Below are 72,089 nucleotides of genomic sequence, written 5' to 3'. Positions count from 1 at the left end.
TTCGCTCAGGGGTATTTTCAATAAGATGGGGTATCAGCACGGGAGACTCTTCGTTATGTGTGGCAATTTTTTGATGATAGGTTGATCCATGGAGATCTCTGGCCTGCACTTTCAATGTGCATCGAAGCTCAAGGCTATCATTTTCAACACTTGCCCTAGAGTAATTTAAAACACATTATTGTTAATTGTTGTTTATTTATTTATTATTACATTACTTGTTTACACAATTTGCGCGGATTTATTTGTTTTTGTTGATCTGGATTCATAACCTAACTTTAACCTGTTACACGAAGGTCGAAGACCGTTCCTGGCGGCAATATTAAATGTTCAGCCAACGCAAATTCTCGTAGAATCGTAAGAAAATAACCGTTATCAAGCTTTTCCTGAAATTGTCATTTTATGACAGTTCATTCAAAACAATTATTGTAATAAACACATTTACGCCCGAATTATTCAAGTTACGCCATACGTTTTTAATGCTTTTGTTTTTCAGAACCTACTTGACCAGAAATTTTTTGAAACATACGGTAATTTAGTTGAATGACTGCCTTTTTTGGGAGGTTTTTGAGAATTAAATTTTGTATGTTGTCTTTGCCAAAAGCCTTACCAATTTTCAATTTTTTCAGAATTTTGATTACCTCATGGGGATTTGTTCGCACGGATTCCAGGTATTCGATGTCTAGGGGCGATTGAATCTTCAACATATCTTCTACTTCGCTGTCAATTCGGTTTTGTTCTGGTGTGGACCTGGAAAACAGATCTTGTATGTGTATATAATCTATTCCATCTTTAAAAAAACAATAGGTTGCCACGCTTTAATTTTGTTAAATTGGCAGTACCGAGGAAAGTAGTAGTTCAAGTCCATTCAAAAAACAAAAAGGTATATTATTATACTCATGTCACGTCGTGAGGAAGTTCCTTAACATTGACACAGAACATTATAAAACACAACAAAGTCAAAATGTGGAGGCGAGACGCCGGTAATTATGTTGATTAGCACTGCACTATTACTTGATAGTAATATCCGTAATAGTGTATGTACTCCGGCAAAATTGCCGTGCCGCCGGGTGGTGGAGTGTTCAGTAAACAACTACTACATTTGTTGGACAGATCGCGAAACAATACAAAAGTAAAAGCAAATATAATTTTATTTTAATCTACTGGATTGCGTTTTTCCAGATTTTTCTTCAAATCTTCCAGATTTTTTTTTCAATTGAAAACGAAAAAAAAAGTATCAAGCAAATATGTAGCTCCTATTGTCAGTTATGATCGAGAGTGCATATAAAAACTATAATTTTTGAAATTTGTCCGAATTTTCCCACTTTCCTTTGTAAATGTCCCGAATTTTTTTTCGAATCCTGAGTTATTGGCCCGTCGTATGCATAAAGGCTAGTAAATGCTTTTACTAGCAATTTTTGAAGTAAATACTAAGTTTCATATGCATAAAAATAAGCAAATGCTTATACTTAAAAGTAATTACTAATGATTTAAGGATTTACTGAATTTCCCTGTAAATTGGTATGCATAACAGATAGCAACTACTTATACTTTGAAGTAATACTTATAATTTTTCAAGTCTGGTAATTAGCAACTTTAAAATAACTTTCGGTCTTCATTATGGCTGCGTTTGTGCAAATATGTGCGCCTGAAGATGAGCGGGAATCATTTTAATCTTGAGATTCATGATTATCATGATGCTTTTCCTTATTTACCGTTATCTGACATCTCAGGAACAATTTTTATTGAATTTTTGCAGAAAGCTTCAGACGATTATACATATTTATAAATTTCTTTACCAGGAATTTTTTGAAATTCTGGATTTTTGCCGTCAGTCTCCATCAGTTTCAACATTTCTTCTTCTCACGAGTTCAACACTATTTTTTTATTTCCCCTTGCTTTCAAATCGGTTTTCTTCTTCAAATCAATTTTCAGGTCAGGTCAGCTCAGGTAATTTTTTTCTTTATTTGGTCGGGCGAAATTGTTTTACCAAAATTTGATTCGAATACTTTGCCGCTTCATTTTTACTGTTGGAACTTGTGACTTATTCAGAAGTATTTTTACTTCTTTTAGCAAAAAAACAAACCCCATTTGAGATGAGATTATTTAGTTTCTACTTCTGAATCGGGCAACATTTTTCTTTCGTATTTTGGAAGCGACTCATACAAGCAAAATTATCAAAAACGACACTAAAAAACCTTTACTTTGATCTTTTACTACAAGTAAATACTTTTACTTATAGTTTATACTTGTAAGTTTTTACTAAACTTTATGCATACGACCCTATATGTTACTGTCTACGTCATATATCACACTTCTCGCATGTTGGGACACTCTGGATATAACAGATAGTAATTTATCGAAAAATTCTTTGCATATCTCCATTTCAGATATAATACTGTTTTCATTGCTTTCATTTTGTTTGTTGCAAAAATAAGAAGAGCAATTCTTGTGGTTGCCGAATGTATGGAAAATTTAATTATCCACATCTTTCTTCAAAAGGGCGATTTTGTCTTTAAATTCAATATTCATATTTTTTCTGTGTTTTACTGCAGATGTAATACATGTACGTAATTTATTACACAAATTTCTTGACATGTGGTTCTATCTTTTTCACTTAGTCTTGTCATATGGCTGAGAATTTACAATTTTATTGTAAGTGCTACTGTCACCATCAGCAATTAATTTTGTAAATTTCAAGCCGCATAATTCAACGCTGTTTTTGAAGCCCTCAACAATAATGTTAGATTCCATACTGGTAGAACTCCCAGAAAAATTCTTAAAACATTGATGAGTCTTAGGGGTTTCATTCTGTTTTTCAGTAACGTTGCAAATCATACAATATTTATTTTTGACAGCAATGTATAAAATTTCCCCAAATCAATTGGTCCTCTTCGACCAACAGCCATCTGCAGCAACATCAATGCAGGGAATTCCGAACTCATCTACTTCCCCTTCTTGAATTGCATATTCTGCTTCTCTCTTGCATGCCTCCAACGTTTTTTCTGTCGCCGCTTTTATCCATTCGTCGCTTATAATATCATGGTGTCGCTTGTATGTTTTGCCACCCATCGGTGGTATTTCCATGTTGGAAACCATTTAATTCAAATTATACAATCCACCACCAATACTCATGATTGATTCGACAGCAAGTGTATTGCTGTTGACTGCGATTTCATTATTTTGATCAACCGGTTCATTTGTCCAAACATGAAAAACTGCATACACATATTACACACAAATTGTAATCTGGAGTTCAGTCCGTCTTGCATTTTACCAATAATGTTTAAATTATTTATGTTACAACCAGATTTTTTCCCATGCTCTTCTATAATCTTGAGTCTGTTGAGAAAATAGTTCAAATCTACAATCCTTTAACCTGTCAACATAAATGGAGTGGAAAACTGTTTCATATCTTCATTCGATATTTGGTACTCATGACTGCCACTTTGGTAGTCATTTTCGTGGTCAACATTTATATCCGAGGTTTCTGTGTCCATTTGTTCATTTAACTTCACGATATCATTTACGTAATTCATTCATGATGGCGGACCGAAAGGATCCGCATGATCTTGCTGAGCAAACAAGCATAGAAAAGGCTTGTAAAAAGTGCAAACAAAGAGTTATTAGTGCATGGGTGAAGTGTTCAAAATGTGATGATACCTATCATAAAAGTTGTCTTAATGTCTTGATTGATAGGGGAAAAAAGTTCTGCGTTGTGTCTGATAATGTAATGCTATGCAAGTCACATTATAAAGACGTAAGTAATGTCGAAGGGGCATATCAAGTTGCAATGGAAATTTTGAAAAATGAAAATTCTGTCCTGAAAACTGAAAATGAAGAACTAAAAAGTGAAATCGAGCATTTGCAAAGCAAGATTCATCAACTACAAACAACAGCGGGCACGCACAAAAACTTTACCAGTGACGATAATAATCAGGTGGATATAAGAACGACTACCGATAAGCTGAGGGACGACCTGGAATGTTTTAAAAAAGAGATAAATAAACAAATGAATGCACAGTTTGATGAACTTCGTAATTTACTCTCAAATAATAAATGTAGACCTTCAAATATAGATTCTACACAGAAAAGTTATAGCGAGATGTTGAAAAAACCTAGAGATGCCGTCATATTCAAACCTAAACTGCTCAAGATTTTCAAGCTACACTGAGTGTTCTTAAAAAAAAATTAAACCTACTGAAGTTGAAGTCGGTATTCAAAATATTAAACAAATGAAAGACGGTGCGATTGCGATCAGTTGTAACACTAAAGAAGAACTTGCAAAACTTGAAGAAGCTGCTAGAAAGGATCTTGGTGAGAATTATCATATAACAAAACCACGGCTACATAACCCTAAAGTTAAAATAGTTGGCCTGACTGACGAGCTGGATGAAGATGACCTGAAGAAGTGCTTAAGAATCAGAATCCCACCCTAAAAAATATAAATCAAGTTCATGGCCTGCAAAAAGATGAAAACACGTTTTCTGACAATTGTCGAGGTGGATCCTCAAACCTTTTCAGAACTCATCAAACTGGAAAGGGTTTATATAGGATGGGACGTCTGTAGGGTTTATGAACATGTGAATGTGATCCGATGCTTTAATTGCGGAGGTTTTAGCCATATAAGTAAGAACTGTCCAATAGAAGAACCCACTTGCCTTAATTGTGGTAAAAAGGACGAGAAGGAGAAAGGGACCCGCAAAAAGGAGGTGATATGTGTAAATTGTATAAGGCGTAACAGAGAAAAGTCTTTAAATTTAAGTGTTAACCATTCTTGCTTCAGTTACTCATGTGAAACTTATAAGAAGCAAGTGCTAGCTGCTAAAAACAGGATTCGATATACGACATAGCAATTAAAGTCACCAAATGTCCTATCTTCAAAATCTCATGGGGAAAGGTGGACAAATTTTCTGTTTTTAAATGTTCAGTGCCTGCGCAACAAGGTGAATGCTTTTGATGCACTATTAGAAGAATCCAAACTGGATGTATTGTGTCTATCAGAACACTGGCTTAATGAGATTGAGGCTGACTGTGTCAAAATTGGGAATCTAGTTACGATTGAACATTTTTCAAGAAGGAACCATTGTCATGGTGGAGTCATCCAACTGCAACATCCCAACATCAATGTGAAAGTCCTTACAGCTGTTCGAAATTTGTCTAGTGAGCTGCATTGTGAGATAATCTGTACATATATGCAATCCGTGAACTTATACATTGTTACGTTATATACCGGGTATCAACCACCAAACCTGGCCATAGGCACATTACCAAGGCGGTCTCTATTTTAACAGGCCGTGACACTGACTTCAGAAAGTGGTCTGTGGAATGGCCCACTAACGTCTGGCAACGTTGCTTCGCCAACCTTTAAAAAAAAGTTACTAGTTTTGAAGTTTTGTGATCACTCGCTGTCACTCACTATTTTGTCATTGGCAGCTGTCAGTCAATCATCACTGAAAGATTTTGCTAATTCTCGTATTGCAATTTTACTTTAGTCAAATTATATCAGGTGTCCCAGTCAAGGTAATTATGTGTATCCTGTTTTATAAGATATCTATTGTTAGTAAAATTTCATAGAGTCCTCTATTCTGAACAAGTATCCTATCCGAAATGAAGATAGAAGTCTTTTAGTTCACCGTGATTGCATTAGCTCCAGTGAAAATTCCAACGCATGCCACCTGTACACTGTACAGATCACGACAAGACCATTAAAGACTAATAAAGGTGCAGTATGAATTGTTAAAAATAAATAAGAACTGCAAAAGCTACCCACTCGGGTGTATGGACCCTACCACCAATACAGATTTTAGACGTAATGGAACGAGCAACAACCGAAAGTGGTTTTGCCTTTTGTAGTCGCAATGAAACGCTTCCTCTCGGTACCGGTCATATCCGTAAGTTTAAAATGATTTTCACAGATCACACTAGTCTTGTTAACGCGCCAGTTTTCTAGCTCCAAAATCCACATCCATTCATGCATTCTAATCTTCTTCGATGGGAATTTGAAAACGCTAACGTAGAAAGACTTCCTTGAAGCATAATTTGACTTGCAATTGGGTACGCAACATTTGAGTGGCATGTTTATTTTTTCAATTACTGAAATTAGTTGTCTTGTCAAAATGATTTTTGAAGGAACCGCCTTTCTATATAAGTGCCAATATTTTTGAAACTCAGGATGCTATGGAATGGCCCACTAAGAAATTTGGCAATACAGCCAGTGTCCTGGCCTGTTGAAATAGAGACCGCCTTGACATTACACATATTAAAATTTTAATATGTGTAATGTGCCTATGGCCAGGTTTGGTGGTTGATACCCGGTAGATCACCTCTAGGCTCATTTGAAATTTTCATGCAAACTATTGTAAAATTATTTACCATTATCGACTACAAAAATAAGAACATAATTATTGAGGCGATTTTAACTTACAATTTGATTCAAACAACGTAAATACCCAGACGTTATGTGATTTATTACTTTCTTACGAGTCAAGACCTTTGGTTTACTTTGTAACTAGGAAAAAACTCTTGTCTAGACAATGTTTTTACAAATGTTCTTTCATCCTTAATAACTGTTAGTCCACTCTGTACACATTTTTCTGATCATTTGGGAATAATAGTAACTATGCCAAATCATAATTGCAACAAAGCTGATACTAAACTTAAAGTTATAAGACCGCTCACAGAGCAAGGTAGATTTAATTTTTTCAATTTATTAAGTAATGTCGAATGGGACTTTATTGAATCAGATACTAATGCAAATAATAAATTTCATATGTTTTTGAATATTATTACATATTATCTAAATTTAGTTTTTCCAATAAAAACCATTCGCGTCAATCACAACTCCAAAAACTTATGCATTGGGTGGTTCAATAAAGAACTAGGAAAAATGCCAGAAACACTAAGATTACTAAGTGATAATTGTAAATTACGTGGGACCTTGGAGTCTAAGGAATTATTAGCTAGTTTTAAGAAACGATATAATTCAGCAATATAAATACAAGAAATTATAAAAAACACATATGCGGTATACAATCGATAATTGATAAATGTAGGATTTGCGGAACTGAAGGGGAAACAATTGAACACATCATTTCTTCTTGCACCGTTTTGGCTCAAAGCGAATATAAAAAACGTCACGATATATTCGCTAAAATTATACACATGAATTTAGCTGTTAAATTCAATTTATTAAAGAATACACAACCACATTATAGTTATACACCAGAAAGTTGTTTGGAAAATGACAGTTACAAGTTATATTTTGATAGAACAATTTTAACTGACATTCATATTAAGCATAACAGACCAGACATTATAATTTTAAATAAACAACAAAAGCAAGCATATCTTTTAGATATAGCTGTTCCAAATTCACATAATATAACACAGACATATAACACAAAAATTAATAAATATTTAGAGCTCTCCGTTGCTATGAGAAATCTTTGGTGTTTAGAAAAAATTTCGATTTTACCACTTGTAATTTCAGCAACGGGAATAGTACCGCAATCTCTTTTTAAAAATTTAAAAATTCTGGATTTAGATAACAAATTGGTAGTTGAAATTCAAAAAGGTATATTATTATACTCATGTCACATCGTGAGGAAGTTCCTTAACATTGACACAGAACATAATACACAACAAAGTCAAAATGCGGAGGCAAGACGCCGGTAATTATGTTGATAAGCACTGCACTATTACTTGATAGTAATATCCGTAATAGTGTATGTACTCCGGCAAAATTGCCGTGCCGCCGGGTGGAGGTGGGATAGCAATCAAAAAAGCAAAAGTTGATGCAACGGAAACCTTTATCAAAAATAATAAAAGCAATCCCAAAGTATTGTGGAACATACTGGGGAGTTACAGACAGCAAAATAAACAGAATGGTCTACATTCTATTTCTTCGGATGAGTTGAATACGTTCTTTTCCTCGGTTGCGGGTAGTATTATTTCGGCCTTACCACCACCCAAACGAGATCCAATTTCCTATATGACTGTTTCTGATAATGATAAAGAGATATTTTTATTTAGGAAAGTATCATTCATTGAGGTGCGGGATATTTATAGCAAACTGAAGACAAGTACTTAATACAAAAGACATCTATGGGCTGTCAACTTATATTTGTATAAAATCTGTATATAATCTGTGTAAAAACTGCCCAACAGTATAAAAAAGGAGAGGGTGGAAGTGGTACTGCGGGTAACCGGGGATTGCTTGTTGCGGGGCGCATTCTACTCGTTTGAGGAGTTTCTATCAGCTGATTTAACGCTGTATATGTAAATTTTAAATTTTATGTTGTTAAAATTAGTATGAGTTTGTACTAACATGTGTTATAATATAACTTTAAAGTTATTTGCATGAATAAACATCATTATCATTATCATTATTTGTATTCCAACCTTTCCGTCTGTCAAGAAATAAAAACTTCGTCAAAAAATGTAGATGTAAAAATATGTAGTCTTCATTCGTAAAAAAACATAAACGTGTCCTCCGTCTTTATATTTTACTTTGGATTGTAAAAAAAAAGTAAGAAGTGACAATTCCATGTTACCTATACATCTCTCAACCCAGTTCCTGACTACTTTAAAAGCATCATCATATGCTGCAACACAAGCCGAATACCTGAAAAGTGACAGCGCACGAATATTGAATAACATTTTTCGTGTTTGTTTGGGCAAAGTCTTAAAAAACATTAATTAATTGTAAATTTTGACAGATGTCAAGGTAAATATATAACCGGGAAAGTTTATATATTTAGTTATATACCACTTTCCCGGTTATGTATCTCAGGAAACGAACATGAAAAAATATTTAGCCGTCTCTCATACTTTTTTTCTCTATTTTTTTTAAATCAAATTTTCTTTGAATATCCTGTAACGTTTTAAAAATCACAAGTTTAATAGTTGATGTTAAAATTTCATTTTTTAAGTCATTATTGTGGACGTTAGATGTTATCCAATCGAAGTTAATTTTTTTTAAGAGAATTGATTTCAATTTTTGCGTGAATTTATTAAATGCCCCGGAATTATTAATATAACATTGAACTGCATCAAAAATTGCAGCCACACAAAAGCATAAATCTTAGTTGCATAATTTAGTCCTAACTTTTTATCAAATTCTTTATATAACCTAAAAATGTGCCGTTGATCTAAATTTTTAGTTGTTAAATTTTTTATCCAATCGTCACAATTGAATTTCTTTTTTAATTTATTGATCAAAAAACCACACACATAAGTCAATGACTGATAATCAAAATTGTCCGTAAAAGCATTATTTTTATTAAAAATAGGGACTTGAAAATGTATCAGTTCATTTTGATTATCAGTAACAATTATACCGGGTGTAGAATTGGTTTACGAGACATAGGATTTTACATGTAAAAATAAAGAGTTTCAATTATTGGCTCCCATAATAATTTTATGCCAAAATAGTTAAAATGAAAGTTAGAGAGAATTAAAAATAGTGTCTAATTCCACTCTTTGTTTTTTTCTAACATCTTGTGGTACTGAAAGAAAAGCAAGAAAGGAGTTAACACAAAAATACTAAAAAGTAGCACTAGCCATGAAATTTGACTTTTAAAATACTATGTATTTGTCGGATGGTTTCTCTATTATTTAATTGTCTTTTAATTTGCCCTTCAAATGAAGTCGTACAGGACTACAGGATGAATGAAAAGGTATCTTCCATTAAATGCTCAACTTCTCTACAATTCTTCCAATTGTTTCTGTGGCAGGAATTGATCGGTCTGGGAAACCTGAAGCTAATGTTGCTTGGAAGTTGCTTAAAAAAGATCCTCCATAATTACATTTATAGAAAGAAATACAATTTCATGCTTAGTAGTGCTTTTTACTGTTTTTGTGTCAACTTCTTTATTGCCTTTCTTTCAGTACCACAAGATGTTAGAAAAAAAGTAAGACCGAAATTAGACAGTAATTTTAATTCTCTCCAACTTTCATTTTAACTATTTTGCCGTAAAATTAATAGGGGAGTCAATAATTGAAACTCTTTATTTTTACATGTAAAATCCTATGTCTCGTAAACCAATTCTACACCCGGTATGTGATGGTAACATTAAATTTTGTGACAAAAAGTCTCGTAGATTGTCCAAGATTCTATCTTCATCCTTTTCGCAATTTTCAGTACAACGTTTGTTTGAAGTTAAATTATTTAGAACGGTCGTTTTCAAACCAGAAATAAACTGAAAGCAATTTGGATTGATATTGCCAGCACCACATTGTCTGATAACGGCAAATACATTTTCTATTGGGTCTTGGTTTAACATTCTTGTTTCCCAGTCATATTTTACAGCTTCAATATTGTTAAGCCAACCATGCTTAAATGGTATATCCTCTTTGGTTAGCCCTGTTTCTTCACTATAATTCCTGTCGAATTAAAGCTATCAAATAAATCGTTTACATCTTTAATAAAATATGCAGTTTCTAATGCTGCAGATGATATCTGGCTACAATCCACCATAGTCTCTAAAGCTGCCGCCATGGAGGCACCAAGGGTTTTTGCAGCCACAGAAACTTTCATTTTTAAAAGACGATATTAGCTAATTTTGCGTAACGTTTGAAAACGTCTATTTTTGTCGTATCAAGGCGGTCTCTATTTTAACAGGCCCTGACACTGACTTCAGAAAGTGGTCCGTGAAATGGCCCACTAACGTCTGGCAACGTTGCTTCGCCAAACTTTAAAAAAAGTTACTAGTTTTGAAGTTTTGTGATCACTCACTCTCACTCACTATTTTGTCATTGTCAGCTGTCAGTCAATCATCACTGAAAGATTTTTCTAACTCTCGTATTGCAATTTTACTTCAGTCAAAGTATATCAGGTGTCCAAGTCAAGGTAATTATGTGTATCCTGTTTTATAAGATAGCTGTTGTTAGCAAAATTTCATAGAGTCCTGTATTCTGAACAAAATTAAGACAGAAGTCCTTTTAGTTCACCGTGATTGCATTAGCTCCAGTGCAAATTCCAACGCATGTCACCTGTACACTGTACAGATCAGGACAAGATTTTTTTCTAAGGTCGTACACAGAGACCATTAAAAACTAATAAAGGTGCAGTATGAATTGTTAAAAATAAATAAGAACTGCAAAAGCTACACACTCGGGTGTACGGACCCTACCACCAATGCAGGTTTATAATCTAATTCATTTTAGACCTAATGGAACGAGCAACAAAGACCTCACGCGCCAATTTTCTAGTTCCAAAATCTGCATCCATTCTTGCAATCTAATCTTCTTCGATGGGAATTTGAAAACGCTAACGGAGGAAGACTTGCTTGAAGCACAATTTGACTTGCAATTGGATACGCAACATTTGTGTGGCATGTTTAGTTTTTCAATTACTGAAATTAATTGCACAATTAATTGTCTGGTCAAAATGGTTTTTTAATGAACCACGATTCTATGGCAGAGCCAATATTTTTGAAACTCAGGATGCTATGGAATGGCCCACTAAGAAATTTGGCAACACAGCCATGTCCTAGCCTGTTAAAATAGAGATCGCCTTGGTCGTATTCATAATCTTTTCTTAGAGCCCGATTTCAAGTCAGGGTGACAAATAGGTGATGCAGCGCAAATGTGTAGCTATCTTTGTCCTACACATTAATTACTAATATATGACGCATATTAGTAATTAATGTGTAGGACAAAGATCTCAAACTTGCAATTTTGTGCCATTACCATGACAATACAAGTTGCAACTCAACTTGAAATCGGCCTCTGAGATGCAGAAATTTGGCTTTTTTTGTTTCTAGATAGAAAATAGTTATTTTTATATTAAGTGCGCAAAGCAAAGGTTTTTTGAGCTTGAGAATGTTAGGTTTTTTGTCGAGACCGTTAGGTCGAGGCAAAAAATACATTCGAAAGCTCAAAAAACTGACTACGTACGTAATATAAACAACTTTTTTTCTACAATTGCACAGCTTTAAACAGCAAGTTTATTATTAAAAAATATTAAATACATAAAAAAGGCAGCATTATTTTTTTAAGTTATCGTTACACGGGTTTTCGTTCCCGTAGTTACTAATGTAAATAAAAATTGAAAACAAATCCTTCATCTGAATAAGTGTCGCTTTCCAAGTGTTTTCTATAAATTCTGTGAAAATGAACGTTAGCAGACTCCAGTGATTCTGAATATGATGTAGAAGCAGTAGCTAATGAAAAGATTGCGAATATTTTGCCGAAGAAGTCAAGACCGCACTATGAAAAAGCTTACACGATTTCCGGGTTTGGTGTGACTCTAAAAAAATTAGTAACACAACAGAAAACGTTCTATTAGCATATTTAGAGGAAAAGTCGAAGATTTTGGAGCCGTCAACATTGTGGTCCCTTTTTTTGATGTTAAAGGCAACTCTAAATATAAAAGAAAATACTGATGTTCACTCGAATCGGAAATTATAGCGGAAAGTAATTTTTCTGCTTCTAACTTTAATTTTCATATATCAAAATAAAGTAGGTATGTTGACTTGAACACTGCATCCATTCCGCTTTTTTTTAATGCCCTTTGGTTTGCTATGAACGTCTAATGGCAGCTTGAGCGCTGAATGTGCCGTTCGCCCACCGTCTAACAAAGTGGCAGCAATGCCTGACGATGCAATTGCCAATGCAATTTTCTGCTGCGAACGTATCTTTGCAAGAATAAGTAATAGGTTAGTGGTCTGTATCTAAACACGTTTAAATATCCAAAGCGAACATTTTGGATACAGCAGTTTCATCAGTATTTTGTTTTTTTTTTATAAAACATAGATACGTAGCAGGTATGTATTTAAACAAATTAACCTTTTCACTGCTGCAACAAATTTAGAAGTACAACGCACGGGCTTGTGGTTAAACGAATGTGGTTTTTTGGGGGCAAGTCCAGATGGACTTCTGGAGGATGCGGTTATAGAGGTGAAATGCCCCTATAAATATAGGAATGTTTCCATGAGGAAAAAATTAAGAACTGACAAGTCTTATATTATACAGTGTGGAAACCACTTATGGAATAAATTCAGTAATTTCAAAACTAATGACATTTGTCAAAAACGCTGAAACAGGTCGATTTTTATTTCTCATGGTGCTTATTTTAAGTTGCTTCACTTGTTCATGACGTCATCCATTTTTGAGTTATGACGTCATCACCATTTTTATAAATGACAACACTGACTTTTTTTCTTCTTTTTCTGATAGACCTTACTACTACCTAAACCATTAATAGTAGGTAGTAGGAAGGTCTATCAGATAGAGAAAAAAAAGTGGGGGTTGTCATTTAAAAAAATTGGTGATGACGTCATAGCTCAAAAATGGATGACGTCATGAAGAAGTGAAGTAACTTAAAATAAGCATTATTAAAAACAAATATTGACCCGTTTCAGCGTTTTCGGCAAATGTCACTAGTTTTGAAAGTACTGAATATATTTGGTACCTATACAGGTTTTCAAAGTAATCCGAACCACAAAAATTGGGAACAAACAAATTACATGTTTTTAAATCACAGTCCTCACATTTGTTCGAATCGAACCGAACCGAACCGGATCGAACTATATTAATTCGGCTGGATCGCTTGCTTGAGCGACCCAGCCGAATAATTCGGAAGCGAACTTATTATTTCGTCAACTTTTGTAGGCTTTCGGAAACTTTCGTAAACAAGTCGAAACGTGCATTTCACGTGTCTACCATTTTTGCTCAATAAAGTAAATTTTCTGTTCATTATGGATGAAGAAAAGTTAATTTTGGAAGTGAAAAAGTATGACGACTTTATAATACTGGTGACAAACATTACAATAGGGAGTGGGAGGTAAGAGGAAGTAATTATTTCGTTAATGGGATGTAACCAAAATTTTCTTTTCTTTTTTTTTTTAATTCATCTTCATCGGCCAATAAAGCCGCTGCGATCTTAACATCGTCTGTAGAGATCGACATTTTTAAAATGAGTTAAATAAAACAAGGCTATCATTAAAATAAAAACTTCACAACTCGATTCACCTGCACAAAGGTACGAACAAGTGGGCACATAGGGATTCGATTCGGTTCGGTTCGATTCGGCTTTAGTGGGTAACAAGCCTTATAAAGCCGCTACGATATAAACATCGTCTGTAGAGGTCGACATTTTTTAAATGAGTTAAAACAAGGCTATCATTAAAATAAAAACTTCACAACTCGATTCACCTGCACGAAGGTTACGAACAAGTGGGCACATAGGGATTCCATTCGGTTCGGTCTAGTATTTTCGGTTCGATTCGGTTCGGTTCGATTCGGCTTTAGTGGGTGACAACACTAACCCTACTTATGACAATCCATGGACAACATAACATAGCATCTTACTGGCTATTTTCGGCCTTTCACCAATCGTTCCTGAACTATCTAAACCATACACATAATCTTCTGAACAACTGTAGTGCATTTTCTCTTGAATTGACATGTCATCAATTACTAAAGAACATATTCGTTCAATAGGATGCCTAAACTGAGATACTTCGGCACGCAGACGTTCTTTGATTAACATATTTTGACCGTTGAATCTTCTAAGATGTCTCAAAATTGTTGGTTTTGAAGGTAATTGTTAGGACAAAATCGGTAACCTTTAGCCGAACAGAATCTCCATACCGTAAACATTCTGACTGATATTTCAGATCATCTCGGTACTCTTTTGCTATAATTTTTTATAAGATCCATCAGAAAGATGGCCTTCTCATTAGCGTTTTCAGCATTTTGAACTATATTATTTATTAAGTTCATGTTTTTTTAATTTTTACGTTTCTCTTCCTCTAAATCTTTTAGTTTAGCCAAACAATTTAAATATTTTTGATTTGTTCGTTTCAGCTTTTGGGTCAACACTTTGCAATGGTACTGGAGATTAACCATATACTCCGCAGAAATACTATGTATTTACTTTTTTTTTTACATAATAACAAAAGCTTTATTTAGAGAATAGATTGAAATATAATAACACATGAAAAATAAAAATTTAAACAAAAACAAAATTTTAAAGGAAAGTAAAAATTAAATTAAAAGAATTTCATCCAATGAGGTTCTATTACGAAGGGTGCCGCGATTGCTGGCTGCATTGCCCCGTTGAACGGCCAATGATAGTTTTTGGCGAAGAAAGTGTTTTGCTCTGACGTTGCCAATTTGTTTAACCAACTTAGAGCTGATGGTGTTGATGAAAGATCTAGTTTCTTCGCACCAAGGACCCAGTGTTTCGAAGGCAAGTGCCTTGAAAGGTGGTCCCAAGTGTGTTCGAATAGAACCCAAGGTTTATAAGCTCCGTGGGGTTTATTGGGTGTTTTTTTGGGTTTTATTCTAGTGAGGGAACACCTAAAGTCGGGTCATCCAGCCGCTTGGATGTTTCACCGCTCTGGATCCTGCTGGTGCTCCATTCGTCATATAGTCTTGTTCGCTAACACGCGGAAAAACGAATAAAGGTGGAACTGAATTCCCTATGGCACTAATGGTACACAGGACTGTAACTGTCTGCCCCCTTTCACCTGAAGTAGCTTTAGCCACTTGTTTTTGTCCTTTTCTTGAAATGATTTTGCTGGGTTTGTGGACAGTCTGTACTCCGGTTTCGTCACAGTTATAGAATCTGGCATAAACTGCTCTCGAGTTAATTCTCCTTCAAGTAAATTATAAAATTCTCCAGCAGTGTGCCGGTTAAAAGCTGTTCCACGGGAAAGACTCGTTGGTTCCGGGGTCCGAAGTGGCAGTTCCTTGTTTCTATTCATGAAGCCTCGAAGCCATTTATATGAAGCTTTTTTATTTTTGGACCAATTTTAGGGAATTTTCTTTTTATTTTCCTTGGCATACAAATACGCAAACTTTCTAGTCTCTTTCGATGTAAACCCATAATTCATTTTAGCCGCGGTAAGTAAGTAATTCTCTAAATTCTTCTCTTCCTCAGAAGTAAAAATTTGTGAACTCGCAAAATTTGTAATGAGCTTTGTGTTCTCTCCCTTTTCTCTGAGCTTCGCAACATACCTTTTTAGGGTCATTATTTTGTCTATGTTGTATTTTTTAGCTGTAGTTCTCAGTTTGCAACATTTGCAACTTGTACAGCTTTTTTCATTCGTTCAGGTAATGCCGGCACCCTGTTCGTCTTTTTTGTCCACTTGTAAGGCATCCTGAAATAAAAAATAACTATTGCGGGAGGTTTGATACATGTATCAAGTCTTCCAAATTATTTGTATCATACCTCCCTTACGAGTACATGACATATTTTATAAAACTTTCAATTTACAGAAACTAACCTTACATTACGGCAATGATTTCTATATTGAATAATAGCTAAAACTAAGCTGACCAGAATTTGAGAATGGTTCAGCAGGACACCAATAATAATAATAATACCCTGAACAAAAATAATGTCTTTATTGCAACCATATAGAAAGATAAAATAAATAAATTGTCAACATAAGAAAACAATTTATAAAATTAATAAAAATTATTTTCTAACACACAGTCCTGCATACATAATTATTATTATAACTTATAACAAAAACTATACATTTCTCTCTGTGTACTTTTCGCTTGAATGTATTTTCTTTAATAGTTGCTGTAGAAAGGGTTTCTACTTTTATAGGTGACTTTTCTACGGTCCAAATATCGTTTACTAATGTAAAAACCCACACTCACATTAGTGCCAGGAAGACAAAGACTTAGTTCAACTATCAATTTCAGATTCTCGTGGGGAATATAATTATTTTTAAAGTGATTAAATGTTTCAAGCCATTTTTGTCCTACCTCTACTTTGTTTTCGCTCCAATGTTAAATTTTTTCAGGTGTAAGGTAATTTTTCGTCATTCTTACTTCATCAAAGAATGCATTGTCATCAACATGGACGTGAAATTGTTCTTGTAAAAATAATAGGGCATTTTGAACTTCTTCCCATTCAAAGTTTGAATTAAGTAAAGTCCACTGGAGATTTTTAAAATCGTTTGTGTGCTTTGTCCACTTCTTAAGATAACCAAGACTGTTTGCGTAAAAATTTCGTACCTCTAGTAAAAATTTTTCTTTAATGCCCGGCTTACTGATTTCCAAACGAGTTAATAAACTGTTGACTGTGATCGGTATAAAACTGTGGTCCAATCTAGATTGTAGTTGGTCTTTTAATTCATCTAAAGCAGAACTGACTTCTGTAATTGAAATGTTATCCCCTCAATTTTTAAAACAGTGTTGTGAAAAGTTCTCGCTTGAGAATGAATAAGATAAAGGAAAACCTCAGCAAGTTCATTTAAAAAAATTTTTGGTTCGACACTGTCAGAATTTGAGAATTTTCTCCTTTGTGAACGGATTTTGATAAACGTTTTGTTAAAACGAAACGTCAAGCTAATTTTAAAGGTTTTTTAGCGATTTGGAGCCTTTAAGGGGCTCGTCGAACCAAAAAACGTTGTATTCAACTCGTTCGTGTTTAAATTGGGCCTTTTTTGGCACAATGAACGAACTTTAATTATAATTTATGTAAGGTAAGAACATATCTGGTAAGCAGTTAAGCACGTACACTTCACACCCGCAACCCATGACCGTTTCATTTTTGCCAAAGGAAGACTGAGGAGGATGTCATGAAGGAGGAGGACAGTGCTTATGAAAGGAGGTCTGTCCTCCTCAAAGGAGGACGTCTGGTCAGCTTACTAAAACTCATCACTACTCCATGTAAATTCCATAAAGAGGATAATTTGAACCAATTTTCAATAAAACGCTTACACGTACCTTGAATAAATTTGCCAATTTTGCAACAAAATCACATTGTATTCATATAAAGGGTGTTTTTTTTTAATTTGGCGTCGAAGTAGGCGTTGGAGAGTCGATTGAGATCGCACCACTCGTGTAAAAGTGTAAGATTTAAACAGCTGATCCGTGATCCGTAACCTGTATAGTGCGTTCACAATCGACAGTTCAACGCCTGCTTCGACGCCAAATTTAAAAAAACACCCGTTATAATATACCAAGGGACAGATATATTGCCGTAAAGTTTTTCGAGCAGTCCTGACATACGAGTGTTTGTAGCAAGAAAATTTTGAGCGACAAACACGAATGTTGGACTGCACAATATTTGTCGGTAGTGCATTCTTTTTAACAAATTCGTCAGAAATGGTAATTTTTTGACCATTAGTTAGGTGGTTACGTAAATTTTTTAAAATATGTGGGGCATCTGGATTAAAATATAGTTTTCTGGTAGGATCGGAAGGATGTGGGGTGAATTTTGGATTAGAGAATCCCTGCCTGCGTGAATATTATATAATCTCCAAAAAGTATTTTGTGGCCTCCAATGATGGAAACTTTGCAAATGCGCACTGTTCACGTCACATGAAACTTTGTTTTTACAGCGACTGTGCGACGGTGAATTTTTCCCACATACTATGCGGCAAAGTAAATAATCCTTGTTTTTAGAAACTTTAGAAACGTAGAAGAACTACACAATTTTAAATTAATGAAGCTGAGTTTCAGGAGACCAATATGTATACATTTTGAATTCAATTAGTTTTAGAAAATAAAATCTAAAAGAAATGAAAATCGCAGCGCAATCTGCCGGTTCAACCTTACATTTGACAATTCTAGGGTGCGTTCCATTAAAATTCGAAAAGTAGTAACTGTTTTTAACATTTTAAATTAAAAAACGTCGGCCAAAAAGCATTATACATACCTCGTGTTTCAAATTAAACTTCGCGTTGCAAAATGTAACTTCCCACACTCGATTGTAAATACGGGGTCATTATAAATGATTGTACCATCGCAGGTGGCTGTGCGCTATGCTTTAGGTGCGCCGCTACGCCCACTAGTTGTTACAAACATTTATAAAGACCTGTAGCTATTACCCGTGCCCCCACCGTACCACCCGTTAAAGCAAGCTGTTTGAAGTTTTCTGCAATTAGCATGTGGGGAACTCCCTGTAATTAGTTTTATCGATGACCGAACGGTGGCGCTGGTCAACTCATTCCGACGCCGTCGTACCGACGGAGGTACGATGGGGACGCGTACTTCCAAAACCGCCATTTTTCTTTACTTCCGACCATGACGACCAGGAAACCGTACATGAGACTTTTTGAGTGCAGCCATTAAGTTTATTTCTCATATTATTGTCGTTATGGTGGCTCATCCCGCACCGCATTTATGTCGTTCTCGTTCGATACACGGTCGTATAGCGTAATGCCTCCGTTCAGTTAGTTAGTTAGTTGTTGAATAAACATGTTGAATAAACACGGTTTCGTTACTTAAAGTTCGTGTTTTCTTGGATCCACGTCGCGACGCCCTCTACAGATTGCAGTTCATAAGAGACCTGGAAATCCGGAACACAAGCATTATCCCACCACATAAGTCATTTATATTTTTTTAAGGTACAGCCACCTGCTTGAGTGATTTGGAGTGATTTAATTTACCTTTCTGAAAATTAAAACCAGTTTAATTATTTACTTTTCATATGTATTTTGTATTTCGTCAAAGGAACCAATAATACATACACGGTGTCCCAGAACTCGCGCCCCAGAGAAAAAACGAGAAATCCTCATCAAAAGACAAATAAAAATTCCCAAAGAAAAAAAATTGTAGCTTGAACGGTATTCAAAATAAAAACATTTTTCACGATCGGGAGTAGAAATCAACTTTTCGGATGTCAACATCGTGACAGAAGTAGAGCATTTTCTCCCTAGGGAGCAAATATTTGCAAATATTTGCTCCCTAGGGAGTTTTCATTTTTTTGACAGTTCTGACAAAAATCTAATGGGAGTTTTCATTTTTTTTGACTGTTGTGACAAAAATCTAATTGTGTTGTCAAGGCAACTACTAATTCCATTAAATTCATCGAAAGATGACAACTCATTTGTCATCATTTTTTTATTCTTAAAATTTGAGATTTTTGTGCTGTTTCTACTCCCTACCGTGAAAAAAATAGTATATATACTTCTGGAGAGAATGCTCATTTTTCCCTCGGTGCTTTTTTACAAACTGCACCTTAGGAAAAATCATGCATTTCTCTCCCTCAATATATAATATACTATTTTTATTCGACAAATCGGAGCGTTGTAAGCCATCCAGGTGTAGTTCTCAAGATTGTTGCTAGGTGATTGGTTTTATTACGTTTTCAATAAACTGGTCGGCTATTAAACTTTTGAGAAACGTCAGTGTCAAGATTTCGTTCGAATTCCTTCAAATCGATTTAGTACCACCGGTGCTTTTTAAATTATGTATTCTGCCGCGGATTATGTGTAAATGTTGTTAATTTACGGAGAATGTGGACTAAATGCTAGGGCAACGGAAGGGATGTATGCCCAACGCTTTTCTAACAGGAATCATCCCAATCACAAAGTGATTCTGAATGCTATCGCACGAACCATCGAGACAGGCCACATTTTACCAATTACAAAGGTAACTGGTGGGGCTCTCCGGACTGTACGCAGTGTTGAAAACGAAGAGGCTATTTTAGGTGCCTTTGAAGAAGGTACCGAAAGCATTAGAGAAGTTGCACAGGAATTAAATATTTCGAAAACTTCTGTACATCGAGTGATGAAGACCGAAAGACGACATCCATATCATTATACGCGTGTGCAACATTTGCAGCCAGAAGATTACCCTGCTAGATAGGAATTCTGTACATGGCTTTTAAATCTAGAAGGAAACACCCCAAATTTTGTTTCTCGGATTTTGTATTCTGATGAATCGACTTTCGGGAGACAAGGATGCTTCAATGCGCATAATTGGCACATCTGGGCTGAAGAAAATCCACATGCTCTACTTCCAAGAGCATTTCAAGAAATATTTTTCATAAATTTGTGGGCTGGTCTATTAGGGAATCGTGTGGTATGTCTGCAATAGAAATTAGTTTACATGTCATCGAACTTCCCTCTTTAGGTAGGACCTTTTGAATTTCCTGACGCAGAACTTCCAAATTTGCTAGAAGACATTTCACTTCCGTATTAACGACTGGTTTCAACATGATGGCGCACCACCACATTTCAGTCGACGAGCTAGGGAAATTTTGGATCAACAGTATCCTGATCGATGGATAGGTCGTGGCGGTCCACGCAACTGGCCTGCACGGTCCCCGGATTTAAATCCTCTGGATTTCTTTCTTTGGGGCCACGTTAAAAATGTTGTGTACAGGCATCCTATTGATACAAAAGAACAACTCAGGGGTCGGATTCAGGAAGCTTTTGCTACAATTACTCCTGAAATGGTTACAAATTCTAAGCTGAGTCTGTGCGGCGGGCACGATTATGCTTGCAAATGAATGGGGGCCACTTTAAGCACTTGCTCTGATTGAATTTATTTTTCGTTTCGTTATTCCTTTTGGCTATGTTATTTCTGTTGTTATTATTATGTTATTATACCATTTCTCCTGTTTTTTTTAACATAAGTTCACGCGTTATAATAAACAAGGTTCTTTTCAGAACCGCCATTTGTTGTTTTATTTAACAAACTAAAACTTGATTAAGATGATGGCGAGTGTGACATCTTGAATAACATCTGCCTTAACTTAATATGTTGATGTTGACACTTTAGCGGACATGTCATTCTGACATTATTTAATTGTGACAATTTATAAACCTAGCAACCGATTTTATTCATAATTAACACCTCAGAGTTCCCTTTGGTCGATCTTAGATGTCTCACAACTGTCGTATGCAAGCCATTAATTTTTCTTCGTTTGCATTTTTAGCATCGAGATTGTCGTCGGCATTTGTCTGTTTTTTCTGAGGCGCGAGTTCTGGGACACCGTGTATATACCAAAATTACCTTTTTGAGCCTGATCTGTGATATCAGATTGTTGGTTCAGCATCTTATGTCCTAAGAGATGGAAATGTTCACACATATTTTACCTTATAGACGAGTCCAAGCAACTGCATGAATATTTGTGGATGCAGATTTTGCTGTTTGAACATATTAATTGGCAATCACATTGTTCCACATTTTTGTGAAGTTCATAAATGTCAGACCTTATTCGAAGATGAAACTACATTCCATCCACCATTAAATTCACTGATCAAATTGACATACAACTTTACACTTGTCTGATGCCTTTTTTGCAAATCCCTTATTTTACTACAAATCTTCCCTTTATTTAAAGTAATTATTCTGTCAAATTGTTTATCTTTAACGAACCTCATGATGTAATTTACGGATTTATCTAACCGTTTAACACGTTTTCCCTCTTAATAAATGTATTCAATGGTATAGTGCATCCTTTCCAAATGCATACTAGTGTTAAGACCACTATGTAACCTGTAACAACATGTCCAAGATTTGACTTTCTGTTCATAATTGTCTTTAAAATAAGAGGAGAATTTTGAGGTGTCCGGATCTTCTGAGGATTTCTTCAAACATTCTTCCATCATCGTCAAAAAAGCAGTTTCATCAGTCTCCTGTAATAACGTCCGAACATTTTTATAAATATCTACCTAAAACAGATTTTTATATTCAAAAGACTGGTAGAGATAGAATAATAGTAATTACACACCAAGGTAGAGAAGACATTTTTTTAAGCCGAGGTTGTTTATTAAATAAAGAAGCGAGGCTTAAAATTGTCTTCTCTACCTTGGTGTATATATTTTTTTTTTCACTACTAGATACGTTAAAACCCTTTCTAATAATAATTATTAATTAAATGATTTTGTCTGATGCTACAAAGGTCCTCGAAAAAATACATTGGAAGTTCTTCCACATCCACCTTATAGTCCGGATTTATCACCATGTGATTTTTATCTCTTTGAACCACTGAAAGAGGCATTGGGTGACTCACAATTTCAAGACGATGATGGTGTTGCCGAGTTGGTGCATGAGTGGCATCGCGCCCAACCAAAAACATTCTATAAACGTGGGATTATGAAACTCCCACAACGATGACAACAGTGCATAGACTTAGAGGGTGAATATGTGAAGAAATAGTGTGAAAATAATATACTTTAAAGAAGTGGAACAGCCAGAAATTAATATTCAGGCTTCTCATGCATGGCTTAAGAAATCAAATATTCACCCAGAGACGGAGGGTTTTATATTTGCAATACAAGATCGTGTTATAAATACAAGAAATTATAAAAAACACATATGCGGTTTGCAATCGATAATTGATAAATGTAGGATTTGCGGAACTGAAGGGGAAACAATTGAACACATCATTTCTTCTTGCACCGTTTTGGCTCAAAGCGAATATAAGAAACGTCATGATATATCCGCTAAAATTATACACATGAAAATAGCTGTTAAATTCAATTTATTAAAGAATACACAACCACATTATAATAATAATAATAATAATAATAATAAGTTTATTCATGCCAAGATACAGCGTATTTGCACACGTCATTCAACTAGATTTAACTAGAAGAGAATGCAGTTAAAAAATTCAACTAAGCATAATAATATATGTACATCAAATTATAATTAATAAGGAGTAAAAGAGCAAAAACGAAAGCAAAGAAAAATTATTGATTAACTACAAGACTTTGTGCACCCATATCATATAAAATCAGTGAATTTATTCTCTAAAAACTCTTCAAACGAATAAAATGATTTTTCTATAAGATATGATTTGATTTTACTCAACAGCATCCTTTCATTAATGGTTTTTGTTATTTTCACCGGAAGTTTGTTAAAAAAATTTATGCAAAAATAATTTATACCATCCTTGGATTTAGATAATCTTATCGTTTTAAAGCCAATGGCTTCGGCTCGGGTGTGGTAGTCATGAAATGCACCAAGAGTAGGGTAGGAATCAAGATTTTTTATAATATGTTCTAGACACTTGTAGATGTATAGACAGGGTAGAGTGAGAATATTGAGTTTCTGAAAATATTCGTGGCAGTCATCCGTGTACCCTAATTTTGCAATTATTCTAATGGCTCTTCTCTGCAACCTAAACAGTCTATGCCGCGAAGGTGAATGACCCCATGCGAAAATGGCATACTGTAGATGACTGAATTAAAGCGTAATAAGCAATTTTTAAATACTGTTGGGACAAGACGTCGCTCAAGTTACGTAAGAGATACAAATTTTTAGATATCTTTGTGGCCACCTCATCACCATGCTTATTCCAATTTAGCTGTTTATCTATAAATACCCCCAAGTATTTTGTAACATTAGAAAAAGTTTCTGCAGTGGCATAGTTTTTTAATGTGTAAGAAGATTCTTTTGATTAGTCAACAGTTCGGTTAAAGATTTGGCCTTATTACTAACAGTCGTATCGTCGGCATACATTGTGACATTTTTATTTGATATATATCCTGGGAGATCATTAATGAAAATTAAAAAGATAATGGGACCAAGTATAGATCCCTGAGATACACCGTGGATAATCTTCTTTTCAACTGAGTAAGACCCATTTGTACGAACAATTTGAGTACGATCACTTAAAAATGTCAAAATAAATTTTGTACTTGCAGGGTGGAAATTATATAATAAAAGTTTTTTGATTAATAATTCATGCGATACACAATCAAACGCTTTGGTTAAATCAAGAAGATATGTGTGATAAAATTCATTTTGTTCGAAGCTGTTTAAAATGTTGCACGTAAGTTGGAGAATTGCTGAAGTCGTTGAGTAGTTCTTTCTGAAACCAAACTGGTAGGGTGTAAGTAGTTTATTATTATCCAAGAACTTGATGATTTGAGATAACATAAGTCTTTCAAAAATTTTAGAAAAGAAATGGGTCTATAATTATTTACATCCTCAGCGTCGCCTTTCTTAAAAATCGGTGCCACTGCTGCTTTTTTAAGCTGGTCGGGAAATAACCCTTGTTTAACAGCACAGATGAATAATTTAGTTATAGGCGAGATCAAACAGTTCTGCACCGTTTTTACAAGAGACGTCGAAAATCCAAAAATGTCTTTGGTGTTATTATTTTTTAATTATTTAATTACATCTCTGACTTCTACTTCCCAAACTTCGTGAAAATAAAAAAAAAACATTGCACTTGGCATCAGTAACATTCGTGGACCTCATTATATTTATGGGACTATCTGTGGCTGTCGGTAAACTGGAGATAATTTTATCGGCTATAGATGAGAAATAATCATTAAACTCGTTTGCTGTTATGGTACACTGAAGGTCTTTTTTAGGTTTATGTTGATTTATGATGCTTCAAAGGGCTTTGGGATTACCTTTGTTATGTCTTACAAAACATTCATTTGCTTTCATTTTTGCCTCCTTTATGGCGCCAAGATATCTTTTTTTAAAACTAGACAAAAGTTGTTTAGTTTCTATAGTCTCATGAAGTTTATAAGCGTCATTTAGTAAACCAAGAGTTTCTCGCATTTTCTGTAAATTAGAATTAAACCAATTATTACTACAAGAGACTTTAGAATTACGTTTAAATGTAACCATTTGCTCAGGAAAAGCAGTATTGAATATAGACAAAATGTTATTTAAAAACATATCAAATTTATGGTTTATATCGAAGTCATAAGCTAAAAAGTCCCAGTCAATATTGTCTGAGCAGTGGTAAAAAATGAATTTTCCATATTGTGTAATGGGTCGAACACGTTTTGTTTCCATTTTACACTTACGATTGAAGAAACAATTTTTTACCTGCACTAAAACTCCTGTATGATCGGAAAAATCCGTTTCCAGTGGAGATGTGCGCACAAAATCACACGGTATATTTGTGAAAACATTATCAATCTGGGAATTGTTTCTAGTGGGAAAATCTACATGGGCATATAACCCAAAACTACTGAATAAATCTGTTAGTTGTTGAACATTTTCGTTTTTCAAGTTAAAATGAATATTAAAATCCCCGCCAAAAACCACATTCTTATCTTTATAATCAACTAGCTGACCCGGCGAACTTCGTACCGCCTCAGAATCAATAAATGTGTTAACTTATTAGGTGAATTAAAATAAGTTTTTTTATTAAGATAAAATGAATAATTAAAATTAATTGAAATTTAATGATTTAATGCATACACAAACAAATTTAATACAGTTGGTTGCAAAAAAAAAAAACGGGAAACGAAAATTTTTCTAATGTAAATTTTGTTTTGTCCATTTGCCAATTAATTGTCTACTCGACAATACCTATCAAATAATTTCTAAAAATGTCTGAATTTTGACACTAATTCTAACCTATCTCTCGTAAGAAGGTTTCACACTATGAAAAAATTGTAAAAATGTGTCAATTTTATTCTGACAGTTCCCGTTTTTTTTTTTGCAATCAACTGTTCGAGACACGACCCAACATTGAAGCGATTTCGGAAGGGTTGCGATCGCAGAATATCAGTTTGAAAAGTAGACCTCGACGGCAAACGCAGGGTCTCCATCTCCACTCTTCCAACCATGGAGGTAGTATTAACATGAAGGAGGATTCCCTATAGCCCTATACCGTCAATGCTTTAGATGCGGTATCAGTTGGCCACTCTCTGGTACCACTTTATGACTCTTCTCAAACTACGCGCAAGCGATAGTGACACGTTAGTGCTGGCCCTCTGCTGGGATCTTTCCACATGGTGCGCTCTGCATTTAGTACCACTTTATGGCAGTGCGCATTTACGCGGCATTTCCGCTTTTTTCAAATAGTGCTCCCTCCTGACAACGCATGATGGCAGCTGACAGAGATAGGGAACAAATCTTTAAAACCACGGGACCACGGCTTCCGAATGAGACCACTCCCGCCCCTTTACAGTCTGAATGGCGCGCATTTCAAAAAAGGAAGTTATGTTGTCGCACCCTGTACAATGCAAAAATACGTAAGAGTGTCAAAACTCAGCTGACGTTAAATCTCAATTAAGTTCAAATTGTCAATGCGCGCACAATGACAGATGACATAACCTTACAAAATGAATTTTCTTCATAATTTTTTTTTTTCGTTAGTTATTCGATGTTTTAATAGTTATTCTGCTAATCGGGGCGGAGACAAATCCACCAATGTGTAACACAATAAAAAGCATTGGTGTGAGCTCGTGACACATGTCGAGTACTTTTGAGGTCATATGAAATCACTGAATTAACTGAACGATCAAGTTATCGACCGGGGTTGAAAATTATTGAATTACTAATATCGCTATTAAAAAATAGGGATTGATGGTAGAAGGGTGAAAATTTAGGGTTGTATATATTTTTAATGCCACATCACAAAAAAAAATAAACAATTTTGTCCAAAAAATTAAAAAAAATCTTTTGGGGTGGACCACCCTTATCACTTAGGGGTATAACAAATAGATAAAAACCTATTCTCACACCTACTGAATATACATATAAAATTTGATCAAAATCGGTCAAGCCGTTTCGGAGGAGTATGATAACTAAAACTGTGACACGTTCTTTTTAAATTTTTTTAGGCAATTTTTAAAATTTTTAAATTATTCTCTTCGTAAGAACCATCCTCGTACTTCAAGGAATATTCTAAAAAAAGAATTAGCGAAATCGGTTCAGCCGTTCTCGAGATTTGCGCTTACCAACACATTTAGCGATTCATTTTTATATTATAGATTACATCCAACACTTTACAAATGTTTTCGCATAGAACTTCGAATTTGCCCAATGGTGATCTGTAGACGACAATCAAATACAAGTTGAATTCTGGTAGATAAGTGCCAATTATTTCGCAGTCAATTTCGGATGACAGGCTCTTGACAAATTGAAGGGATTTGAACTGATGGCAACTGAGAATAAACTGGATGACACCTCCATGGGTATGATTTGACCTAGTGAAGCTTTCCGCTGTCGTGAATGATTCTATTCGAACAATGTCACTTTCCGCTGGCTTGAGCCAGCATCTAAAGGTTGTGATTCCATTACCATTTCGATTGCACCAATTTTGTTTCGTAAACACTGGATATTTAAATACAAAATGTTTATACACTGGTTCCAGTTCTCTGATTGCTAGACTTCGTATACAGTTTGACTTCTTACGACTGCCACTTGTCTTCTGTAGGCTTCACATTCATAGTCGAAGCGAGAATGATTTACTTTAATATTTATATTGTTGATATTGTTAAGTTTGGAACAATTAATGCAGACTGTATTATTTTGACATTCACTTTCAGTATGGCCCGCTTTGTTTTTTTTTTTTCAAAAGATAAAAATCAATTATTTATTACACTAAACAGCATTCAACGAACAAAACTTATATACCGGGTGATCAAGAAGGACTGTTTAAGTTGGCAATACAATTAAGAACATTTCTTTATTCGGCTATTTACAACACTGCAACCGGATATGTTTTGTGGGTTTATTTGACAGATATCTGACGTAACATTAATAACGACAAAATGGTAGGTTATGAGTTATGACAGTAAAAACTAACGGCAAAAAGAAATCGAAGCTGGAATTCGGAATAATAATCTAAAAATTTACTAAAGGAAATTCTCAAAGTGATCCCCATTTTGCTCTAAACATAAATTAACTCTTCTCTCGAACGATTCACCATCATGTTTAATTTAATTTGATATGTCAAATTTGACTTGTCACTGATGCGGCTGTCAGTGTGAAGCCGTCAACAACCGGAAGTTACTTCAGTTGTACCATTTAAAAATAAAATTCAACATTACCAACTTAAACAGTCCTTCTTGATCACCCCGTACTAAAACAGTAAAAAAAATAACGACTACCTACTTGATTTAGTGTAATAAATTCTAGAGCAGTGTGTCAAAAATTGGAAAGGATTCGAGTTCAATGTCATCATTCAGCTCATGCAAAATTCAAAATCTTCAATGCTTGGTCCATTCTTAGAATTCTTTCCTTCTCTGCGTCATTCCAATATTTGTAGTCAATTAGCAAAATTCTGTCCATGTATGTGTCATATTCAATTTTTGGATGAGCTTCGATATTACCTACATCAATAAAGTATCGGATATCCTCACCTACCATTAATATATCTAGACCTTGGCACCGAAATGCATTTTCGAGGTTTGTCCATCGTTCTTGACAATGAAGATCTTGACTTTCCTGTCGCTTTATATAACCTGGAATCTGCTTTATATCCTGCAACTTCACATCTTTGTCTGGGAAGACCTTTTCTATTATTCGCTTTTTTAAGACATTAGCGTACTGCCGCATCTCTAGGATCGAGATTCGCTCATTTAATTTAGCAACAGCTTTTCTCTTTTCTGTCTTTCTTCGGCCAATGCTTTTTCTCTTTCCTGTCTTTCTTCGGCCAATGCTTTCTCGCTTCTCCGTCTTTCGAAATAACATTATAGTTATACACCAGAAAGTTGTTTGGAAAATGATAATTACAAATTAAATTTTGATCGAACAGTTTTAACTGACATTCATATTAAGCATAACAGACCAGACATTATTATTTTTATTTGTTACTAAATTGTAAACGTCATTTATTCGAACTGTCACTTGACGTTGAAAACTCATTTTAACTGGCTAGTAGTGTTAAATTGACAGCAGACCAGTTATGAATTTAACAAGTTAGTAGAGAAATTTGAAATTTGGAAAAAATAGGAGTGTTTTTAACATTTGAACATTTTTATTTCTTTGTTTCATTCAAATTAAAATTAAATGTACAATTAGAATTTCCGCTAATGTCGAACATTCCTGAAGCGGAAGTGAATTCGCTCGTCATTGGACAATTAATTGTAGAACTTCCCGAAGTAGAGGCCACATTTGTCGAAGTGGAAGCCACATCCGTTGAGTTTCGTCCAGGAAACATGTTTTTCGCACTTTCAATTTTTTTATTGATAGAATCATCCACATAACCTTCCGCAATTCCACTACTTTTCCATCCTCCCGAACGTTTTAGTGTCAAAATATCTCCGCCTGCATCCACAACCATCGTTGCTGCTGACTGGTTTAATTAGTAACTTCTTTGTTTTGCTGTTGCAATACTTCGACAAAGGTTTCTCCGTTCAGTATCATCCTGGCAATTTTATTTTTGCTTTCCAAAGAGTCTTCTATGTATTTTTCAGCCACAGACGAACTCTTCCAAGCTCCGTGTCTTTTTAGTACTGCTAAATCAGCACCAGCATTGGCCAAAAGCGTTGCAGAAGTTCTCCGAAACGAGTGACCAGTATATTTGTCAGGATCTTGAAGACCCAAAAACAGTGCAATTTGTTTTGGCATCCCTCCAATTGTGTGTATTCCTACTCTTTGTACGGTACACTTTGAATTTCTATATCCCAAAAATAACATTCTATGGTTAACATGTTTTGGCCTCAGTGACACGTATTTTCTGAATAACTCCACACATTTAATTCCGTCTACTTCGTTTATTACAGTGAAGGTCCTTCTTTGATTTGTCTTAGTGCAGGGAATTGTAATTACTAACTGCGTTTGAGTTTCCTGGATATTGTCTAGTGAAATGTTATACAATTCTTCTCTTCTACAACCACCAGCTATTCCAATCATAGCAATAACCTGTCAATTCAAAAAAACTCGTTTATTTTCTTGTTTTATTTGAAATTTGCTCTTACTTTTGTCAGGAGATATTTGTCAGTACAAGCTTCTTTCATAAATCTATAAATTTCTTCTCGGGTTAATGTTTTAGATTGTTTGGATTCATGACCAATTGATTGTTTTTTCAGGAAAGCTAACAATTTAGAAAAGCGAGATAGGTCAAAATTTTCATTCGCAATTAATGTTGATTTAATCATTGAGGATTTCGGCCACAAAGAAGATGCTCCTATTTTCTTAGACTAAAAACATTAGTTCACAAATAAAATAACCAATATAACCATTTAAAGTCTTACCAAATCTAAAAAATAAGCCAGGATAACTTCTTCGGTAATTTCCTTAACATTATTTTCAACTTTCCACTCGCAAAAATGGCTGAATTGTTTGTGGTATCGTTCACCAGACTTACTTGGAATTAATTTAGCACACGCTTCTTCAGATTTTTTTACAATTCGTGGAGGATTTGCATTCGAAAACATTTTGACACACCAAATTATTCCGACAAAATCAACAAATTAAACAATTGCCAAACAGCCGTTGCTAATCATGTTCCGAAAATGTAACTAGATTTGGAGCATTTGTTGAATTATTTTGAAATTAATTTCAAACGAAATTTGAGGCAGGTCGTAATAAAATACATAACGACAATCGTCCGTGAACTTTTTTTACAGCACTCGTTTCGAGTTTCAAGACTCGGCTCCTTCGTCGCCTCGTCCTTAAACGTCAAACTCGTACTGTAAACTATGAGTTCCCAGACTTATGATGTTAATTACTATTCTCAACATCTTCTACGTCCTTCACCGTGAACGAGAGAAGCTCGTCACACCGGCAAGCACCAAAAATTCCAGAAATTGTCATCACTTTATATAACAACCAATAGTCATCAGGAGCGTCAACAAGAAATTTTTCCACTTGCTCTTTTGTTAAAACCCTTGCCTTCTTCGGCACGTAACGCTCATTTTTTCTCTTGAGAAAGGCAATTACCTTATGAAATCTACAAATGTCAAGTTAAAATATAACTTTTTTGATAACGTCAGGAATAGGAAAACTAACCTGCGAACTTCAGCATTTTCTTTAATCTCAGCTTTTTAACATGAACCATTTCGACCACAAAGAATTGGGGCTAAATTTTTCTGATAGTTGGTGAAGATACACCAAAAGAACGTCTGCCGTTACATCAGTTACGTTATTGTTTTTTTGCCAATTTTTAAATTCTTCATATTCTCGTTCATATCTTGCTAAAGACTTCGCTGGCAGTAAACTGGAAGCCACGTTTATAGCCTTCTTTTTGATTTCTTCTGGCACGTTCATTTGAGAAAAAATCTTGACGGAAATAAACAATTTTAACAAACGGCGCGTTGTCATAGTAATTGTACTTCTAAGGTTTCTGAGTTTTGAAGAATAATTTGGAAGAAAACAGAATTTGATCATTTTTAATTTTGTTCGACTTTTATTTAGTTGTTTACTGTTAGAATATTGAATTATTATTGTACAAAAAGTACAGTTTTTCAATGTCACGGATGTGCATTATTTCCATTGTGACTTATGTAAGCGAGTGAGTTTTTGTGACTCTCTATTTTTGTCACACCATGCGTTTTTGTCGTTTTTCTTAGTTAGTCGAATAGCTGCTTTCAAATAAATCAGCTCATTCTCGATAATTAGTTTAATTTAAATATCAAAACCTGCGCTTAAACACACCTAAATCCCATAGGTTATGGGCCCAGGTATCGTGTAATATCTGTAATCGACCGTGAAAGTTAAATTAAGGTACAAAGGTGCCGGTGTGCCAAGTGTAAAACATGGAGAAGATCGACAAAAGAAACATCAAACAATTCAACGGAGAACGCTATAGCATTTGGAAATTTCGAGTAAAGTCGCTATTGCGTGAATTGAATATTCTTCATGCAGTTGAAGATGCAATCCCAGATCTGCCAGACGAACACTGGTTAAAGGCGGACTCCACGGCGAGAGGTGTTATTGTGGACTACTTAAGTGATGCATTCTTGAGTTTCGCGAAAGAGGTACGTTTCGCCAAAACCATTTTTGATCAACTTGATGCTATCTATGAACGACAAAGTTTGGCCACGCAACTTGCAGCAAGAAAACGACTCCTTTCATTAAAACTGGAAGGTGATCAAACGTTGATCGCACATTTTAACACATTCGAAGAAATAATAACGGAATTAACTGCGGCGGGTGCGAAATTAGATGAAATGGACAAAGTATCACATCTTCTGCTAACTCTCCCTTCGACTTATGATGGTCTCATAACAGCATTAGAGACTCTCAACGAAGACAACCTGAATTTAACCTTTGTCAAAAATAGACTTTTAGACTATGAAGTGAAAATTAAAGGTGATAGTGATAATGCGACCAGTACAAAAATTCTGAGTGTTAGTGTTCCGGGATCAAGTGGTTCAAATCAAAACTTTTCCTTTCACAAGAAAAATGCGGGTCATTTCAAATATAAACCACAAAAGGGCTTCAAGAAAAATGGTCATAAAAATAAGTTTAAATCTGGACGTCAATATAAGTGTTCAAACCTAAAATGCGACCATTGTGGTCGTACCAATCATATGAAGAAGGATTGTTATTTCTACAAAAGGATGATAGAAAAAGGAGATCGTCCCCGAACAATCCAAAGTATTCAAACCAATGTCGACAGTGCTAATCAAGGTTTTATTTTTATGATTGGAAGCACGGAGTACCAGTCAGAAACAAATGATGACAATCAAATTACATTTATTTTGGATTCCGGGGCCACAGACCACATAATAAATAACGACGGAGTTTTTACTGAATTCCATGAATTATCACCACCAATCAACATTGCCGTCGCCAAGACAAATACTTCCGTCATTGCTACAAAAAGAGGTACTGTAAAAGTGAAGACGAATCTACGGAACGTTGGAAGATGTGCTGTATTGCCCAGACGTCCCCTACAATCTACTTTCCGTTCGTCGGATGCAGGAAAAGGGAATGACGACTATATTTGATGCGGCAGGTGTCACAATAAAAAATGGTGATGTAACCATTTTAACAGGTAAGCCATTTAATGGTTTAACAGCTGTAAAAATTAAAGCGTGTAAAAACATGGTAAATTTAGGAAGTCAATCTGTAATAAATAATAATTACAAAATATGGCATGAACGACTTGGTCATATAAGCAAGCAAAAATTCATTCAATTAAAAACACATAAATAGAACACATGATAGATGACATTAATCATCTTGAATTAATAAAACCTACAGATAATATCTGTGAAGCTTGCATTTATGGTAAACAGTCTAGACTTCCCTTCGCTAAAGCGAAAGTTAAAAATCATGAAAAGCGCCCCCTTTTTATCATTCACACCGATGTGTGTGGACCAATTAAACCTAGTACTGTAGATGGCAAAAATTATTTTGTGACATTCATTGATGACTTCACTCATTATACAGTTGTTTATTTAATAACTTATAAATCTGATGTTTTCCCTATGTTTAAAGACTTTGTAGCAAAGTGTGAAGCCCATTTTAATCTAAAGATCGTCAATTTGTATTGCGACAATGGTCGTGAATATTTATCGAATGAATATAAAGATTTTTGTAGCCAAAAGGGCATTACATATCATTTGACTGTTAGTCACACGCCTCAACAAAACGGTATATCTGAAAGGATGAACCGTACCATTACTGAAAGGGCCAGGACCATGGTCATTGCTGCTGACCTAAATAAAGCCCTATGGGGTGAGGCTGTTTTAACAGCAGTAAACCTTATTAATATAAGCCCCACTAAAGCTCTCGAGGCAAATAAAACTCCTTATGAATTGTGGCACAACAAAAAACCAAAAATACAATATTTAAGAGTCTTTGGGTCAACCGTATATGTTCATAATAAAATCAGAAAAAGTAAATTTGATCAAACATCTTTTAAGGGCATATTAGTTGGATATGCACCTAACGGTTATAAAATATGGGATCCTAGTAATCAAAATTCCTAATCGCTAGAGATCTAATATTTGACGAGATAAATTTTAAAATCTCGAGACCTTTATTGCAGATGGACGAAACTATGAAAACTGCAGAGTCTAAAACTGTTATTAAATCTGACATTCATAAAGCAGATAAAACAGTAAATAATTATGTGCCATTTAAGACTGTTAAAACTGATTGTGATGAAGCAAGTAACACAGTGGATAAAACTGTGATGTCCGAAAATGATAAATCTGGTACAAATAAAACAGATAAATCATTGGACAAACAAAACAAACTTGCTAGTCATGAAACAGATAAAACAGTGGACAAATCGGTGTCGCATGAAACTGATAAACCTGTGAAAGAAATTAGTGAAACAGATAAATCAGTAACACCAATTAGAAGGAGTGAAAGAATTAAAAATCGTCCTCAACCCTGTTATAATGATGAACTTACTGAAATGCAAACATACTTAAATTGCATGATTACTTTTCATAATACAACAATCCCTAAATCTTACACTGAAATTAAAGAAAGGGAAGATCGCAAACAGTGGGAGGACGCTATAAATGAAGAAATCCAAGCTCTTGAAGTAAATCAAACTTGGACTTTAATCGATAAACCTATTGGTAAAAATATTATCGGTTGTAGATGGGTCTTCACAATTAAAAATGATGCAATGGGAAATCCTATAAAGTATAAAACTAGATTAGTTGCTAAAGGTTTCAGTCAACAATATTCAATTGACTATAACGAAACTTTTGCACCAGTTGCAAGAATCACCACCTTTAGATTTTTATTAGCATTTGCTAATCAATTTAATTTACAAATGCATCATATGGATGTCAAAACTGCATTTTTAAATGGTACCTTGAAAGAGCACATTTACATGCAAGTACCTGAAGGTGTTAAATGCAATGAAAATCAGGTGTGCAAATTACATAAATCATTGTACGGGCTTAAACAATCTTCAAGATGCTGGTTTGAACTGTTTGATCAAACTTTAAAAGAAAAGGGTTTTCAAAATTCAAAGGTAGATCGCTGTCTGTATATTTTAAATGTTGTATGTTGATGATGTACTAATTATTACTTATAATGCTGAAACCATGACTAATTTCAAAGCATTCTTAATGCAACAGTTTCGAATGATAGATTTAAAACAAATTTCATTGTTTCTTGGTATTAGAATTATCCGTTCTGAAAATGAAATTACCCTAGATCAAAATATATTTCTTAAAAATATTTTGATAAAATTTAATATGAGTGATTGTAAACCAGTAGCTACACCTTTGCCTGTACAAATAAATTATGAAGAACTTAACTCGAATATAAGTTATAACGCACCCTGTAAAAATTTAGTTGGATGTTTAATGTATGCCATGCTCTGTACACGACCAGATCTTTGTGCAGCAATAAATATTCTGAGTCGTTTTCAAAGTAAAAATAATAAAGAGCTTTGGCAGTGTTTAAAACGAGTATTGAGATATATAAAAGGGACACTTGACCTCAAATTAGTATATAAAAGGTCTACATATACAAAAGTAGTTATTGGCTATGCTGATGCAGATTGGGGAAGTGATTTGAGTGATAGAAAAAGTACAACAGGATATTTGTTTCGTGTTTTTGAATCCTGTACGATTTGTTGGAATACTAAAAAACAAAACTCAGTAGCAACTTCTTCCACTGAAGCCGAATATATGGCATTATATGAAAGTGTAAAAGAAGCAATGTGGCTAAAATCACTTATGAAAGCGTACACTTTGAAATAAAAGACCCTATAATTATTTTTGAAGATAATAATGGATGTATAGGCATTGCCAATAACCCAACTGATCATAAAAGGACCAAACATATTGATATCAAATATCATTTTATCCGAGAACAAATACAACAAAACACAATAATTTTAAAATATGTTCCAACAGGTCATCAGTTGGCAGACGTTTTTACAAAGTCCCTAGTAGCAGCAAAATTTCTAGAAATTCGACTAACTATTGGAATGGAATAATAATTTTAAGTTACAGTAAGGAAATATTAGTTTTTACTGTTACATTATATTATAGCCTACCATTAGACTTATTTTTATATAAAGTTAATAATTAAATTCAAGGTATCTAGCTCCTGTAATTTTTGAGTGGGAGTGTTAGAATATTGAATTATTATTGTACAAAAAGTACAGTTTTTCAATGTCACGGATGTGCATTATTTCCATTGTGACTTATGTAAGCGAGTGAGTTTTTGTGACTCTCTATTTTTGTCACACCATGCGTTTTTGTCGTTTTTCTTAGTTAGTCGAATAGCTGCTTTCAAATAAATCAGTTCATTCTCGATAATTAGTTTAATTTAAATATCAAAACCTGCGCTTAAACACACCTAAATCCGATATTTACAATTTTATAACAAATAAAATATTATACAAGACACGCCAAGTAACTGGTTTTACTGGCTCCATTCGCCATGGTAAAACTTATACCCTATTAACTTTTGTTCCGATGAAAATATTCAAACCATTTTTGGAACAAAGTTGGAAGATTTTTTAAACTAGCGGATATATTACAATTCAATATCCCAACCTTTCCAAAGGCGCCGGAATAGCGTCCTTGTCGGCTCAACCAGCACTAGATTATCTCCACTTTTGACTTTTGTCACTTTCATTTAAAAAATAAAAACTAGCGAGAGCTCCTCGAGGCTATGATTGAATTATTTCAATTATTTTTAAATTTTAATGAATTTCGCCTACTACGTTTTTTGTCAAATTATTTACGTTCATTAATTTCAACTTTGAAAAGTAAAATTAGTTCAATAAAATTGCTTGTTGTTCAAACAGTATTCATTACGTAGTCTTATTAATTATTTATTACAAAAATAAAAATTAGCACCAAATCTGCAGTGGATCATAAGATTCATAAGTTAACACAGGGTATAAATTTTACCATGCAATTCCCTATGGCAACAGTTAAAAAAAAACGCACAAGTTTACGACCTCATAAGAGGTCAACCAGAAACTGTGGAGGAATTACAGGCAAGGATAACTGACGCTTGTAGTGGACATTTACAAAACACTCGAAGAAATTTTCAAGATCGCTTGGGACATTGTCAGGCAGTCGAAGGAAAATACTTTGAACAATTCCTTTGATAAATTAATTTCTGATATTTGTTGAGTCATGTGCGTTAACGTTTTTACATTTTGTTTTTTTTTTTTTATTAATACATGTTTACATGTTCTACCTTCCAAAAGCTAATTGAGTCATAGCCTCGAGGAGACCTCGCTATTTATTTTTTTATTTCAAACTGTCCGGTAGATGTTCGACTACATCATCAATTTGAGTCCGGTAGGTGAGTTATAACAGTATCAGAGCCGGGAAGTGTCGCTAAGCAACACCTACCGGACTGTTATTTTTATTAATCAAATTTGACAAAAAAATGTACATTAGAAACGCAAACATAAATTAGTTATTTGGAATATTTAAATGTACATTAATCGAACAATTTGTATTGCCCGTAACGCTAATTCCGGGGTTGTTACTCGATGTAGAGCTAGAAACGTTTGATTGTCTCTGTTGTAGAACTTCAACGAAATTTTCGCCACCTTGTATCATACGGGCAATCTTAACTTTTCCGTCTATTGCGTCTTCAACGTATTTCTCAGCTGCTGACGAACTTTTCCATGCCCTTTAACACCGATAAATCTGCACCTGCATTTGCAAGCAGAGTTGCGGACGTCCGACGAAAACAGTGTCCTATGTATCTGTCAGGATGTTCTAACTTTAGATATTCGGCAATCTTTCTTGGCATGCTCCCACTAGTGTGAATTCCGACCCTCTGCGAAATACATTTTTCTTGCCGGTATCCAACAAAAATAGTTATTTCTATATCAAGGATGCGAAATCGTACTTTGACGAACCGAGAGAAAAATTGTCGTCAAGGCCGCTTTGCGGCCGAGACAAGACAATCTCGAGGTTGTCAAAGGATTTCGTAGCCAAGGTGTACACAACATTTTGTGTGCAATCCGAAAATTTGTAATCATAAAATGAACAAGTAAAATTTCCTTCACTGTCAATAAAAATAAATTCGGCCTACATGTCGCCATGTCGCTATGGAAACGACATAAATAAAACAATTCACTTTGAGAAAAATTGCAAAAATGCCCGAAGAAAATTACGATGTTTCAGTTCCGTGTACTCATCCAGAGTTAAAAAAATATTATAAAATGTTACAGTGACTTTGAGTCTGATGTAACAAGAAGAATGTGAAAACCGTGTCGGATAATGTTGTACTGGCTTACCTATTTATTGGAATTTATTTATGGTGGAAGGTAAATGTTAAGTTCTGTTATGCTAGGTTGTACCATCTGCTCATTTTTAGGTTATTTTAATCGTGGAAATATCAGGAGGCGTGCTAAGACACAAATAAACCAAAATGTCTGTTGATGACATTCAGGAAATGTTACGAGATATTTCTCTTTTTGATCGGTGAAAAAGTAAACAAAATTAACCTAATTCACATGTGTATGTTTCATATAGATGATAGATCGATAATGGGGATCTTTCTTATCGACTCCTCAACCTCATGCGGCTGTCTCATTTGAAATTGGCAGAAATTTCAAACCGGATGAAAATTCTGTTATAATAGTGGCCATTCCTGACACAAAATCAAACTTTAACTGTAACCAATCCAGATTTTGTAAGATTACACCGGAAATATGCAGATAGATATGTTGTAATTGTAATAATAAATAAATACAGAGTGTCCCCAAAAAAGAAGACGAGTCCATAACTCCGTTATTTATCGGAAGATTTTAATTATCATTACACCAAATTAAATGGTTGTCAAAATATTTTTTTTTTAAATGGGATTACATATTTTTTTTAGTAATTCTGATAGAGGTTTTTATTCTGAAAACAACAGTGTATCACAAGTATACATTTAAATACCAAAAATTCACAAAAAAAATGTAGAAAAAGGCTACTATCGTCTATATTCCATTTTGCGCTAAACATTGGCGGCATATCTGCGCAATCCCACATGTTATTATTTGTCATTTGTTTTTCCAGCTACCTTAATTTGGTTATTACATTGTAACGCAATCCATTTTGATATCTTTTCGCTTGGTGCTCGTCATTTGTTTCAAAAGTTAGTGTTATTTTTTTTTTATGTGAAGTTATACTTGTGATACATTGTTGTTTTCAGAATTAAAATCTCTATCAGAATTACTAAAAAAAGGTATGTAATGCCATTCGAAAAAAAATATTTTGACAGTTTAGTCTTGAAGCCCTTGGAGCTATACGTGAATTTATTAAGCCGTTTTGTAGCCTATTAATAACCCTTTAATTTGGTGTATAGATAATTAAAATCCTCCGATAAATAAGGGAGCTATGGACTCGTCTTTTTTTTGGGGGACACCCTGTATAAAAATGACTTTTACTTTTACGGCCGTCGTCAAGGCAACGGCTGCGAAATTCAATTTCGCGGCCTGTTGTACGCACGCGAAGAGCTCATTTCGCGTACGGTTGCACACAAACATTTTTTCTTGCAAATTTTTCGGACGTAGAGCAGTGTATTTTCGAAACATCTCCAAAAAATTGATTCCCTCCGCTTCATTTATGACGGAAAATGTTCTTCTTACATTGGTTTTAGTATAAGGAATCGTAATTACCAACTGCGTTCCAGTGTCTTGTATGTCATCAACAGTCATCGAATATAATTCCTCACGTCGACAACGCCCTGTAATTCCTAGCATTGCAACGACCTACAAAAAATAACAAATTTAATTCTTGAATGGATATTAATTACTTATTCTGCATACCTTTGCCAAGAGATATTGCGTGTCAGGGGCTTCCTTTAAAAATAAATCGATTTACTTCCGCCCTGGTAAGGATTGTGTTGGTTGGTATCCAACGTTGCATTTTTTTAAAAACGATGTTAGTTTTATAAATGCACCTATCTTTACATTTTCCTGAACAAGGAACATCGATTTTAACATAGAATATTTAGCCCATAATGAGGAACTGCTTCCTTTTTTCGACTGTAAATAATTTAGATAGCATTATATTAGCCAGAAGGAGAGATTTCAATAATTAAAAAACTTACTGCATCCAAAAAATATGCCAACATGACATTTTCCTCCACTTGTCTCAGCCCATGCCGTTCCTTCGACTGGCTAAACACTTGGTACTCCTTTTCGTACCTAGCTGCCGACTTCGTAGGCATCAATTTTGCACTTGCTTCGTGGGATTTCGTCATTATTGAGTCGGGAACAGCCGAACAACCCGCAGCGTTTATGGCGTCCATTTTAAAGTGAAAAAATATTCAATGCAAAAAATCAATAGCAACGGCCGTTGCCACAGAAAAAAAGGTGATGAGATTTTCACAATATTATGTGATTTTTTAATTTTTGAAATAAAATAATGATACATAACAAACTTACAGTATGAAATAAAATACGTTACGATATAGGTACGTCCGGTACTACTTGTAACATTCTTGACTCGGCTCGTAATGTCGCCTCGTCCATGTCTATCTCGTACTGTTATAAGCAAGGAGGTTAAAGTAAGAGGAGGGAAAGCCAGTTTGAAAAAGTGATGCCATCCGCCAAATCGTGCAGAGCCATAAAAGGTTGCTAAACAAGGGTGGTTGGTGGGGATGGTACCAGTGGCGTATAAAAGATGGGGCGCACAGATGCATTTATTGTAATTTGTAACATAAAGTACATGAAAAAATTTAACAAAAATAAAAGAAGTAAATTTATAATTCAGAAAAAACTATAAGTACATGATGGGGCGCACTGGAGCATTTGTTGTAACATAAAAACGCTTAACACCTTGTTGCGGGGGTTAAAGGAACGCCACTGGCGCCAGAGCGATGCGATACCCGGTGGGCCGTTCAAGGACGTTCGCGGTCATAAAAGGTTGCTGGAGAAGGAACGATTGGCATCACTTTCAATGCATTACCAGCATAGGGCGCTTTCCCTCCTCTTACTTTAACCTCCTTGGTTACAAGTAACCTAGCGGACTTATAACGTACTGCTCGTCAAATCTTAGATGGCCGCTAAGGATGCGCAGAAGAGGGAGTGCGACGCAAGATGCGATAAGGTGAAGCGGTAAAGTGGGGTATAATTCTGAAAAGTACACTCAGATACAGAAATCGACTTGTTCTAACTCCGCGTTGTCGACGAGATTTTAATCCTGTAGCTGTAATCTACTGACGTATTGCGAGTCTTCAACGTATTTGTGATCTGCAATTTTTATTACCTAAATAATAATAAACAGGTACCTTTCCCACTAAATTTCCAACGGCATTGTAATTTTTACATTTCTCCTTTTTAGAAAATGACACCCATAAAGTTGCTCTTATTGTTAACACACGTTGTACATTTTGATAATTACGTCTTCTTAAATTTCAAAATCATAAAGCACTGTAAATTTTAATGAAGTACCTGTTCTTGCTATTTTGTCGGTGGACGAGTCGATTGGACCGTTCGCTTAAATTACAATTACAAGCAGATGTTCGTTATTCGCAGCACTTCAGCCACTTTTACATAATGCCGTAAGCAATTTCCCAGAATTCGAATACGGTAAGATGAGGCACAAAGAATTATTCATTATTTTAATAAACTGTTATGTATTACGAAATCAAACACATTATTCCATATACCTAATCCATAATGTCATATTAATCGTTTAAATTTAAAATATTAATAACATAATTACATAACATTTTTGTTTTATAGTATTTTTATCTTCCTAAGGAATTTTGGCTTAAGTCATAAATAAACCGAACAAAGACCCTACTTAAAGAAATTTATTGTGATATTGTACCTGTCAATCACTAGCCGGCCTCGGAGAATAAAATTACCTGGGGTAGTACTCAAAATATTTGTCGGAGACCCTCTAGTGATTGACAGGCACAATATGACAATACATTTCTTTAAGTAGGGTCTTTGTTCGGTTTATTTAGGGTTTAAGTCAGAATTCCTTAGGAAGTTACAAGCACTATATATTTAATACAAAAATTTCCGATAATATTGCGGAATCTGGAAAAGTGCCCCCCATGCTTGCAGCGTTTCCACGTTGAATGGCAAGGGAAATCCTCTCGAAAAGGAATTTCTTTGATTTTGAATCGCTTGATTCCGCGATAAATATGTTTCATTGTGCTTTTAAAAGCCATGGTTTGGAGTGTACCAGTGTTTCCACTGCTGCGACGCTCGAACAAGTGACGTCCCCACTCCTAAAGTCCTCGTCGAAAAATAGTCAATTTTGACTTAAATTGTAAATCATTTTACAATAGGAGAGAAAATCGTCTTATAACTACCATAAATAATTCCATAAATAAATAGGGGCTGTTACTTTATACCTGATGTTTGCTCTTCCTTGAGTCGGCACTGCACAACAAAGGGCCAATAAAGTTAGAGAGTATTATGGTAGTTATAAGACGGTTTGCTGTCCTATTGTAAAATGATTTACAATTTAAGTCAAAATTGACTATTTCTAGACGAGAACTTTACCGTTACCATTGCGCATCCGAATCTCAGCGGCCATCTAACATTTGACGAGCAGTAACTATAAATGAAAGTGTACGTGTTGTTGCAAATCATGCGAACGTTTATGTATAACGTTGCATTCACTGCATTTGAAATAATCAGAATCTGGGTCAGGATCTACTGTGATAGTGGCAGAACAACAATAATTTAAAATTACGGGTCATTTAATACTTTAAAATCATTTGCAAGGGATAAAATAAACAAAGGAGCACAGGTTAGAGCACAATAGCTGATCAACTCCGTACGGTGATAGATTGTACGTTTTTAAATTCTAGTTACAAAACATAAAGCAGTGAAAAATACTAAACTCTCCATCTCAATTGTTTCACGTTATGTAGAAAACTGTTGTATCCCTGTAGACTAATTCCCGCCACACTATTCTCTGGGTCTGTCTTCTATCAAAAACCGTACAATCTATCAGAGTACGGAGTATACTTGTGTAGCCTTTGTGATTCAAGTTTTACCGCCCGCACGATTAAATTATAAAATTAGTAACAATTACGAAACTTTAGGGTTACATTCCCTTCATGTAATGCTTCAAACGTGTGCAATCAATTTTCCCGTATCACTTCATTCAGAGCAAAAAAAATTTGTTTTCCGTGCACGCTCATAATTCACAATTAATTCAAAGAACATACTTATGAAATTCGCATCAAAAGAGAAGGATTAGTTTTTGAATTATTCCAATTTTAACATTAACAGCGAAAAATGATCAAGATTTACAACTGCAGTGTCATAAATAAATATGTACCTCTTTGTTGAGAAACATCTGTTGAGAACTTTTCTAGTAATTCTTTAGTCCCTTAAGGGTATCATAAATAACCCATGGCAACCTCTATTGTTGAACTGACCGCCCAATTTAATAATAAATCATAGCTAAATTTTGCACTTTAATATCGAATTCCATTTATTTCAAAAACCGGTGATGCTTTGATGATTTCAATGACTTCAAACTTTTCCTAAATGTTTGAAAGGACTCTCAGTGAAAAATTATGTAAATTAATCTGGCGGTTATTGAATTAAAACTAAATATTTACTCGTTTCATTAAAAAATTTGAAATTTTTACAGAATGTTCTACAGCGTTACACAATCATTCCTGTATTTTTTGAGAATTTTAAATTGTGTTTTTGCTCGGGCAGTAAAACTTGAATCACCCTGTACATGCGCGCGCATGGCTTAAACAGGGGCCAGACTAGAGATGGGCACATCGAAAAAAAGACATCGATGTTTACATACATCGAGGATCGAATAATAAAATATCGATGGCCGATGCATCGAGAAAAAACATCGATGGTTTAATGATATCGATGTTTTTTAAAAATGAGATAAATAAACACGAACCACAGGAAAATGTTTGAAATGTAAACGTTTATGTATATACAAAAATATAAACAAAATAACAAAAGGTAAACAAAATAATAAAGATGTAAACAAAATAATAAAAACGTAAACAAAATAATAAAAACGTAAACAAAATAACAAAAGAATACATTCTATAAACTTAAATAAAATACTCTTTGTAAATATAATACATATGCAAAAACTTAATACTGAACAAAAATTAATCAGTCATAAAAAGAACTTAGAAAAACTAGGCGGTTTAGTCTTTTTGGCTTATTTCTGCTTCTTTTGTCTGTCAGTATTTGACCAGTCTTTGAGAACAGACGCTCTGCAGGGACAGATGAAGCAGTTACTTGCAAATATTTAATTGCAATTTTATACAAATGAGGATACATCAATTTTAAGGTGTTCCATATCTTGAATGGATTTCCAAACAGTTGATGTACAGGAGTATTTAAATACTGGCTTACTTCTGAGTTAATCACGTTCTTTATATATTCGTCACTAATGTAATTCGATTTTTGAAGTGCTGTTACAAGTGATTTATGATGTTGCCATAAATCCAAATCTTTTTCTTCATTATTGTCTTCTACAATAATTTGAACTATTTCTGGTGTCATCCTGTCTATGTCCTTTTTTAAATAAATCTTCTAATTGTTTCTTAATGGAAACAACAGCTTTTCCTACTGATAAAAAGTCTTTGAAGTGGATTTTTTTTAATCGTGGGTCTAACAGGGTTGATATCGTCAATCTTTCCACTTGCTCTATCTTTCCAAATCTTTTCTGAAGTTCAGTAATTAACAGCTTTTTGAAATTTTTCACTTCGTAACTTTCAGGTTCATATTTTTCCAATTCATTTTCCATACAATGAACTAACGGAATAATTTTGCTGATTGTGACATATTTATCTGCAGAAGGTTCTTTTGTTGATAGTTCTATGGGTTTTAGTATTTTTTTAAGCTCTTTTAACATATTAATTTCATTGGCATTCAACACATTTGGAGCTTTTGATGCATTCAATAATACATCATTTACATGCTGTCGAAGCAATAAAAACCTATCTATCATAAAAAACTTTGAATTCCACCTCGTGTCTACACTTTGTATCAGTTTCAAAACAGAAGCCTCTGCAACACCATTTTTCACTTGCTTTCTTCGTAAAGCATCAGACGCAATGCAACTTTGTTTGAACCAAGTTACAATTCTTTTAATTCTCTCAATAAGCTCTGAAATAACAGGTTCATTCTTGATTGCAGTCTCAGCCATTAAATTCAACGTATTTGCAAAACAATGCACGTGGTTGTCTACTCCAAAAGTGTCACATGCTGCCTTGACCATATTTTGTCCGTTATCGGTCACAACAGCTAAAATTTTATTTCTATTTATACCCCAGCTTTCACATTCTGTATTGAAAATAGAGGAAATATATTCTGAAGTGTGGCGATTATCAAGAGCATATACACTAAGGTTCTTAGTCATCATGTTAGTGTCTTCAAGGTAATGTAGAGTTATTCCCCAGAAACTTCGAGTCTGATGTGCATCTGTCCAGATGTCTGCTGTAAGAGTATAAAACTTTACACTTTGTAACTTTTCTCGAAAAATTGTTGACTGCACATCATATCTAGCATCTAACATTCGTGTGAATGTTCTCCCACTTGGAAGGGAATATAATGGAAAAACTTTATGCAAAAACTGTTTAAATCCAATGTTTTCAACAAAGTACATGGGAAGATTATCTTTAATAATCATACTTAATATCCAGTTGGTAGTTTCAATGTGTTTCTTGCCACCAGCTTTAAAGTCAGAAATCGGATGAAATATATTTGGAATAGAATTTAGACTTGACCTAGATGAAGACTCTGGGTTAACAATTCGCCCCCCTGGAATAACAAGGTTCTAACTGGACACTTAACCATTTTGAGATATCACTGTTGCAATTTTACACAATTGATAATCAATATTACGAAAATGTTAGTAAAGTAGAATTTGTTTGAACTTGAAAATAGGATCATTAGCTTTATACCGATAGGATAATTAGATGGATATAATACTGGTTTACATTAAAACTAGAAATGCGTAAATGTAGATGGAACTTTGTGAAGTTAACTTTTCGGAAATCTTGAATAATGCACAGTTCTAACTGCCTCTTACAACTTAATTAAGTTGAAAACTCAAAGGATAATAGAGCTGCTAAATTAAAACAAAGTGTTAAGTAAAAAAAAATATTATTGTAATGTGTAAGAAAATAAATATTTATTTTATTCAACATTGTATTATAAAAAATGAAAATATTTTTAACTCGGGAAAAACAAAAAATACATATTATTAAGAATTATAAATTAAGAAATGTTTTAAAGAAATCTTGATCCAACTGAGGCATGCTTGGCAACATTTTCTTTATAGATTCAATTTTTTCTTTGGAAGCGGTTGTGGGATTAAATTGGCAATTTCAGGAGGCGTCTTCGGTTCTATTACTTTTTTGCTTCGACGACGTGTTAATACAGGAACTGGAGTACTTATGGACACTTTGAGAAAGTCTTCATCGAGGTGACTTTTTTTGAACGCGACTTCCGTTATGTCGTTATTAGTAAATTTTAAAGTGCTAACTTTTGTAAATGGTACATTGTCATATTTCAGTCGTTTAGAACATTCTTCATAGTTTTTAAAGTCTTGGTCTCTCATTTGCATTATGAGGAATGGATGTTTCTTGTTTACCTTTTTAAGCTCCTTTACGAAACTCAATGGTGAAAAAAATTCTATGTTTGACATATGCCGTTCAATTTGACTGTGGATGTTGTCCACTTCCTGGACGGCGCCATGTCCTGGAATCGAGTACTTCATTGTCACGCTTTGTAGAGCCGGATAATTTCTCATTACGAGTATATCCAATACACAAAATGCTATATGAGAGTTACGATTTTGAGGCACACAACTATCACTCCAAGTAATGAGTTCTTCCACATTATTATCCTCTAAAACTCTTTCAACGATTTTCCTAAAAGCGCTTGCGAGACAATTTCCACTTCTTCCTTGAAGAGTTTCTGTCCATATTGCACAATATCCCTTATTGGTGGTAGATAAATGACCTGTTAAATTGTATATGGTCAACTTGGGTAAGTGGAAGTGATTTCCAATAAAAGACCGTGGACATGTTATTACGTTTTCTAGATCAAAACTCAAAACAGGTATAGCATTTTTCTTATCGTCGTTTTTGGTTTTCCTCATAGCTTCCTTTTCAGCAAGATGTTTTGTCATGTTTGTTTCTTCAATTTCGTCGAGTCGTTTTTCGCGCTTTTTTAAATAGTAGTTACTGCATTGTTAGAAACATCCTTTTTAGGCTTATGGAAGCTATAGTTAAAATTTGTACAAAATTTGCGTCTGCACATTGAGATTTTCACTGGATCAATTACACCATGTTCTTCGCAGTGTTTGAGATAGAGGTTGTACATTTTTGGAATTGTTAATGTTGCTTCTAGATATTTTCTCTTACTATTTTCTCTGCAATAATGAGATTCTATTACCTCAAACTTGCTTATATGATCTATCACAGCTTGTTTTCGTTCATCTGAGATTGTTCGGGTACCTGTCTTGCCTCTTAAGTCCTTCTTTGCTGTCTGGTTTTGGTTAAGCGAATGAACTGTGTATATTGGTTTTTGTGAAATATTAAGTGTTCCTGAGAAAAATTGCTTGCAAACTTGAATTTTGTGTTCTTGAACTTTAAAGAAATATTTGAAAGAGTAAGTTCGCCGAGATGGTTGTTCTGTGGTCCTACGGCTCTTCACATACTTTTCAGTAGTCTCTTTAAGAAATACGTATTTCTCATTTTGATTTAACGAGTAGTAATACTGAAATAAGTCCCTTCTACCATTATTTCCAATTTTTCGAGAACATTTGAATTTACATGCATTTGAGCAATCTTTTTTGTTTATTATTTTTTTGGCAGCAACTTTTTTTCCTCTTGCATTCATATATTCTGTACCAGACAGGCATAACGTTTTTCTAACGTTGCTTTTCCACTTTTCGGGTCTGGTAACTCTCTTTCTGTTGTATTGTTTTTCCTGATTTGCCTCATCATTGATCCGGTTTACTTCGACTTCAGTTTCAATTACAGTGTCAAGATCATCTTTACTTTTTTCTGTTTCTGAAGACAGAAATACAGACCCATCCGGTTCTGAAAGTGATGACACGTCGTGTTCTGGGGTAGATTCAATTTGGTTGACTTCTTCTGTATTACCTGCCATACCTGCAAAGTCTTCTAAAATGGGGAGTCTACACATCTTGCTGGTTCAGAAGATGATGTCGAGGCAGATTTTGTATCTTCAGGTGCACATTTAATGACTATTTCAGCATTTTCTATCATTTCTTTCAGAGACTGAAATGGAGTTTATTTTCTATAACAACTACATTGTTTTGCACAGGCAAGTTATTGTTATCATTGGCGCAGCCGTCATGTGTGTGTCTTATAATTGTTGGAACATCGACCTGATTATCACGCTTCTCATCAGGATTATCTGTAGCTGCAGCAGCTAAAAAAAAAATTTTAAACAACAATTATAATTAAAATTCTGTTGCAAACATTTTCTCGATAATCATTTCATATGCTGTATTACTTACCTAGTGCCAATGTTAATATTCTGGCATTCCTATTCATTTTTACTTTTCGAACAAACTTAACGCACACATTTTAATTTTTTAGACGTTTTAATTCAAACTGAAATATTTTCGTAGGTTATAACTACTGATGGATAAATGACCGGTCATTTATTTTTGGTCAAAGTTGACCGGTCCTTGATCGGTCAATTACCAGTCATTATTGGTCAAAAAGTAGGAACTAGTTAAACACCACAAAATGATTCTTTCAATGTCAAGGATTATTTTAATACCAAATAATGGTTCTTAATTCCATTTTTTATAAGATTTATTGATCGATAAATTATTGTTCTAACATTGTGTAAGTGAGGTTAAGTTTGAATTGTTTGAAGTTATACTTTGTTTTTTCTTTAACATATTTGCTTGAATTTGAACTTTTTGTTAATTTAAAACGCTTTAAAATTTTCAACACAACTGTGTCTGTGTGTATTTTCAGTTTTTTAGTTTCTTTTAAAATACTTAAACATTCGTTTAGAATTTAAAAAAGTAGGTAAGTATTTTATGAAAATAAAAATATATTGTATGTCATGTTAAGAATACACAAAAACGATTGAAAAACAAAAACCACTTTTTCCTAATAGATAAAAAGCTTAATAATCGTTTTCCACAATGATCTTTATTAAAGTTTTAGATGTTTCATTGTCATAATTTACTTATTTATTGTCATAATCCATTTCTTCATTGTCAGCAGCTACGTAAATGAAATCAGACAACCCAACATAACCTCATCTCATCAGTCAAACAGTCATCATATCCTATAATCTTCAACATTATAAGCGGGAAATTTAAATTTTAAAAATGACTGGCCAAATTCGTCAAGTCATTGACAATTATTGACCGGTCAAATGGGTCATTGACTAAGTCAATTACCGGACCTCACAACACTAGTTATAACTGAATTTTTAATAATAACACAGGTGTATCTAACTATCTAACTGAATGCAGATACACCCTTGTTTGGATAAAATACCGAATTCGCACGAAGATAAAACTCTGTAATTTTGCTAATTCTGCCGTAGATTGTTAGATGTCGCTATAATTTATGCAGTTCATAGACCAATCAGAATCAAAGCCAGATTCAATCTGTACAACTTTTCATCACATTTGCCACGTAAAAAAGTTAAGGTTAGAATTTTGCTGTCAAGTCCACAATTATTGTTTTAGGTTCTAAAAAATAAACATTTCCTTCTGAGTTGGAGTTTTCATCGTTTTCATTATTTTGGTCTTCATTACTGCAAACATTTTCTTGAGGTATTGTAACCTTTCGACTTCCTTGACTCTTCCTCGATGATTTTTTTTTCTCCCTCATTTGTTGTGTTGTTGGTTGCCGCATTCCCTCGGATGTTATTTTTGCGGAAAAATACGAAACAAAAATAATGAGAAAGAAATATTTATGGATCCTACGTTGTGTTTTATTTTTCATTTTGTTTAATTAGGTTCTAACGAGAGGCCGTACCTTCGGAAGGTTTTTCCAAATAGAATTAAAACGATTGAGCACACTTCACTTAAATTTTATTTGACAAATAATCGAGTGTGGTGGTGTTTGGTCCCAACAAATTATAGAAATAAATAAATGAATTTAATAACAGAAGTTGGTGGAAATTTGACCCAATGAAATTTGACTCTCGGCCCACGAATTGAGATCTGACTCATGAATAAATGACTAAGCTGGGCAAATATATGAGTTTATGGCGCGAACAGCATTATACGAGTTTGAGATGCGAACTATGTGATCCGATTTAGATTACAATTATTTCCCCAATTAAATTTAACCCGACGCGATGCCCTGGAATCTCATAGATCACCCCGGTCTACTCCGGTGGTCGAAAATAAAAGGGAAAAAAGGTTCTAACAGGGCCAAAGTGTACCTCTCTTCACGTGTCAGCTGGCCTAGTTTGGTCGCTGGCCCCCTTGGGGGTGACCCGGCTAATATTGTGCTCTTACGCCGGACCACAGCTTATTGAGTGCGACGGACACTGCCGGTAGCTTCCCGAACTCGAGAATCCAAGACATAAATAATGAATGGAAATGTTTTATAATAATTGCATACTAGTTCCCCTTGACAAGAGTACGTTTCCCCAATCGGTAAATGCAAGAAGATCACATACTTCGCGGTAAAGAAATTAATATAAGATTCTAAAGAGTCACGTGGTCATCAAAGCTCAAAGAAAATAATATAATCTTTACTTTAGAACGATAAAGAACGAAATGCTGTTTGACTAATTAAATCGCGACTACAAATATTGTACAAGAATTAGAGAAATAATTTACCTTGTGAATGTAAAGAATATCGATATCTCTAGAACTTTTGAAATTACAGTTTCCGTTTTTCCACCATCATTTTAAATGTTTAAATTTAGACTTTTGTTAGGACCAGACCGAATGTACATAATTTGTTGGTGAATTAGAACTGACTCTATACAATAATAAACCTCAACATTAAGAGTCAAACATAATTAACATGAAATAAACATAATTAAAATGACACAAACATAATAAACATGAAACAAACATAATTAAAATAGAACAAATTAACCTTATTAAAAAACTATTATTACAGTTGAAAATCTTTTAAATAAAGCTGAATTTCTTAGCAGACACGTGGCTTATACCTTAATCAAGAACTGTCTTTTCATACCAAAATTTAATTTTTTATTAAGAACAACTCCTTTTTGGAAATTTTCTAATTACGTTAATTCCATTGATTCTTCTTTAAAGTCTTCTTTAGAAAAAATACTTAATTTACGTTTAACTGATTTACAATGGTGTCAGTCCACTTTACCGATTAGATTTGGTGGACTGGGAATTCGCCGCATTTCCGATATTTGCCTCCCTGCTTTCCTATCTTCAGTTCATGGTGTTAAAAAGCTTGTTTCTCAATTACTAAATTCAAAGGATAATGAGCTTATTATTCACCATTATGATGAAGCTTTAGCAGTCTGGGATGTAGAAAATGAGAACGAAAGACCAACAATTCCACAATTTCAGAAGAATTGGGATAATATCAATATCAAAAGAATAATTGACAATGACTTAATCTTTAATTCATCTAGGGACTTGGCTCGTTTTAAGGCTTTGCAATGCAGAGAATCAGGATCTTGGTTACATGCAATACCTTCTCCTAATATTGGTACTCTTTTAGATAACACTTCCTTCCAAGTTTGTATTGGTTTAAGATTGGGTTGTAATCTTTGTACACCTCATATTTGCAAATGCAATGCGAAAGTTGATGAAATTGGTATTCACGGTCTAAGTTGTTCCAAAAGCAGTGGTAGATTTTCAAGACACACTGAAATTAATTCTATTATCAACCGGTCTTTGACTTCTATTCATGTTAATTCAACTTTAGAACCAAACGGACTATCTCGTGATGACGGAAAACGCCCTGATGGGATGACTTTAGTACCGTGGAATAAAGGTCAACCTTTGGTTTGGGACGTTACTGTCGTAGATACACTTGCAGACAGTTACGTATTGAAAACATCTGAAGTCTCAGGTTTTGCCGCTGAAATGGCTTGCAAACGCAAACATAACAAATATCGTTCAATTATTTCGTCAAACTACATATTTAAAGGTTTAGCCTTTGAAACCTTAGGCCCTTGGTGCAAAGAAACAATAGATTTCATTAATGTCATCGGAGACCGACTTATCGCGGAATCAGGGGATTCAAAATCTAAGAAATTCCTTTTTGAGAGGATTTCCCTTGCCATTCAACGTGGAAACGCTGCAAGCATTCGGGGCACTTTTCCAGATTCCGCATTATTATCGGAAATTTTCGCATTGTAAATTAAAAATGTTATTTTATGTTAAATTTTAATAAATAACCTTATTTTGGTAGGTAGGTAGGTAGCTCGGTGGCCGCATGGCTGTCGGAGACAGTGCTCCGAGGTCGCGGTCCCGGCGCTAGTGGGTTCGAATCCCACCGAAGGGGGAGGATTTTTTCGAAGGAAGGAAACTCCGCCGGGCCATGGATGTGTGTGTATGTCTAGTAGGGGCTGACGGTAGGGTGGTGGAAGGAAGAGCGACACTCTCCCGACACCACCGCGAGGTCAGCAGGGTTCAAATCCCAGGCCGGATGGCCTCCCATGGATGTTGTGTGTTGTGATATTCGTGTTGTGTCGTCCAGAAAAAGGAGAGGAGAGGGGGTGGGCGTAGGTAGCCGGGGAAAGTACCCCGGAGCCCCGCCGCACCACAAAGGAAAAAAAAAAGAAACCAAGCCGACCGTAAAAGGTACCTGATAGGCCTGTTAGGTGAAAGGGGAAAGGCAAAAAAAAAAAAAAAACCTTATTTTGAAACCTAAATTGGGCTTGAAACGCTGTTACGTAATTGTCATGTCATGCAACTAAATTTCGTTGATCTGCTACTTCTAAAAATTGTTCTACATTGGTTTCTCTCTCTCTCTCTCTCTCACTCACACGTCTGATTTCTACGACTACCTGGCTTTACCGTTACCCTGTCCTCTGTGTTTTCGGGCAGTATCAAATTGCAGCGGCGGTCAAGTCTTAATCTTTTAGGGGAAGCAGGTACTGATTTTCAAATAAGTAATTAGCAGCCCTTGTCATTTTACCCCCTAGGGAGTGGGCAGGTAGACGATTATCAATATGTAATAACTATCCCTTACCTCCGACTTTTAAGGAGGTAACTAATTAAACATCTGCAAAGTCTGGAATTTTCGGAAAAGAGAACAGTAAGGGGAAACAAAATTTTCTTCGAAATCATTGGAAGGTAAATTATATCGCGCGTTCAAATGAAATCCTGGGCTGAGTAGGCGTTGGAAAAATTAAACCGTTTAGAACAGTGTAAAGTTTGAATTTCCCGCCGTTTGACACGAACATTGCAAAGAAAGTAAAAAAAGAAACTCTTTTTTGGCTCTAAATTTTAGGTTAGCTGTCAACATGCTCCAATTAATCTACGCTTTAAAAAAGCGCAACAATTGACGGTTTCCAACGCCTCCCCAGCCCATGTTTTCATTTGAACACCCGATATTTATTTATACGTAAATTGAAAAACAGAAATATCGTTGGTGCACAAAAAAAGTGACACATCTCAAAAACCCTCATTTTTCAGTAGAACGATTTTAATAGTATATTGGGATATAAGGTTAGGAAGTGCATTATAAGTAACAGAATCGAGAAAGAGTTTGAAAAATCGAGACGAAGGAGGCACATAATGTAAATTTTTATATCCGTGAACAGTAAATAATTGTTTAAAAATTTTTGTACAGTGTGAAAACATACTGTCCGCGTAAATTTGTGACGATGTTGACAAAAGTTTCAAATTTTTGTGGCAAAAAAAAATTATAATGTTTTTCTTTTGTCATTCACCGGAAGAAAATCCTGATTTCGATTAATTTTAATTTGAATCGATTCAAGAGCATCATGTACAACTTTGATACATCTGCGTAATGAACTGAGAAGTGCAGTGCTACCTGAAAATTTCTAAATGATAAGCCGACCCTTATTAAGATTGTAAGCGCTGCAGTTTACATTAGGTTATTAAGACCCAAACTAACCGCGCGCTGCAGTTTGGTACTTGGGATTTTAAAACCTTCGATCCCCGCTGCAATTTGACATCGCCGGTGTTTTCTACCGACTCCCATTCTACTTTGCTTTGTTACTTTTCTAACTAAAAATGCAAACAATTCTAGTTCTTTTCTACGATAAAGCGCTCTGTTTTTAATTTGCAATTCTCGCCCTTTAATTACAAATATGCCGCAAATTTGAGAATGCTAAAAAAGGTAAATTAACCTAATGAACATTTATTTTGTTGTTCTCTCAATTTGAAACCTGCTAACATCAAATTCATTAATTCAATTATCCCCTGATTTTAACTGGACCACCCAAATTGTCGTTTCCCCTGAACACTTGTTCCCCTTGGGCTATGTTTTGCTCCGGACGCGTACCTGCATTTTCAAAGAAAGGTTGGCAGATTTCACTTGAGGAGTGTGGTGCCACTCTTGTGAACAAAGCAACAATAAAATTTACAACTGACCAGCATTTCCGTCGCAAATGAACGGTATTTAAAATATTTCGTTGAAACTATTTTTAAAATTAAAATTCTTAATTTATCGAACCTATTCGGACCGTTACAGTATGGAGAGGTTGTTCTTGTGAAGTCGAGAAAGATGACCCATAAAATCACTGGTGTTGCCTGATGTTTTCAGTTTTTTATTACAAAACTTGAAAACAGCCGATCCATCCCTTTCTTTTTTAAAATGTTTCCACACTGCGCTTGTTTTAGATTTAGGCATCTCCTTGACAAAATTAACAATATAAAAACAAAAAATGCAGTATAGGATTTTCCTACCTTTCTATTTATTGTTAATTTTGGTAAAGCCAAGTTGTGCAATCGTTGCAACAGTTTGGATGTTTGACGCTTATTTGACTTGTTTGTGTAATGTGTAATGGCTGCCTGGCGGTTGTGGTTAGCCGTTAAGAATTACGTTCTAGAACTTCTGAAGTATATTTTTTCCTGATAGGCGCTTGCGCGCGCCATTTACGAAATTCTGCAACGAAATGCGACCTGCCTATTGGTTAGTGGAATAAAATAACCAATAGGGAGGTCGCATTTCGTTGCAGGATTTCGTAAATGGCGCGCGCAACCGCCTACCAGGAAAAAATACACTTTAGAATCCAGATTGCTGACTAAAATTATCTGCACAGACTAAAGATATATATTGGGTATGATTATCTGTATTTCACTAATACTGCTGTGTTTACTATTAATTTATCAGAAATTACTTTATAAAAAAAGTCATTTAGAATAAATTTTAATATAATGAATAATTCGATGTATCGAAAAAGAAACATCGATTTGGATCGATGTTGTACGGTTGGCTTCAGAAAAAACGGGAACTGTCAGAAAAAGTTCTGTCTGATTTTATTAAATTTTTATAGTTTGAAACGGCCTTTTAGAATTTAGGTTAAAAAACTGCACTTATGTGTCAGAAATACTACTGTCAAACAGGCACAAATTGACATAAACTGACAAATTACATTTCCAATTCACATTAGGTCAAATTTCATTTCCAGTTTTTTTTGAAGCCAACTGTATCTTTAGCGCCAAACATCGATGGTTTTATGATGAACTGTATAATAAAAACTCGATGTTTAAAAACATCGATGTTTTTTGCCCATCTCTAGGCCAGACGCTAGTCGCACTCCGGTCGCACCTGTTCATCAAGTTCCAACAGTGAGTGTGCGGCAAGTGAAATTGTAAGTTTTTCTTTTCATATTTTGTTTGTTAAGGTCATTATTGATTATATTTTTCATTATCACGGTCATAGTCGCTTACTTGCAATAGTTTGTTTGCTTATGGTTAAGATTTACTGATTGCGAATGTAACGCGAGTAGCGCCATTTTGAGGTTATGTTAACTTTTTGTAAAATCGAAGTTTCTACTGAACGTGTTTATTATTTATGTCGTTGTATTTTACAGAATGAACTGTGCCGATCAGTGGATCGTTGTGTGTGGTTTTTGAGAGATAAGTTATCGTTCGGAATGTAGTACTTTCATACCAACAAACTGAGACATCAGGTTTGGAAGTCACTAAAGGAGACCCGAAACAGTTAGCAACTCAGCACTGAGTGGTAAGTTTCTAAGTATTTAATTGTGGCTTTCTCAAAATGTGATAAATATGTTCAGTAAGTGCGTATGTAGGTATCTAATTATCGCAGGTCATTGTTGCCGTAAATATTGGAGCATATTGACAATAGGTTAATTATTTGACATGTCAATTGCACTGTTTGTAAGAAACTACCCTGCATTTGTGTAGTGTTAAAATACCTCAATTTGATTTCAAGATTAGGAAAGATTTACCCAACGAAAGATACCTACAAGTTTTAAATATGACCGGTAGCCAAGGCCGTAACCAGGATTTTGTTTCGGGGGTTTTAATTTCCTTGCCGGTCAATGAAAAGGGATTAAAAAAAGACGGAATAGAAGCAAAAAAAAAATTGCTCATCTTTAAGTACATGTCTTTATTTTAAAATGAAATAAGAGATCCTAACTAAGTACATGAAAAATTAACCTATAAAAATATCAAAAAATGAAATTAATCTTTAACCCTTCCGCGTAGGGCTGGTTTTTCCATGTGTGTCGCGTTGTGTCGGGGGTTTTTACTTTACGCATATTCGGGCGTCTCCCGCTATATGCACCACATTTTTTGACGCATTTATGCGTTTCCCGGTTTTTAGTAAATAATTTTTTTACACAAATTAAAAGATACAAATTTATTCAAATAAATATACATTAAGGAAATACAAAATGAAAACCAATGTGTGTTAATCCCTCCAGTATACGAGTCTATGGTATTTTTCGAAACAAGGAATTATATAGTGTGTCTCAATTCTAAATTTCCACCACCTGTTGAGTTATGTTGGCAAAATAAAAATATTTCTAAATTGGGGATTCTTAATAACCAAAGTTGGCACAACATGATTCCAAACATTAAAATTAGTTCATAAGTTTATTTTGCTTTTCGAATTTGATTTTCTACCTACTTACTTGAGGCATTTCAAAAAAGGTTTTCGTTCTTTTCCTTTATTCTAAAATTTTGAGTTGTTAAAACGGAAATTGACAGATAACCTAACAAATACAAGCTGACGCATTTTTTACCAAACAGTGTTGCCGGTTGTATTTCCAACGTAGAATGCAGTGTTGGTGGAAATTTAGAATTGAGACAGACTTTACACAGAACGCAACAATAAATCGTGTCTTTCCGTTTTTGTTTCTTCGTACAAACGTGACACCTTTTGCGAGCTTGCTTTTTCCCCTCTTCTGTAGGGAGATGTGAGACAAAAGTCTCTCTTTTAACCTCAATGGATTGTCTCCATTAGCACCTCTTCTGCTAGTACTTGCTCGTGGCTTACTTATGGGAAACTTTTGAAGCATTTGCTTAACCAAATTTAGTTGAAATGTAGCCAAAGGTATAGTTTCCCCTGTTTTCATCTTATACCGGGACATTTTTTTAACTCTGAACATAGTCCATACTTATTCCCTATGTTCAATTTTAAAAAACACAGGTCAATGCATTGTGAGTTGCCATGCAACCAACTATATCGAACACCAGAGATTTTGAAATAATGTTAAAAATTGTTCCGATTGATGGAATTGGTCATCATGTGTTGCATTGGAAATGTCACGCACATTTCTAATGCTCTGATTGGCATAGAATAACTGCATTATGTGTATTTCTTCTTCAAACAACTTGACCATTTTATTAAACTGTCAAGTACTTATTTTCGTTGCCTTGGTTACGTGATTACATACATGCATTGACCTGTGTTTTTTAAAACTGAACATAGGGAATAAGTATGGGCTATGTTCAGAGTTAAAAAAATGTTCCGGTATACAGAATGACCGTACTAATATCATATCTATCTAATAAATGGAAGAACACTTTCTTATACCATTTTACAGTTTTGCGGATCGATTCAATAGAGCTTTGTAACATATCTGTTTTATCTACGGCAGCCATGTTGTAATATTATAGTCAATTACACATTCTGGTTTCACAATTTCTTCATTAGTGTCTCTTTTTGTTTTTCCTGTCGGTAACATTTGCGGTGAATGGCATGTGGACAACATTCTAACTTCTCTTTTATCCATCCATTTCAAAGCGAGTAAATTTTTAGTGGACTTGTACAAAATTTCACCTTTCTTTATTTTTTGTTTCAAATCGGGCATGCGTTTTCGCTTTTGTTTCACTGTCCCACAAGCGTTGGTATTTCGACAGTGAAGCATCGCATACAATAAAGGGCTTGTATACCAGTTATCTGTATATAAAGTATGGCCTGAATCTAAATATGGTTTCATCAACGTGTAAACAATGTTTCCTGATTTTCCTAACTCTTCAGAATAAGTTTTCATATCAGTAGAAGGTCCTGTGTAAATTGTGAAGTCACGCATACAGGGTTGCGATTATGTATGGAACCCGCTCCGTCCTGCTAAATTGGTTTACGCTAGAACCCTGAAATTTAACATGCACTTAGGACTCATTAAAAGCTACTTATCAAATTAAAAACAAAAAGAAATATCCATAAGTTTTCAAAATACAAAGCCAACTTTATTTTTTTTTTAAACAGGAACATGGAATTGGGCATCATTGAAAAGCTTATTTTTTTTAGAATTAAATGGTATAATAGGTTTGGTGATTTGTTCGACAGTGTTAGAAAAAAATTACAACTTAATTAAAATAAAATGAAAACACATGAGTAAATCAAGCAGAATTTTGAAACTTAATCATTCAATTAGGTACACAGTAACTGTTTTTTAAGATTTGTGGTCTTAAAATTTGATATCCTTTCACACACCTCACAACAAATGCTTTCAACGAAATTAAAATTACAAAACTAAACGAAGCAACGAAAATTTAATAAAATGTTTTAATTAATATTTAAACAATATGTAAACAAAACGTGAATTCAGAATTAAGATTATAAAACATGTTGAAATTGCTCTCCAATTACTTCCTGACAATAATGAAGTCTGTGAGTAAAGCCTTCTATTGTATTGGTCAACCAATGTTGAGGAATACGAGTATTTCTTATTTCAGTCTCAATACGTAATTTTAAGTAGTCTAAAGATTCCGGTTCTTCAAATATCCCCACAAGAAAAAGTCTAGGGGATTCAGATCAGGGGATCGAGCCGGCCATTCAATGGTTCATCGCCTGCCAATTCATTTTTGAGGAAATGTGGTATTTAAATAATTTCGTACTGCACGTCCATAGTGTGGTGGAGCACCATCCTGTTGATACCAAATTTGGTTGATGTGATTTGGGAATAGATGTATAATTTGACGAACAATGTTTTCTCGCAATAATTGTAAATATTTTTCAGCCGTTAAATTTCCGTCTTTGAAAAATGGCCCATGATATTATGGCCGATAATACCAGCCCATACATTGACTTTTTGTGGATATTAGGTATAAACCGCTGCCATCCAGTGAGGATTACTATCAGACCAATATCTACAATTGTGTCTATTTACAACCCCATTTAACTGGAGCATTGCTTCGACTGAGAAAACAATTCTTTCAACAAAATGATCATTGGCATCATTACTTCGCAGAATTGTAATCTTCTGTCAAAATCATCCTCATTTAATTCGTGTACTAGATGAATTTTGTAAGGGTGGTATTTCGCTCGTTTTAAAATTTTTAAGGCCACTTGTAGCACCGTTTTAGGGTTTTTTAAGATACCTGATCCAAATAAGGCCCACCTAATTTTTGTTTTCAAATATCGGTTAGTAAAAACAAGTAAGAAATTTGGATGCGGGTTGTAAATTAATGTTTATTCTTTTCTTAACATAAGAGCATAAACATATAAATAAAAAAATAATAACAAAGAAGTTATTCCTTTTTCAAAAAAACATTGTGGGCCTTATTGCGTACGATGTGCTTAATAAGGCCTGTAGCAGGTCAAAGTGCCACTATTCGTTTTGGCCGGAGTAGGAGGTCAAGAGGTACTTATGCTCGCGGGACAATAAGATCGCTGTTCGAAGATCAGGAACAAGCAACACAACGCACGACACATGACGTCGCGACGCGCCCACCCTGCCGTAACCTTTTTCGGGACGCTCATTTCGAAATAATTCAGTTTGTTTGTGCCGTCAATCAATTCATTTTCAGTTTATCGGGTCAGGGTTCATTTTTTGTTTATCGTTTCACTTTCAGTTTTCTTTCAGTTTCGCTTTCAGTTTCACTTTCGGTTTTCGTTTTTTCCTGTCGCGTTTCATTTAGAGTCCATTTTGTAGAGTCTGGGTGCCAGCCGTATCGTCGTTCTTCCAGTTTCGTACCGTCGTTCGCAGGTGGTCCGTTTTGTGGGGACACGTCAGGATCACGCTGTGATGCCGCGCCTGGTGTCGCCAGCGTAGTAGTATCTCGGCGGGTCCCAAGCGCATCGGGATCATCTGCGGATGTCGTTTTGGGATCAAATTCTGGAAGCAACATCTATCGTGTATTACGCGTGGACTCACCGACACATTACCGCTTCAACATCTGAATTTTCGGATCGGTGAATGTCCAACGTAAACAAACCGGCGCCATGTCCGACCATCTGTCATTTAGCGCGCAAGTGTAGTATCGCCGGAAGTAGTCATCGGGATGCGCGGTCAGTACAATTACCGGGACGCCTTATCGCTCAACTGAATAAGGTCCAGATCTTTCGTGTTGATCTCCTAGAGTCGGGGGTAGCCAAAAAAAAACCGATCGCGAGCGGAAATTAGAGGAACTCGGTCGGCGACCGCCGAGCGGGCGGCAGGTGCCGCAAGTCGCGAGCTGCGAATCACGTGCGTGGCGTTCGGGATCCGCAATCATCCCTGTGGGTGGATTGCCGAACGCCATGGCGCTTATCGTCCGGCACTGCCAGCCTCCGGGGCCGTCGAGGAGCCCGAAGATTTACCGTACCGTTTTACCGTTTACCGTTTTGCCGTGGTCGAGAAACCCCTCGTCATCTAGCGAGATAGAGGGGTAGTTCGAGCCAGATTACCGTACCGTACCGCGAAGGAGAACCGGAAAGTCCTCCTTCGATTTATCGTGAAGCAACCCCTTTCAGCGGAAAGGGATCGTTCCCTAGGGTGGTCGAGAGCCACATCGTTTTGAGGCTGATTCGTCGCCATATCGTTTTGAGGGTGATTCGAGAGCCACGCCGCATTTTGAGTCGTCGCCAGACCGCATTTCGTTCGTTAAGGTCATCGGACCACGTGTCGTTTCGTTAAGGACTAAGGAATATCGTCAAGGTCACGCCGTGACGCCGAAAAGGAACAGCACCATTTCGCAAGTCGAAAGGACGCAATCGAGGACGCATCACGTTACCAGTATAAGATAAGTCGCACAATTTTATTGCGGAATCACAAGAGTTGCGCCTCAAATTTCCCGCTTCTCAATATTTAAGACCGTCTCATATTTGTAAAATTTCATAATTCCAATTTCAAATTTTTTGTGAGAATTCACAAGTTTCAAGTTTTCAATTTTGCATTTCAATAGTTTTCAGCAGTTCTTCTACTTTCAGAAAGTTTGCAATTTTCACATAGTCAAATCAATTTTTCGGAACTTTTCCGACAGCAGTTTTTTTGACCTTTTTTTATAAAAACTATGATGCCAGGGTCACTGCCAGACATGTTTCAACTATAGAATCGAAGTTTGTTTATTGTTGTAAATTTATAAAAGCAGAAGACTGCGTTTCTTTTTCGTTCCACGTATGTAACAAATTCTTTCTTCCGTACATCGGAGTTGTTGTATTAATTTTAAGTTTATTCACCACCAAATAATCTCAGATAAGTTACAAGGTCACCTGTAAAGGAAAGCTTTCTTAATAAGACCAGAATAAGGTATTTAATAAGACCATTAATGTGAACTGGTTCGAAATTTCCAATTAGAAAGAATTACGTAAAATAGCGTTTGCCAATTCCACCGACCAGTGCACACCTTAGTAAGCACTTCGTATTTCCTGGACTGTTGGCCAAAAATTGAATAAACCAATTATTTAATTCGCAAAGAATTAAGTTTTTTTTTGTATTGACTCCGAAGTATCAGAGAAACTGAGCACTTGTCCCGGCAGCTGGACAAGCCTAACAACCAGCTCAGAACAATAGCTGCCTGGCGCCCATTTTTTATTTTGTGAACCCACGCCCTATGCCCCGAAAACCCCCTGAGAGCCCGGAGCAGTCACTGGCCACTTTTTGGTCACAGGCCCACCCATTAAATTTTCGATAAAAGTTAATAAAACACCATTTTCTTCTAGAATACTTAAATAAAAACAACTTTCACTTGCATGAACTACACAAATAATCCAAATCATTATCTTTTATTAGGCCTATACAAACTTTGTGGTTCCAAACGGAACAATTCTTGCACATACGCATACTTATCGTTTCACAGGTGTCACATCAGGGACAATACCAACTTCCCTTATTTGATTTTCTGGCATAATAATAATTCAAGAATAAAGCCCACATTAAAGGGTATAAGATATGATACGAAAAGAAGCTAAAAGCAGATTTGAAATAAATGCATGCAATGAAAAAGAACTTTCCAAGGAATACTGCAATGCTATTTTCAAACAGAAATTTGTGGTAAATACCTTAAAATCTTACATTTACTTTTCCCGCTTTTTAATAACACTGGTGGGTGAATTTTGCAATGTTATTTTACCGCGAAATTTGAACATATCTGGTACGGTCATTGGTACGAATTTTATGCACTCATGCTAAACGGAGCCCTTATGTTGTCGTATATTTGGAGATTTCTATAACTAAGTCAATATCATTAGTGGGCCTTATTTTCGAGCGGGCCTTATTTGGAACAGGTACTGTTACGTTATTGTTTTCCCGTACCACACAACAACAAGAGAAAACTTAAATCTCCCAACTACACTGGGGGAAATTTAAATAACGATTTTCGAGACTGATTGTTTCCAGGTCCGGCACATAAACACACTTACGTCTCGAGAGCAAGACTGTCGAAAGTAGAAATGACGCTTCATAAACACGGTGTTATACCAGGTGTTGGACAGAAACACAGATGTATTAATAATGGTGTTTAATCTTCGTTTCCTAGCTTTACAGTTTGACAAAGTAACTAATTAAATCCTACTTAGATGCCGCTGCGGGCGAAACACTGTCGTCTATGTAAGGAGGTACTAGGATAAACTCAAATGTTATTCCGAAAAACAAGTTAAAGTATTGACCTTTATGACAAAATAAAACTGTCCAAGTTTAACAATACAAAAGGTGAGGTTAGAAGTGAACTGAAACGTTCCCAAATTGACACGCAGAAGGCGCTTAAACACTAGAAAAATTTACAAACAGTGTCGGTACTACCAGGCTATATCTCAAACTTGACAATTCAATGAAACTAAATGAAAACTTCCCTTACACCGGGCCTGGGGCTTGAAATCCAGAGAGAGTCCCTGGAAGAGTGAGCTGGAGGAAGGTCCTCCGAGTCCTTCTTCCGCCGCTGGTCTATCACGCCGTCCGTATCCTCGGAAAGTCCTCGGGGTCCTTCCTCCCCTCGACCCTTCCTAGGAATAGGCGTAAATTAGTCAGAGTTAGCCCCGGTGTAAAAAAAATGATAATGAAAAGTGATAAAGATAAAAAGAATAAAAACTTCCGAGAGCCAGCGAGCGCGTCGTTTCTGGCGAGGTCACTTCAGGTCTGATAACGTGAAACTACGTAAAAGAAAAGAGCCAAGATGGTGGACTGCAAAAAGAAAGACGCTGAAGGACCTTGCCAGATAAGAGTTGCTCCTGGACTCGGGTTCCTCGGCCAGGGACAGTCCGGTGTGAGGTCCTGTTCTCTGGAGGGATCCTTGGGGATGACGCCGGCCCAACAGGGTGGCGAAAATGATCCGCTGATGCGTAGGGTCGATGACCCTCGTGAAGGAAGCCTTTATCCGCCGCGACGTACGGTTGGAATTCTTCTTGGACGGTTTCCCAGCCGCTTCGGTCCTCCTCCACGGGTTCGCCAGCACCTGTTGCACACTGAAAACACCCCCTAATTTCCCCCTTCTCGCCTTTACGATTTACCGCGAAATTTAAATCGTAACAGTACCTTAATAAGATATTGAAAGAATTGTCTTCGTTGGTGCATATCCTTGGACGTCCTACTTTAAGTCGATTTGTTACACTACCGGTTTCATTAAATCTTTTTAATGTCTTTGTTACCGTTGACTTGCTTATTGGATTCCTATTAGGATGGGTTTCATTAAACAGTGGACAAGCTTCTTGGTGACTTCGTTTTCTATCTCCATACCCAGTTATCATGAGAATTTCAATTCTCTCTTTTTCTGTTAAATGATTCATTTTATCAGCTGAGACAATGTTAACTGACCATTAACTATGGATATTTTCGTGTTTGACTTTTATGCTAAGGCAATTTGTTTTACCTGTTTTCATTTTATTTTAATTAAGTTGTATTTTTTTTCTAAGATTCTGTCGAACAAATCACCAAACCTATCATATCATTTAATTCTAAAAAAATAAGCTGTTCAATGATACCCCATTTAACCCATGTTCCCATTTAAAAAAAATCAAGTTGGCTTTGTATTTTGAAAACTTATGGATTTTTTTTTTGTTTTTAATTTGATAAGAAGCTTTTAATGAGTTCTAAGTGCATTTAAAATTTCAGGGTTCTAGCCTGTAAATGCATGATTTTAAATTTTATTTGAAAATAGTTCTTTATTAAACAAGAGAAGGAAAATTTGCCGCTGGAGCGAAGCGAGTGCGCAAATCCGCCGAGTAAAAAAAAAGATACTTTACTAACGAGTTCCATACAAAAATTTTTTGGTTTAGATAACAATTTTTTCGACACTCTCAAAATTTGAAAATTTTCTCCTGTGTGAACCCGTGGACCTTTAAAACGCTCGTTTTACTCGCGTTTTAAATTGACCCACTCATGCCAAAAAAATCCCAATTTACATACGAACTCGTTAAAAAAACTACTAATTATGAATGAAAAAATTTAGAATTGCGTTAAAAAATGACACGCTAGGGCACTTTTTTTAACGCAAAATGCGTGCAAAAATTAACCGCTATGGCATTTTTTTTAACGCTTCTTCACCGATTCAAAAATCACATATTTTATGAAAGCAAATGAATGAAAAAACTTGTACTTTTTTTGACGGACGTTAAAAAAAAATATTTTTTTGTTCGACACTGTCAGAATTTCAGAATTTTCTCCTATGTGAACGGATTTTGATAAATGTCACAACTTGTCAAAACGGAACGTCAAGCTAATTTTAAACGTTTTAAGCGATTTGGAGCCTTTAAGGGGCTCGTCGAACAAAAAAACCTTGTATTCAACTCGTTCGTGTGCAAATTGAGCCTTTTTTGGCAGTTGTGGGCCTTTAAAACGCTGGTTTCACTCACGTTTTAAAATGGCCCACGCGTGCCAAAAAGGCCCAATTTACACACAAACTCGTCAAATAAACTACTATTTCTATAATTGATTCAAAAAATTGAAATTCACGCATAGTTATTCGTGCATGAAGTGGGTAATTTTTTTACGTGTATTTTTTTTTGCATTGTTAGTAAGATAGAAACCATACAAAACAATGTGTGAAATGCGATTTCACGCACACGACTATTTCTGTTTTTCACTTCACGCACTGTTTTTTATTAGTTACCTTACATGGCCACTGCATTGAAAAATTTGAATTTTTAATTTAAATTTTTTGATCAATTATATATAGAAAAAATGTTGTTTATATTTCGTGCGTGAAGATGTTTTTATACATTCAAAGGTTTATACTGCCTCGACCTTCGCCTCGGCGTAAAAGACCTTTTCATGCACAAAAAACACTCTCTTCACGCACTTAATATAAAAATAACTATTTTAGGTCAGAAATCATTAATGAAAAGTGGGAAAAATTTATTTCCCAGGCAAAATGATGAACCAGACCTTGGCGCATCTGCTAACATTGTTGTGCGTTTAGCCACAGATGCAAAACTATAGGATATACCATGACAACTAAATATTATACTTCTCTAGACCTAATGGTTAACCATGCAAAAAGAGGCACGCAATGTCTTGGTACTGTTAGGCGGAACACAATACCAGATTGCAAACTACCCTCAAAAAAAGACCTAAAACAGAGAAACGCGGAAGATCTGATGAATATGTGACAACAGTTGATGATGTAGATATTTCTTCATTGATTTGGAAAGACAACAAATATGTCACTCTACTATCAACTTATGCTGGGAGTTTAGGAGTGAAGTTGCCAATTGCTTATGCAATGTTACTATCTACTCTACTCCTAAACGAGGCAGACCAAGCAGCGTTCACCAAGAACTGGAAGCCAAAAGGCGTAGAGGGAACGCTCAACATGTTTCCCCTAAAGAAATACGAACTGATCAGGTGGGACATTGACCAGTATTTGCAGAAAAGCGAACTACATGTAAATTTCCAAAATACAAAGGCATCACAGACACAATTTGTGAAAAATGTGGCATAATTTTATGCTTAGGTAAATAAAAAAAATAATTGCTTTAAAATGTACCATAAATAGATGGGATTTTGCCTTTTACTGCATAAAGTTGCATAATTGCAACAACTGACGTTTTTTTCAAGTAAAGGAAATTTTTTGACGTGATTTTTTAAAATATTTTCTTGTCCCGAATAAATTTCGAAACGGTACGCAAACCCAGAAACCCCAGCAAGCACAAACAATTGGAAACCCCATTTGTGAGGTTTTATGGGCATGTACTGCTTCATAAAATGTCGCACACATTTGCTCATCAATTAACAGTGCTGATTCTAATGAAATAGTAGAAGAGGCCTGATTTTATGAAGCCTATCGTGCTCAGGATGTAAAATCAACCCAGAAATTTTGAGTGTTCGAATAGAATCCAAGGTTTATAAGCTGCGTGAAGTTTATTGGGCCTTATTCTAGCGAAGGAACACTTAATGCATGATCGACAGAGTCTGTCGTAAAAGTTTAATACATTGTGACGTCACGAGTAACTTTTGCGGGGGGAAAAAATTCAAACTATTGTTTTAAATGGCAACGAGGCAACCTACTATACAAATTAGTCAGTTCTACCAACCTTGAAAAATAGTTTATATAGCGACATCTGTTGACGGACCCATCGCTACTGGTGCTGTCAGTGTCACTAAATGTCATCTGTGTCGGTACTTTGTATGCATGGATTTATTAGTACTGGATACGCCGATGCCCTATAAACATATCACAGACTTCGGTACCTTCCCTCATCTTATTCTAATCTGTATTAAATTATGTTTCTCTCTGTTATTACATACGTATGCCGTTTTAATGTTTGGTAAATGTCAAACATTGTAGTGGCAACAAAGGTTTATTATTATTATTATTATTTAGTTGAGCTTGCCAACAGGTAATGACCAGATGTAGGACATGATGACGGTTTTCATCGTTCGATTTACGCGTTCTGAGGGGTTATTCTGTGGGGTGTTCAGCGAGTTGCAGTACGGTCTAGCGCCATAGTTGTTCAGGAACTCGTTGAACTCACGACTTCGACCGAATTGGACTCCGTTGTCCACGATACAGTACTCCGGGACGCCGAATACGAGGAACACCTTTTCCTCGATCTCCGCTATGACCTTGCGCGCGGTAGCCTGACGAAGCGGTGTGAAAAACGGGAACTTGCTGAAATGATCGGTGATCACGAGGACATATTCATTTCCGTTTCCGGATCTGGGCAGCGGCCCAAACAGATCGCAGCTTATCATTTGCCAAGGTCGCTGGATGTCGGGTCTCATCCCCATCGTGCCCGGAGGAAAACGCTGTTCCGGTTTCACGGTTGAGCAACTCGGCACCTCGCGATATATCGACCTATGTCCGACTTCATCTTCGGCCAAGTGCACAACTGTTTGATCCTGTTGTAGGTCTTGTAGATTCCGAGGCGCGCACTGGTTTTCGGGTGGTCGTGATATCGGCGCAGCAGATGGCGTCGGAGATGAAGGGGTGCGACCAGTTTCCAATCGTCTCCGGGGCGGATCGTGGCGTCCCGTTCGCGGACTCTCTTGTAGAGCTTGCCGTTTTCAATTCGAAAATTCGGAATGTGCAGCGGTTCTTCCTCTATTCGCTGTTGCAACCGGTCGAACCACGGGTCTCGTCTGCGTTCGATGTCATCAAACGGATTCGCGTCGAGAACGTTCGCTTCCGGTACGGCTCTACTGAGAAAATCTGGGATCGGGGGTAACCAAAAAAACCTATCGCGAGCGGAAATTAGAGGACTCGGTCGGCGACCGGCAAGCGGGCGGCTGTGCCGCAAGTCGCGAGCTGCGAATCACGTGCGTGGCGTTGGGGATCCGCAATCATCCCTGAGGGCGGATTGCCGAACGCCATGGCGCTTATCGTCCGGCGCTGCCAGCCTTCGGGGCCGTCGAAGAGCCCGAAAATTTACCGTACCGCTACCGTTACCGTTTACCGTGGTCGAGAAACCCTTCGTCGTCTATTAGGGGTAGTTCGAGCCAATTACCGTTACCGTACCGTGAAGGAGTACCGGAAAGTCCTCCTTCAATTTACCGCAGAGCAGCCCCTTTCAGCGGAAAGGGTGGTCACCGTCAGACCAATCATCGTTCTTTAGGGTGGCCGTTAGCCACATCGTTCTTTAGGGTGGCCGTTAGCCACATCGTCCTTGAGGGTGGTCATCGCCAGACCAACCATCGTTCTTTAGGGTGGCAGTTAGCCATATCGTTCTTTTGGGTGATCGCCAGACCAGTATCGTTACATAGGGCCATTGTTCGCAAGTTACCGTCCGTAAGGAACATCTTTTCGTTTCCGGTCAAGCATTTTTGAGAACGTCAAGGTCACGCCGTGACGCTCCCGTTTAAGGAACCGTATCGGAAGCCGAAAGGACGCTCTTCGAGGACGCACAACCAGCCGGCATAAGATAAGTCGCCACTCACATTTATTGCGGATAATTCCAAGTTTTTGAGCGCCTCGAATTTCCCGCTTCTCACTTAAACAATTTCTGCATTTTCTTGAATTTTTTGTATTTTGTAAACAGTAAGATTTTTTTTGTCAACAATTTAGCATTCACTTTCAAATGTCAATTTAGAAAATTTAAGGATCAGATTTAAACATTTCGGAACTTTACCGACTTCACACCTTCCTGTAGGAACCAATTTTTATTTATAGTCAAGGTGACACCCATGCCTTGACCTTGGGGTTACTTCATTTTCATTTCATTGCTCAAACCAGACCAGGAGGAAGTTGAAAGTTCGGGAGGGTTTCCTCTCAAGGATTTTAAAACCATTTATTACTCGTCTTAGAATATCTTGTTAAGTTAAACTTCGGTCAATTGTAAGAGAAAAGCTTTTCTGGTTGAGACCACATAATTTTAAGGCCATCTAAAAGTACTGGTTCCGCATTTTTCTTCATTTGGTTACATGCGAACCGTTATCACACTCGTGTGAACCAGTGCTAAAGCTGCACAACAAATTAGTGTGAATTTATTGCAATGAACCGAATAAACCAACTTTAATTTTATCATCTACGAGTATCTGTTCATACTCCCTAGACGGGTAAAATCTGAGCACTTGTCCCATTTTCATTTTTCATTTTTTTGAACCCACATCCTATGCCCCGAAAACCCCCTGAGAGCCCGGTGCAGTCACTGGCCAATTTTTGGTCACAAGGTGTGACGCTGAGTGATGGCGTTTTTCGAGCAGGACTCTCTTCTCCGAGAACTTTGTGCGCAGTCCAGCTCCAGCTCGCAGGGGCACCGGGCAAAGCTTCAGTCCGGGAAGACTTCGCCTCCGGATGAACTCCGCTTACAGTTGGCTAGAAGTACAATTGAGTCAGTCGAGCAAAGTCTCGATTCCTCGCCCTCCGTTTTCCGATCGGGACACCCGATCGACCTTCCCGGCCGATGCACCAAGTCTTACGACCCAAAAGGCGGGCCGGCCACAAAACAGACTTCAGGTGTCCAGACTGGGGTTCGGAAGGGAGATAGAGACACAAGAGTCAAAAGACAGCACAACATTTATTTTCGTCTTGGTTTACAGGGGCGGCTTACCCGCTTCCTGCATCTAGTAGGGTGCGATTTCATCAGCACTGGTCACTCCTCGTTTGGGCTTAGGTTGGTCGTCGCGTTTCGAGGGGCCGAAAGTGGCTCGAGGGTGGACCGTACTGTTTCCGGGAATAAGTTGTAGTCGCCGGCGGAGCTCCTCCGGAGTCGGAGCTCGCTTCCTCCCTGGCCGGGCTCCACCGTGTGGTGTCTCCACGAGGTGGTGTGACTGGATGTGGGTCGAAGCGTTCGAAGGAATCGAACGACGTAAGAGGAATGAAACGTGAGAAGGGAGGATGTGAGAGAGAGTCCTGCTGGTCGCCCTGTGGGAACAGTGAAGATATTCTAGCTGCGAGAGCCATTTTGGTTTGGAGGTCGTACTTACTTGCGACGCTAGTTACCGTCTTTTATCCGTCTTTGACGTTGTCGGTTCCGATCCCTAAATGGATCCCGAGCCTGCCTTTTCGCCGGTTATTTGATCGGTCCTTGGACCTTCGCCTCCGGGACGTTATTTGTCGAAACGTTCGGACACTATTTTTTAACGCGGCGAAAACGGTACGCGTTGTTCTTCGATCGACCTTTGCCAGGAAAAAGAACGAGTTCTTCCGTTGCGGTTTTGCGTAGGCGCTCTTCACTTTTTAAGGGGACGAGTTAGCGGGTGATTTTACCGACAGATAACATCGTCACAGTACTTATAAACTCAATCAGGACTGTTTGGAGAACTTTTTCTTCCAACTTAAATGTCAAGGCCCGAATGAACATCCATGTCCCTTAGAAGCAATGAGAAGGACGAGAATGATTCTTCGCATACATATATTATTTTCTAAAGGTGAACACACAAGAAACGATTCCTGAAGAGTATGTGGTTCCTAGGGTCTTTTTACCTTCAGCCCTCATGCTGTATGTCATTTCTTTAACTTTATTTAATTGTTGTTCTTGTTCGTGTAAATAAATTCTAAAAGGGGCTTTCATACGATTAGGATCAGGCGATATTTTCACATGACTATTAAAAATATCAAACCAAGAATGTTAATGAACATATTTAGGGATGCAAGTTTTTCATCAGGGCCTGGTTTGTACGGTAATAAAGCCTGAGCAGTGTTACGAGATAGTAATTCTGCCGCTAGTGTTACGTTTTGTCGTTTACTTTTTTCCACTGTAGTGTTTTTCCTAATTTTATAACAAGAATTTACTTCTGCATTGATTAACCGTATTAAACTTTCGAAAGGTTCTTTGCAAATTTTTTTGTTTCCATCACTTTTTAGGATAAATCCTTTGTCTACAATCCAATTACGGAGAAGTTTTAGCTAATGTGGGGCATCTGCGAAAACATAAACATTTTTTTTGAGTTGAGAATGTTCGAAATAGGTCTTATTTATATCAACAGATAAATCTTTCCATAAACCAACATTATTGCTTCCGCAGTCACTGACAATTGCAACACAGTTGTACGATAACTTGTGCAATTAGGTATGTGACGATCACTTTCGGTAGTGACGTCACGGGATTTGACGCCGTTCGGGTCGGTCGCGGTATGCCTCGAGCGCCAGTCTTTTTTTTCGGCTGTGGTGGGACGCCACACGGCCGGGGTAGCTTCGCGGAGCGTACGGTGTCCGCGGGTCAGCTGTCAGGGCGCGGAAAGGGGGGTAGCAAAACAAGCAGGTGTCGCAACAGGCGGGCCTTTATTTACAATATGTACAAAAAGGGGTGTTGGTACCTGGTGGCGCCGGAACTCTTCGGGGACGGTGTCCGTGACCTGGAGGAGTGTTCCGGGCGGGTATCGAAGCAGAGCGCAGCTC

At 36.0% G+C, this 72,089-nt stretch overlaps 1 protein-coding gene and 1 long non-coding RNA gene across 2 annotated transcripts; both read right to left on the bottom strand.

Moving 5' to 3' along the window:
* Positions 1-29,369: 29,369 nt before the first annotated feature.
* On the bottom strand, positions 29,370-30,798 carry LOC138126376 (uncharacterized). The gene is made up of 2 exons (XR_011157782.1): positions 30,333-30,798; positions 29,370-30,276 (listed from the first exon to the last, which is right to left on the bottom strand). It is a non-coding gene; the product is annotated as an uncharacterized lncRNA (long non-coding RNA).
* A 13,576-nt stretch (positions 30,799-44,374) lies between these two features.
* Positions 44,375-45,015, bottom strand: LOC138125619 (uncharacterized). The gene is made up of 2 exons (XM_069041041.1): positions 44,756-45,015; positions 44,375-44,679 (listed from the first exon to the last, which is right to left on the bottom strand). Exons 1-2 carry the CDS (start codon positions 45,012-45,014, stop codon positions 44,375-44,377), a joined length of 564 nt encoding a protein of 187 aa, XP_068897142.1. The 5' UTR covers position 45,015.
* Positions 45,016-72,089: the final 27,074 nt, after the last annotated feature.

Source organism: Tenebrio molitor, chromosome 3 (assembly GCF_963966145.1).
Source record: "Tenebrio molitor chromosome 3, icTenMoli1.1, whole genome shotgun sequence".
NCBI classification, from domain to species: Eukaryota; Metazoa; Arthropoda; class Insecta; order Coleoptera; family Tenebrionidae; genus Tenebrio; species Tenebrio molitor.
Note: the sequence above shows the minus strand (reverse complement) of the source record. Positions and strands in the feature narration are given on the sequence as shown.

Excerpts from the sequence above, each read along its gene's own strand:
- LOC138125619 (XM_069041041.1), bottom strand. The coding sequence starts at position 45,014 with ATGGAAAATGAATTGGAAAAATATGAACCTGAAAGTTACGAAGTGAAA. Across the intron at positions 44,680-44,755 it reads ACAGGATGACACCAGAAATA|CACTTCAAAAATCGAATTAC; the intron begins GTTCAAATTATT and ends CACTTGTAACAG.